This window comes from Leucoraja erinacea, chromosome 12 (genome assembly GCF_028641065.1).
Source record: "Leucoraja erinacea ecotype New England chromosome 12, Leri_hhj_1, whole genome shotgun sequence".
In the NCBI taxonomy this organism is placed as follows: Eukaryota; Metazoa; Chordata; class Chondrichthyes; order Rajiformes; family Rajidae; genus Leucoraja; species Leucoraja erinaceus.
Window position 1 is genome coordinate 35282179 of NC_073388.1, and position 72089 is coordinate 35354267.

The following is a 72089-nucleotide window of genomic DNA, read 5'->3' on the forward strand; positions in this document are numbered from 1 at the left end:
TCTTCATTGGCAGAATGGCAGTGGTCAGAGTCAACAGCTTCAAGGTCCTGCGCACACACATCCCTGATGATCTGTTCTGGGCCCAACACATTGACGCAATTACACTGAAAACTCATTAACACCTTTACTTTCTCAGATGTTTGAGGAGATTTGGCATGTCGCCAATTACCCCATCAAGCCTCTACAAGTGTACAATAGAGAGCATACTGTCTGGTTGCAACATGGCCTAGTTTGGTAACTCAAATGCCCAAGATTGAAGGAGGTTGCAGAAAGTGTAGGACATTGTGTGGTCTATCATGGGTATTGACCTCCCTGCCATTGAAGGGATCTACAGCGAGCATTGGCTCAAGAAGGCAGCTTAGAGTCTACTGAACCAGGCTGTGATGCACCAGTTGGTATGCTCTCTACTTTACTCGTAGAATGAGAACAAACCTGTGAGCAGGTACAGTGCTTGTTAATGCACAAAAGGACATAATGTTCTGGAGTAACTCAGCAAGTCAGCAACATCTCCGGAGAACATGGATAAGTATTGTTTATGGTCAACCCTCTTCAGCCTTCTTCAGGCTCCTTCGGCAGATGTGCTCAGTGTGGGCCCGGCTTTATTGATCACAAAAGTGTTTGCGACCGAATCTGAGGAAGCATCTTTAAGCCTCTGCATCTCCAATGGTGACGGCAGTGGATGCAATGATAGGATGCAGTGGTGCCTATAAGACGATTGGGGTCTTGCCTCCCGCCCACTCTGGGTGCAATGAGATGGATGCGGGTGTGCCTCCGGGGCACAGAGACTGAATAGTGGCAGGGTGAGGCGTGGAATGACGGTTCATGGTTGATATGTCTGTATCGAGACATCGGTGGAGTGGTCCACTGGAGACCCTGCAACAGCCTGGCACTCGATTGGATTCGACACCGCTCCAAATGGCCGAGCGTGCATATCGGCACAGCCTACAGTGGCAAGGAGCGGTGAAATTGTAGTAGTGGACACGAACAAATACAAATTGGCCAGGACAATCCTGCAAAGCTGCCAGGACGATGGGCCCTTATGGACGAGTTAAGAACTTTACTTTTATAACAACTTTCAGACTTGAATCTTGAAAAATGGCACCATGACATGAGGATTTTTGTACACTGTCTCAGTGTATTATTCCTATACACTTAACTTTTATGGTTGCGCTTACTTGTAATAATATTTTTACTGAACTGTATGCAAAACAGAATTTCACTGTACTTCGGTACATGTAACAATAAAGTATAATTGAACTATTGATATATTATCAAAGATCCACACTGTTCTAACTATGCTCTCATCTCACTTCTACCATCAGGAGAATGTACAGAAGCCTGAGAACTATTACCTTCATGTTCAAGGAAAGCTTCTTCCCAACAGTCACCAAGGTCTTGAACTTTGTATAAGTTTCACTACATTACCTTGTATTATTGATAAATTATTGTGTTGTTGATTATCATATATATTTATTTGTAGTGTTATTGCATTAATGTGCCTGCGAAACTAGCAAATACGAGTGTTCCATTCACAGAACATACAACAAATCAAGACTCTAAACTTGACACTTGCCTTCTGCTGCTCTCTGAGCCTTGACTGAATTACCAGGCTATCCTCCGAGTTAGCCAAATGAGTATAGTTAATGGAGACACCCGCACACTAATGAATTCTTCCAATGTTCCCGACATTGCTTACATTCCTTTTCAGTGTGCAATATACCTGCTTATTCCAGCCCACCAAAAAAACCTCTGGTGGCATGCTACAGTTTCTGAATAAATGCTCTTCCTTTAGATGAATGACAAACCTGTGTAACCAATGAGCCAAACTTTGTTTACTGAACCCTACTTACTGCCAGTGTGCAGAGTGGGGTTCACGGCCATAGTGGGACTGGAGCAGTTCCAGGCTGAGGGAAGGTTAAGGCATCTTCCACTGACAGGAAAATGCCTAACCCTTACCCTAACTCGCCCCCCTTCCAGAGCTGCCCACGGCTGGAGCTGGAGCCACTTTGGGACCGGCTGCGGGCTCCGTACATGTGGCCCCGCAGTGCGTCCACCTCGGCCAGCATGCCCTTCTGGATCATCGTGGCAATGATGGTGGGGAGCAGCACTGCCCTACACGCTGCCTTCAGCACCCCCATAGCGCCGGCTCTGTTAGTCCGCTCGCTCGCTGCAACACCGGCCTACCGGCAGCCTGACCGACCACTTGCAGCACCCACCGGCCGTCCGACCACTCACAGCACCCACCAGAGGCACGGCCCAACGCTCACCACCCACCGGAGGCCCGGCCCGGCCGACTGCTCTCACCACCCACCACCACCCACCGGAGGCCCGGCCCAACGCTCACCACCCACCGGAGGCCCGGCCTGACCAACTACTCGCAGCACCCACCAGCAGCCCGACGGCCCGACAGACCAACCGATCCTCCACAGCATCCATCCTAATCCTAACCCCAGTTCTACATTTGTTATTTATCATTTTTATTTAACAGTTCACATCATCTATATTACTAAATCTCTGTTCTTGACCGCATTTTGCCTTCTGTGCTGCGATTTCCGAGAGAACGCCCCACCTACGGCCGTCATTTTTGGCCACCTTGCTCAGAGCCCCCCTCCGCCGCATGTGTGCTGAGGATTTTTCACGTTGATGAAAAATGACGGAGATATTAATGTTTTTACAAAATTCCCCATTCTCTCTGCTGCCCCTGCTGGAGGGAGGGGGAAGGACTATAAAACCAGGAAGCGGTGTGCCTCAATCAGTCTCTCATCAAGATGGAGCTCTGTCAATTAGCCTCTGTCACTCTGAGCTCCCTCCCCCCCTCTCTCCTTCCCCTCTCTCCTCCCCCCCCCCCTCTCTCTCCCCCTCTCTCTCTCTCCCCTCCTCCCCCTCCATCTCCCCTCTCCTCCCCACCCCTCCTCTCACGCCCTCTCCTCTCCCCCCTCCTCCCCCCCCTCACCTCTCCCCCCCTCCTCCCCTCCTCCTCTCCCCTCCTCCCCTCTCCCCCTCTCTGCCCCCCTCCCCCCCTCCTCCTCTCTCCCCCCTCCTCTCCTCTCTCCCCCCTCTCCTCTCTCCTTTCTCCCCCCCCTCCTCTCACCCTCTCCTCTCCCCGTCTCTCCTCTCAACCCCTCTCCTCTCCCCCTCCCCCCTCTCCTCTCCCCCCTCTCCTCTCCTCCCTCCCCTCCTCCCCCCCATCCCCTCCCCACCGTCCCTCCCCTAAACCCCCCTCCCCTCCACACACACCCTACCCCCTTCACTCCACCCTCCCTCCCCCTCCCTGCTCCCCACCTCTCCACCTCCCCTCACCCCCCTCTCTCTCCTCCCCCCCCTCTCTCTTCTCCCCCTCTTCTCTCTCTCTCTCTCCCCCTCTTTTTCTATAGCTCTCCCACTCTCTCACCTTATCTCCGTCTGTGTGTGCGTGTGTCTCTCTCTCCCCTTATCCCTGCTCCCCTCCTCTCCCCCCCTTCCCCTCTCTCCTCCCCCCCTCTCTCCCCTCTCTCCTCCCCCCTCCCTGTGTCTCTCCTCCCCCCTCTCTGCCTCTCTCCCTCCCCCCTCCCTCTCTCTCTCCCCTCTCCCTCTCTACCCTCCTCCCCTCCATCCTCTCCCCCACCCTCCCTACCTCCCCTAAATCCCCTCCCCTCCACACCCCCTACCTTCTTCCCTCCCACCATCCCCCCTCCCTCCCCCTCCCTGTTCCCCACCTCTCCCCCTCACCCCCCTCTCAGCACCCCCCTCTTTCTCCCCCTCACTCTCACCCTCTCTCTCTCTCCCCCTCCTCTCCCATTTTTTCACCCGTCACCCACCCTTCCTCTTCTCCTCCTCTCCACCCCCCTCTCCCTCTTGCCCCTCTCTGTGTGTTTCTGTCTCTCTGCCTCTGCCCCTTCTCTCTCTACCCTCACTCTCTACCCCCAACCCCCCCCCCCCCCCCCCCCAGATGTGACTGCAAGTTGGGGGCTATGCGTGAGCAGTGTGGTTATGGGGAAAAAGGAGCAAATTAATAATATTAATATATTATCAAGGGGGGTAATTAGCGTGAGTGCAGGGGGGGGGTGTTAGTTGGTGTGTGTGACGCTGCATGCCGCCTCCCCCCCCCCCCCCCACAACCCCACGTTGGGGAAACAGACCCAACGGGTCTGCACTTGGTCTAGTAACTTTATAAAGATAAATCAATTGAAAAACAAAATGATCAGCAAGGCGAGCATTACCTTTATTCCTTCAAAACCTTGTTATTGTTTTGATCTAATTAGGAGGCAGCTAAGATTACAGGCTCCTAGTTGCTTAGCGGCCATAAGACAAAGCACGGGATTGATTAATTTGCGTCCGACCTCAATGTCAAACGTGCATTGATTGGGCAATTACTAACCTGAAAATTTGAGGTTTTTCTCATATTTTTATAAAAGTGTAGGTTTTGGTCTTGACGAGTTTCAGGTATGATTTATATAATAATTTTACACAATATGTTAAAAATTCAAGTAGTTCCATGAGTTCGGTCACGAACTTGAATGAAAAAGCTCCTCAGCCCACAGCCTAATATTACTCTGAACCTTTTCATTTCATGTACCGGTCCAAATTATTTTAAACATTATAATTGTAACCACAGCTACCATTTCCCCTGGCAATATCATTCCATAAATCAACCACCCTCTGTATGAAAAACCGGCTCCTCAGATCCATTTCAAATCCTTCCCCTCTTATTTTAAATCTGTGCCCTCTCGTCTTAACTACATGCATCATTATTTTGGAGACCTCAATAAGGTCACCCTTCAACTCCAGCACTCCAGGGTAAATAGTTCCAGACTATCCAACTTCTCTTTCTAATTAAAATCCTCCAGTTCCAGTAACATCTTAGAGATTCTTGTATGCATCCTTTCCAACTTAGTTACATTATTTCTGAAGCTAAATGATCAGAACTATGTACATATTTCAAGCATGACCCCGCCAATGATTCACAGTTTCAACAAAATGTCCCAACGTTTTTATTAAATGTATTGACAGGTAAAGGCAAGCATGTGCAATGTATTTTTCACCACTCAGTCTACCTGTGGCACCACCTTCAGGGAACGATGTTTTTTACTCCTATGTCTCTCTGTTCTGCAACACTCTCCAGGGTGTAACATAGTGTTTTTACTATGTAAGTCCTCAACTGGTTTAACTCAACAAAACACAACACCTTGCACTTGTTGGAGTTAAGATCCATCTGGCATTCTTTGGTCCACAAGTTTCCTCCCACCAAACCCTTTTTGTTCCAATTGGCTAGTTCTCCCTGAATCCAATGTGATTAGCCTTCTAGACTTGCCTGCAATGTCGGACCTGGTCAATGGCATTGCTAAAGTCTATGCAGACAATGTCTACTGCTGAGCCATAATTTTGCATTCACAAAGCAAATCTGACCATCCCAAAACCAGTCCTTGCCTTTCCAAATACAGATACTGTAGATCATGTTTGTAAAGAAGTCAAGTCTGGCACACTTGTAACTTTACTGAGTATTTAATAAAGGCACATGTAAGGCACGTGCCAGTACTGACTGCATCTAGTCTTCAGGCGTACTGGAACCAGGGGAGGAGCAAGGGGAAGATATCACAATTATACTGAGATAACTAAGGCATGGTTAGTGGTATTGAGGTAGCTACATTATAGGTTGCATGCATAAACCATCTACATCCTTTCCCTTAGAAATCTAAAAATGAAGTTAGAACAGTGGCAGTGTGATTATACAACACATGCAAATTTAGGCAAAATCACCGTAGCTGACAGGAGGCTTGACAACCCAACCCGAGCGTGGGCGTATAGCACCATTACCCTCCCCACCAGATAGAAGAGGATGCGGAGCAGTAGCAGGCGGGAAGGAGAAAGCAGGCAGAGACCCAACCGGGAACGCGGGAGGGGACCCAACCGGCACGGGGGATCCAGGAGGAGGAGAAGGAGAACGAGCAGGGGAGGAAATCATCCGGCCGAAACCAGGAAGCCCAGGGGAGAAGCAAGGGGAAATATCACAATTATACTGAGATAACTAAGGCGTGGTTAGTGGTATTGAGGTAGCTACATTATAGGTTGCATGCATATACCATCTACAATGTTGATACCTGACATGGAGTTATATCAATAATAATTCTCATTGTATTATCCATTTTTGATATGTCACACATTACTATCAGTCAAAGGTTCAATTGAATAGTCAATCATAAATATTCACCTCGGACTGTTCAACAATTCAACAGGCTTCTATTTGGGATTTCATCATCTATGGACATTTTCTAGAGGGCAAAACAAAGTTTGATCTTAGGTCAGGCAGATACCCAAATTACTTCTTATTTTACACCACCAATTTGGTTTCATCTGCAAATTTACCAATAATGCTAACTAAATTGTCATCTAAATGTGGATAACAAATAATGGTGGACCCAGCACAAAGCCCTGCAGCACAAAGAAATTGCAGCTATTTGTGGACCCAGCCCAGACCATTACACAAACCAACCTCCCTTCCATTGACTTCATCTACACCTCAAGCTGCCACCACAAGGCTACCAGCATAATCATTGATGAATCCCACCCTCTCCCATCAGGTATAGAAATGGGAAAATGCATACCTCCAGATTCAGAGACAGTTTCTTCTCAGCTGTTATCAGGCTGAACTTTTGGGCTTGAGTGGACTTTTTCTTGCACTAAATATTATTCCCTTTATCATGATAGACACATGAAGCTGGAGTAACTCCGCGGGACAGGCAGCATCTCTGGAGAGAAGGAATGGGTGACGTTTCGAGTCAAGACCTTTCTTCGGACTGGTTAGGGATAAGGGAAACAAGAGATACAGATGGTGATGTGGAGAGATAAAGAATAATGAATGAAAGATATGCTAAAAAGTAACGATGATAAAGGAAAGGCTATTGTAAGCTGTTAATTGGGTAAAAATGAGAAGCTAGTGTGACTTGGGTGGGGGAGGGATAGAGAGTGAGGGAATTCCTGAGCTTCCTGAAGTGAAATGAATCAATATTCAGACCACTGGGCTGCAAGCTACCCATGCAAAATATGAGATGCCATTCCTCCAATTTGCATTTTGCAAGGGACGAGTTGGCCAGAGAGTTACGGAGGGAACAGTCCCTGCGGAAGGCAGAAAGGGGTGGGGATGGGATGATATGGCCAGTAGTGGGATCCCTTTGGATGTGGCAAAAATGTTGGAGGATTATATGTTGTATATGACGGCTGATGGGGTGGAAGGTGTGGACAAGAATGACTCTTGAAAGGTGGGAAGAAGTGTAGTCAAGATACATCTTCGCACCCTTCTTCTTGTAAAGACTCCATCCCCTACTTCCAATTCCTCCGTCTACGCCGCTTCTGCGCCCAGGACAAGGTTTTTCATACCAGGGCATTGGAGATGTCCTCATTCTTTAGGGAATGGCATTATAGATGAGGCTCTCACTATGGTCTCCTCATATTCCGCAGCTCCCCTCACACCCCCCCTCCCCCCTCTCCTGACAAGAACAGAGTCCCCCTTGTCCTCACCTTCCACCCTATCAGCCGTCGTGTACAACATATAATCCCCCAACATTTTCTTCACCTCCAACGGGATCCCATTACTGGCAACATCTTCCCAGATCCAACCCTTTCCACTTTCCGCAGAGACCGTTCGCTCTGTAACTCCCTGGTCAACTCGTACCTTCACACCTAAACCACCCCCTCCCCAGGTACTTACCCGTGCAACCGCAGGAGATGCAACACCTGTTCCTTTACCTCCCCCCTCGACTCCATCCTAGGACCCAAACAGTCTTTCCAGGTGAGGCAGAGGTTCACTTGCACCTCCTCCAACCTCACCTACTGCATCCGCTGTTCCAGGTGTCAACTTCTCTACATCGGCGAGTCCAAGTGCAGGCTCGGCGATCGTTTCGCCGGACACCTCCGCTCATTCCGTCTTAACCAAGCTGATCTCCCAGTAATCCAGCACTTCAACTCCCCCTCCCATTCCCAATCTGACCTTTCTGTCCTGGGCCTCCTCCACTGTCAGAGTAAGGCCCAGCGCAAATTGGTGGAAAAGCACCTCATATTTCGTTTGGGTAGTTTACACCCCAGCGGTATGAACATTGACTTCTCTAACTTCTTTGCTCTCTGTCTTCATTCCTAGTTCTCCCACTAGTCCCACTGTCGCTGCCTACATTCTTTCTTTGTCCTACCCCAAACCCTGACATCAGTCTGAAGAGGGTCTCGACCTGAATTGTCGCCAATTCCTTCTCTCCATAGATGCTGCCTCACCCGCTGAGTTTCTCCAGCATTTTGTGTCTACCTGCCCTAGTTTGTTCCCTAAGAGGAGGTGTAGTGTTGCGCCTCGGAGATCTCTATATACTGATAATGGAACCTTTTTAGACACATTAAACAAATTCCATCTCTTCCAAGAAAATTTAACATTAGGGAAGTTGAAATCTCTCATTAATACTATCCAATTATTCATACCTGCAATTATTATTACCTACAATCTTCCCACCAATCTACTCCTACAATTAACACAGATTATTGGGCGAATAGAATGTATAATAGAATCCTCCCAAGCTGATTATTCCCTTCCTATTTCTAAAGGGTACAGAGGGCTAAAGGTACAGTGCTTTAGTAAAGGTACAGTGAGCTAAGGGTACAGTGCTTTAGTAAAGGTACAGTGAGCTAAGGGTACAGTGCTTTAGTAAAGGTACAGTGAATGATTATCGCCCCGTAGCACTCACACCAATAATAATGAAGTGCTTTGAGAGGCTTATTAAGCAGCACATGGTCTCTAAACTCCCCTCCAGGTTTGACCCGTTCCACTTTGCTTATCGGCCGAACCACTCCACAGAGGATGCTATCTCCTCTGCAGTCCACCTGAGCCTACAACACCTGGAGGAGAGGAACACCCACGTGCGGATGCTGTTTGTTGATTTCAGCTCAGCATTTAACACGATAATCCCCCAGCATCTGGTGAGCAAACTGGCACCCTTAGGATTCAATACCAGACTATGCAACTGGATCCTGGATTTCCTTTCTGAAAGACCCCAGTCTGTTCGGGTGGGGAAGAACACCTCCTCGGTCATCACACTGAGCACCGGCTCCCCTCAGGGCTGTGTCCTGAGTCCGCTGCTCTTTACATTGATGACACATGACTGTGTCGCCAGGTCCACTACTAACCATATCATCAAATACGCGGATGACACAACAGTAGTGGGCCTCATCCGCAATAACGACGACCAGGCATATAGAGAGGAGGTGGAACAGCTGGTGAGCTGGTGCAGCAGGAACAACCTTCTCCTAAATGTGAACAAAACCAAGGAGATTGTCGTTGATTTCAGAAGGAAAATTCAGCCCAGTCACACTCCACTTTGCATCAATAACTCAGCAGTGGAGCAGGTGAAAAGCATCAAGTTCCTGGGGGTGCATATAACGGACACCTTAAACTGGTCCACAAACATTACATCTCTGGCAAAACGGGCACAGCAGCGGTTGTACTTCCTCCGCAGGTTGAGAAGTTTACACCTCTACCCTTCCATCCTCGCTACTTTCTACAGAAGCACAATTGAGTCGGTCATGACCAGCTGCATCTCTACGTGGTGCGGCAGCTGAACAGCTGCGGACTGGAAGTGCCTTCAGAGAGTGGTGAGGACAGCGGAAAAAATCATTGGGACTTCTCTTTCTTCCATCATGGACATGGGGTACAAGCGCTGTCTGATTAGAGCTAAGGGCATTACCAGAGCCCCCACACACCCACAATTTGGACTGTTTATACTGCTTAACTCTGGGAGGAGGTACCACAGCATGAAGAGTGGGACAACCAGGTTCTGCAACAGCTTCATCCCCCAGGCCATAAGATTACTGAACAATCAACAAAACCGAGGCTAGAGCTTTTTAAATATCGACACTTTTTATAAACTTATTATATATATTTATTTTACAGAACCATGCACATGAGGCATTTTTATGGACGAACCTAGCACTTTTTACTATTACCTGATTTTGGAGAGTCAAATGCAACGTAATTTCGTTCAAGGTGCACTGTGTCTAGGTGTATATCTGAATGACAATAAAGTTTTCATTCATTCATTCATACATTCATTCATTCATTCATTCATTCATTCAGTGCGTTTTGTTTATATAATAAAGGTACAGTTTAAAGGTCAAGAGGGAGCAATTGTTGTGAGTCAGATACCTGCTGATTTCTCCCAGCAGTTTCTATTGTATTGTTCTTTTATCGGATCCAGGGTAAGGCGGGAGAATGACAGCCAGAGCAGTGTACTGTTCTGGATGTCAGATGTGGGAGGTCATGGTGTCGGATGGCCCTCCAGACGTCCACATCTGCACCAGGTGCATCGAGATGGGGCTCCTAAGGGACCATATTTGGATCCTGGAGCAGCAGCTCGGTGACCTCTGTCTGGTCAGGGAGAGTGAGGAGGTCATAGAGAGGAGTTATAGAGAGGTGGTCACTCCAAAACCACGGGAGAGAGACATGTGGGTCACGCCAAGGAAGGGCAAGGGGCAGAGACAGGGATGAGTGAGTACTCCAATGTTGGTACACCTTGCAAATAAGTACTCCTGTTTGAATACGGATGGGGGTGACAGCCTGCCCAGGAGTAGCGACAGCGGACGGGCCTCCAGCACAGAGACCGGCCCTGTTGCTCCGAAAGGTAGGGACAAAAAGAAGAGGGCAATAGTAATTGGGGACTCTATTGTTAGGGGGTCGGATAGGCGATTCTGTGGGTGCAGTCGGGAGACCAGGATGGTGGTCTGCCTCCCTGGTGCCAAGGTTTCGGACGTGTCTCAAAGCGTCCAAGATATCCTGAAATCAGAGGGAGAGGAGCCTGAGGTCGTGGTACATACAGGTACCAATGACATAGGTAAAAAAAAGGGAAGAGGTCCTGAAGGGAGGATTTAGGGAGTTGGGAGGAGAGTTAAGGAAAAGGACCAAAAAGGTAACAATCTCAGGATTACTGCCTGTGCCACGCGACAGTGAGAGTAGGAATGGAGCGAGGTGGAGGATAAATGCGTGGCTGAAAGACTGGTGCAGAGGGCAGCGATTCAAGTTTCTGGATCATTGGGACTTCTTTTGCGGAAGGTGGGACCTGTACAGGTTGCACTTGAACCCGAGGGGGACCAATATCCTGGCGGGGAAATTTGCAAAGGCTACTGGGGGAGACTTTAAACTAGAATGGTTGGGGCGAGGGACTCAAATAGAGAAAGCTAGTAGACAGAATGGGAGGCAGGAAGCAGAAAAGGGAAGCACTCGGACACAAGAGGAGAAAGAAGAAAAAGGAAATAAACAGAGAATAAGAGGCGGGGGGTTTCTTAAATGTGCATATTTTAATGCTAGGACCAATGTAAGAAAGGTGGATGAGCTTAGAGTCTGGATAGACACCTGGAAGTATGATGTTGTGGCGATCAGTGAAACATGGTTGCAGGAGGGCTGTGATTGGAAACTAAATATTCCAGGATTTCGTTGCTTCAGGTATGATAGAATTGGAGGGGCAAGAGGTGGAGGTGTTGCATTGCTTATCAGGGAAGATATTACAGCAGTGCTTTGACAGGATAGATTGGAGGGCTCATCTCGGGAGGCTATTTGGGTGGAACTGAGAAGTGGGGAAGGTGTAGCAACACTTATAGGGGTGTATTATAGACCGCCAAATGGGGATCGAGAATTGGAAGAGCAAATATGTAAGGAGATAGCAGATATTAGTAGTAAGCACAAGGTAGTGATTGTGGGATATTTCAACTTTCCACACATAGACTGGGAAACACATTCGGTAAATGGGCTGGATGGTTTTGAGTTTGTAAAATGTGTGCATAATAGTTTTTTGCAGCAATACATAGAGGTACCTACTAGAGGAGGGGCAGTGTTGGACCTCCTGTTAAGAAATGAGACGGGACAGGTGGCGGAGGTATGCGTTGGGGAGCACTTCGGGTCCAGTGCTCACAATACCATTAGTTTCAATATAATTATAGAGAGGGTCAGAACTGGACCTAGGGTTGAGATTTTTGATTGGAGAAAGGCTAACTTTGATGAGATGCAAAATGATTTAAAAGGAGTGAACTGGGACATTTTGTTTTATGGGAAGGATGTAGAAGAGAAATGGAAGACATTTAAAGGGGAAATTTTAAGAGTACAGGATCTTTATGTTCCTGTTCGGTTGAAAGGAAACAGTAAAAATTGGAAAGAGCCCTGGTTTTCAAGGGAAATTGGACATCTTGTTTGGAAAAAGAGGGAGATCTACAATAATTATAGGCAGCATGAAGTAAATGAGGTGCTTGAGGAGTATAAGGAATGTAAAAAGAATCTTAAGAAAGAATTTAGAAAAGCTAAAAGAAGATATGAGGTTGCTTTGGCAAGTAAGGTGAAAGTAAATCCAAAGGGTTTCTACAGCTATATTAATAGCAATAGGATAACGAGGGATAAAATTGGTCCATTGGAGAGACAATTGAACAATTTATTTTCTTCGGTATTCACCAAGGAGAAGGATATTGAATTATGTGAGGTAAGGGAAACTAGTAGAGTAGCTATGTATACTATGAGTTTCAAAGTAAAAGAAGTACTGACACTTTTGAAAAATATAAAAGTGGATAAGTCTCCAGGTCCTGACAGGATATTCCCTAGGACATTGAGGGAAGTTAGTGTAGAAATAGCCGGGGCTATGACAGAAATATTTCAAATGTCATTAGAAATAGGAATAGTCCCCGAGGATTGGCGTACTGCGCATGTTGTTCCATTGTTTAAAAAGGGTTCTAAGAGTAAACCTAGCAATTAGAGACCTGTTAGTTTGACTTCAGTGGTGGGAAAATTAATGGAAAAGATACTTAGAGATAATATATATAAGCATCTGGATAAACAGGGTCTGATTAGGAACAGTCAACATGGATTTGTGCCTGGAAGGTCATGTTTGACTAATCTTCTTGAATTTTGTGAAGAGGTTACTAGGGAAATTGACGAGGCTAAAGCAGTGGATGTTGTCTATATGGACTTTAGTAAGGCCTTTGACAAGGTCCCTCATGGAAGGTTGGTTAAGAAGGTTCAACTGTTGGGTATAAATGCAGGAGTAGCAAGATGGATTCAACAGTGGCTGAATGGGAGACGCCAGAGGGTAATGGTGGATGGCTGATTGTCGGGTTGGAGGCAGGTGACTAGTGGGGTGCCTCAGGGATCTGTGTTGGGTCCTTTGTTGTTTGTCATGTACATCAATGATCTTGATGAAGGTGTGGTAAATTGGATTAGTAGGTATGCAGATGATACCAAGATAGGGGGTGTTATGGATAATGAAGAGGATTTCCAGAGTCTACAAAGTGATTTAGGCCATTTGGAAGAATGGGCTAAAAGATGGCAGATGGAGTTTAATGCTGATAAATGTGAGGTGCTACACCTTGGCAGGACAAATCAAAATAGGACGTACATGGTAAATGGTAGGGAATTGAACAATGCAGTTGAACAGAGGGATCTGGGCATAACCGTGCATAGTTCCTTGAAGGTGGAATCTCACATACATAGGGTGGTAAAGAAAGCTTTTGGTATGCTAGCCTTTATAAATCAGAGCATTGAATATAGAAGTTGGGATGTAATGTTAAAATTGTACAAGGCATTGGTGAGACCAAATCTGGAGTATGGTGTACAATTTTGGTCGCCCAATTATAGGAAGGATGTCAACAAAATAGAGAGAGTACAGAGGAGATGTACTAGAATGTTGCCTGGGTTTCAACAACTAAGTTACAGAGAAAGGCTGAATAAGTTAGGTCTTTATTCTCTGGAGCGCAGAAGGTTAAGGGGGAACTTGATAGAGGTCTTTAAAATGATGAGAGGGATAGACAGAGTTGATGTGGACAAGCTTTTCCCTTTGAGAATAGGGAAGATTCAAACAAGAGGACATGACTTCAGAATTAAGGGACAGAAGTTTAGGGGTAACATGAGGGGGAACTTCTTTACTCAGAGAGTGGTAGCGGTGTGGAATGAGCTTCCAGTGGAAGTGGTGGAGGCAGGTTCGTTGGTATCATTTAAAAATAAATTGGATAGGCATATGGATGAGAAGGGAATGGAGGGTTATGGTATGAGTGCAGGCAGGTGGGACTAAGGGAGAATAAATGTTTGGCACGGACTTGTAGGGCCAAGATGGCCTGTTTCCGTGCTGCAATTGTTATATGGTTATATGGTTATATGGTTAAATTCTACCTACGTCGCTTCAGTGGGATGATTTCCAAAGAAAATCCTCTCTAAGCTCCCCCACCCTCTTCTCTTATCTTTACCTCTACCACATCTGTAGCATTTGTGCTGAATATTTAGTCCTGAATAATATTACTCTGCCTTGAAAAGGTATATCTATACAATTGTTTAATCATTTCCTTTCTCCATTTAGTTGTCCCAAAGCAATATTTAATGCCATTAAGTAATGCAGCACAGAGCAGCAGTTACAGTTTGATGGGTCATGATGGATAGTGATGTATGAATTCTGGAGACACTGGTCCCACTCTTGGAATTCGGCTTCTTGTGTTTTTATCCATTCTCACGCTATCCTGTACTTGAGCATCTTATCTCACAGCAAATTGCAAAAAAGGTCCAATGATTGCAGAAAATGTCCAAAGTCCTATTTATAACTGGGGACTGCAGAGCTCTTATTCACAAAAAGGTTGGCATGCAAGTACTGAAGTAATTAGGAAACCTTACATAATGCTATTGCTTATAGCGAAGGAAATTGAAAAGTAGTGAGATTATGCTTCAGTTAAACAGGGCATTGGTGAAACTATATTTGGAACCCGTACAGAACTGGGCTTATTAATGGAAGGAGGTCATTTTAGACAGAGATGCATAATTACTTTTAATTATGTCTAGTGTTGTAAGTCTTCAGAGCTCTCACTGCAGGCAGAGAAAGCAGAATTCTTGAATATTTTACTCAGATAAGCAGTAGACAGTTATTTGATCAGCAAGGCAATGAGGTGTTGTTGTGGTTGAAGGGAGTGTGGAGTTGAGGTTACAATCAGATTAGCCATGATTTATATAACAGTGGATGGATTGGGGCTGAGTTGCCTACTGTTGCCCCTCATTCCTACGTACTTATGTCCCTATGTTTGCACTGAAGATCTTTTGATGCCTTCATGTAGATCTGAAGTTTGTCATGCTAGATTCATCCAAAATTGCTCTAAATGTGTCCATAATTTGGTGGGCTGCTTCAATATCGATTTTGCAACAAAATCATACTAATTCCAGGCATCATTTGTCTTTCATCAAATATGCTCCTACTTCTCAGAATCATTGGAAGTATACCTAAATATTCAAGGTGACCAAACTAATTGGATACATAATTGGCTTCATGGTAGGAAGCGGAGGGTGGTGGTGGAAGGTTGTTTTTTTTTTTCAAATTGGAGGTCTGTGGCCAAAGGGCCTGTTTCCATGCTTTGACTCTATGACTCTACGACATGTTTAGTAAGCTTGCAGATGATATTAAATAGGTTTAAGAAGGAACTGCAGATGCTGTAAAAATCGAAGGTAGATACAAATGTTGGAGAAATTCAGCAGGTGAGGTAGCATCTATGGAGCGAAGGAATAGATGACGTTTTGGGTCGAGACACTTCTTCAGACCCTTCAGATCCGTATTAAAATAGGTGGTATCGTAGACAGTGAAGATGGTTATCAAGAAATATAATATGATCCTGATCAGTTTGGCAATTAAGCTAAGGAAAAGCTAAAGGAGTTTAATTCAGATGTGTGAAATGTTGTATTTTGGGAAATCAATGCCGAGCAGGACCTTCACAGTGAACGGTAGGGTCCTGAGCAGTGTTGTAGAGCAGAGGGATCTGGGTGTACTAGTACACAAATCCCTGAAGGTAGCATTTTCAGGTAGATACAGTGGTGAGGAAGGTGTTTGGCATGTTGGCCTTCATCAGTCAAGGGGTTGAATATAGAAGTTGGGAGTGTCATGTTATAGATGTACAATATGCTGGTGAGACTGCACTTGAACTATTGTATTCAGTTTAGGTCACATTGCAAGAGGACAGATGCAATTAAGCTGGAATGACAATTTATGAGGATGTTGTCCGGACTCAAGAGTCTGATCTATAGGGAGTGGTTGGGCAGGCTAGAACTTTATTCCTTGGAGCAAAGGAGGTGAGGAGTGATATTGGGTGATATTGTAGAGGTCTATGAATCATGAGGGAAATAGATAGAGTGAATGCACATTCATCTTTATCCCAGAGTACGAAAATCAGGAACTAAATGGCATAGGTTTAAGGTGAAATGGGAAAGATTTAATAGGAACCTGAGGGGGAACTTTTTCTCACAGAGAACGGCAGATCAAGCTGCCCGAGGAAATGGGGTGTCTGGAATGAGCTGGTGAAGGAAGTAGTTGAGGTGGGTACGAACACAACAATTAAAACACATTTGGACAGGTACATAGATAGGAAAGGTTTAGGGGGATATGGGCCAAACATGGGCAAATGGGAATAGCTTAGATGGGCATCTTGGTTGATACGGATGAGCCAAGAACCTGTTTGCATGCTCTATGACTATGATTCAACCTCATTGAGCCTTTATTTAACTCGGCTCTGCTGGTTAACATGTGACATGTTAAGACATGAGCAGGATTATCCTTGTAGCTGAGCAAACCATTCACCATTAAGAGATAAGGGTATCTGCCTACCCTTGTTTTGCTAGTGGTAGATAGTTTGTGATCACCACAAATTCTTATGATGCTATCTGTTTCCACTGCAGGAATGACTGAAGCAACCCAATCTGAAGCCTCAACCATTACAATAAGACTTATTTCCTGCATTTTCTTCAGCTCTCCCTCGGCCCATGTTTATACTATTAAGGACAGGTCTTGTTTGAAGAACAAACACATAGCACTTAACTCAAGTGAATCCTGGTTCCCGTACCGTGAATGCTTTTCACAGACTGTCTCTTGCTAATCCACCTTTATCTCTCATATCCAGTTCTGTCCAATTCTTGCCCTAGGATAATCAGAGAAAGTTTTACTTCACTTACGTCATTCTTTAATCCTGGTTCACATAACCCTGCCACTTTTTCCTATCCACCACTGTAGGTACAAAGGCAGGCAGATCATAGAGGTCATAGACTCAAAAAAATATGCCCTTAAACCAAACATGCCCCATCTAACTAGTACCACCTGCCTGCGTATGGCCATTATCATTCTAAACCTTTCCTATCCATGAACCTGTCCTAATGTATTTTAAATGTTGTTACAGTACCTGCCTCAAATACCTTCTCTGGCAGCTCGTTCCACCCTCTATGTGAAAGATGACACAGTGAGTTTCATTGAGCAACCTGATCAATATTGCTTAAATTTCTGCTCACACCTTTTATAGGGCACAGGATGTAATGTTGACAGCTTGTGCTTATATGATGTTAGTCTAATTTGTCTAATCGACCAGAGTTACAAGCAGTTAGGCAGGCCACATCATTTGCATGCCTGACACCAGCCTCTGGAAACAAACAAGAGAAGAGATTGCCAGAGAGTGAGAGAAAAATATTCAAGGAAGTGCTCAAAGATTCTTTGAAGAAATGCAACATGGTAGACCTCTGAGGGGTGTTATAGAGCAGAGGGATCTAGGATTGCAGGTGCATGGTTCTTTTAAGGTCAAATCACATAATCATCATTAATAATAATAATAATAATAATAATAATTATTATTATTATTATTATTATTATTATTATTATTATTATTATTATTATTATTATTATTATTATAATAAACTTTATTACGGACTCGAGGTCCAGACAAGGGGCAACATTACATTAAAAAATGCATTGCATATTAAAAAATATTATAAAGTACATATAAAATCTTAGTATATTACATATAAAAGCATCATAAATTATATATTTTTTAAAACACAATACATAAGTTAAAAATCCAGATTAAAAGAATGATCAATGTCCTACAACGAGACAATGATACCAATGTCTCCACAGCTGGGATTCGTAGTTATGTTCTGACAAGGCCACAATAATTACATTTTTAGAGTCATTTATCCTGCAAATGAATGTATACATGTGATTTCTTAGGATAGCTTCTAAAGTACTGACTCCTGCAGCCACAAACATATTACTGGCACTACACCATCTAGGTTTCCTTAGCAGTGTTCTCATGGCATCGTTATATGCCACCTTTAGTCTCTGCAAACTTGTCTTTCCATAGTTCGACCACAGGTGCGCAGTGTAGAGTGGTGTGCAATATGCTCTAAATAGCGACATCTTCACCACATCTGCACAAGCACCAAATTTACACAAGAGAATACTCGCCTGTACATACAGCATGCGTCATTGCCTATAAATATCCTCATCATCTGTCATTTGTTCTTTATGACCAAAGTGGTCATAAAGGCTTTTGGCACATTGGTCTTCATCAGTCAGAGTATTGAGTGTAGAAGTTGGGAGGTCATGTTGCAGTTGTATAAGACGTCGGTGAGACCGCATTTAGAGTATTGTGTTCAGTTCTGGGCACCATGTTATAGGAAAGATATTGTCAAGCTTGAAAGGGTTCAGAGAAGATTTACGAGAGTGTTGCCAGGACTAGAGGTTTTGAGCTATCGGGAGAGGTTGAGTAGGCTGGGTCTCTATTCCTTGGAGTGCAGGAGGATGAGGGGTGATCTTACAGAGGTGTATAAAATCATGAGAGGAATAAATCTGATAAATGCACAGAATCTCTTGCTCAGAGTAGGGGAATCGAGGACCAGAGGACAAAGGTTCAAAGTGAAGGGGAAAAGATTTAATAAGAGTCAGAGGGGTAACATTTTCACACAAAGTGGATGGAACAAGCTGCCAGAGGAGGTAGTTGAGGCTGGGACTATCCTGACGTTCAAGAAACAGTTAGACATGTACATGGATAGGATAGGCTATAGATCAAACGCAGGCAGGTAGGACTAGTGTAGCTTGCACTTGTTGGCCGATGTGTGCAAGTTGGGCCGAAGGGCCTGTATCCACACTGTATCATTCTATGACTCGATGACTATAATCCTCACCAACTCCTGGGAACCTCTAGTTTATGACCACTCAGAGTGAAGAAGCAGCATGTGGGATGACATAGAGAACCTTGACTCCTTGTGTCAAGAGCACACAGAAACCTTGCTTGGGCAGCTTACAACCCAGCAGTATTGGTATTGTTTTCTCCAACTTCAAGCAACCCTTGCTTTCCCTCTCTCTCCATCCCTCCCCCATCCTAGTTCTCCTACTAGTTTTACTGTCCTCCTGATTAGATATTATTGATTTTACTGATTATATTGTCACCAAACAATGAATCATGCTACATTTCATTATCATTATCTACTTTGATCAGTCATTTTCACACCTTAACCTTCCATATATCAGGACACCCTCTCCCCTGACTCTGAGTCTGAAGAAGAGTCTCGACCCAAAACTCCACCCATTCCTTCTCTCCAGAGATGCTCCCTGTCCTGCTGAGTTACTCCAGCATTTTCTGGCTATCTTCCTTGCATAAGTAATTGTGTTTGTGCACCCCTTCACAAGCTGCCCGCCCATCGGTGCTATCGATTGAAGAGACTGAAGTTCCCTCATAAAGGTCCTCAGCCACCTCAGAAAACATTGCTGATGGGTTGCCCAAAATAGAACAAGACTTGTTTTGAAGCTTAAGGTGTCCTCCAGTTTTAATGGTAGCTCAAACTGATCAGCATTTTACAACCCAGACTCAAATACATAACATGAGCCACAGCTTGTTCAGTCAAAAGTCCTGCTAGTATGCACAATGAGTCCATTAACCAAAATTAAATCTATCTTACTAAAAGTCTGATCTTGACCACTTTCTGTCACGCTGCCATTTATGGCTGTGATTTTTGGCCACCTTACTCAGATTTCTCCTCCGCTGCGCAGGTCAAAAGGATTTTTCCCATCGATGAAAAATAAAAGAGTTATTAGTGTTTAACTAGTTGAGATTCACTCTCCTGAAGGCCGCGCCCCTTCAGGAGGGACTATAAAACCCGGAAGTGTTGAGTGCCTCAGTCAGTCTCTGCAAGATGGGAGAGCGAGAGGGTCACAGTCTGAGCTGTGAATGATGCTGAACACATGTCTACTAAACTGTGAGTGTGGTTTTACTGACCTTGAGTGCCCTTAATGTGGTTTGAAATTGAAAATGTGGTTGGTTTGAACTAAAGCACTGCAAATGGCTGGTGGTGGTTGGTTTGAACTAAAGCACTAAACATGGTTGATGGTGATTGGTTTGAACTAAAGTACAGCAAATGGCTGGTGGTGGTTGGTTTGAACTGGTAAATGATTAAACGTCTAAATTTGACATCTTCCTGTTTGCACTATAAATTGATTTTAGGTCAACTGCTACCACTTAGGGCTGTGATTTTTGGCCATCTTACTCAGTCCCCTTCCACTCATCAGGTGCAGAGGATTCTGAAGTGTTAGAAAAATGTTGAGAATGTCTCTCCAGTCAATCATGGCAAGAAGGTCACGCCCCTTCCAGTGGGAGAGGGGAGGGATTATAAAACTCGGAAGTGTAGGTGTGGCTCAGTCTCTGCAAGATGGGGAAGGGAGAGGTCATGACTCTGTCTGAGCTGTGAATCAACTGAACGCACTGAACGTCTACTGAACTGTGAATGTGGTGTTTATGTGGTGTTTATGTGGTGTTTAGTGTGGTTATATGGTTGCTTTATGGTGGTTTACCTATGCTTTATGGTATGAAACTAGTATGAAACTAGTATGAAACTGCATTTGAATGTGGTGGCCTTGCACTCTGCATGAAATGGTATGAAACTGCATTTGAATTTGGTGGCCTTGCACCCTGCTTGAAATAGTATGAAACTGCACTTGAATTTTGATGGCCTTGCACCCAGCTTGAAGTGGTATGAAACTGCACTTCAATTTGGTGGCCTTGTACCCTACTTGAAGTGGTATGAAACTGCACTTGAATTTGGTAGCCTTGCACCCTGCTTGAAGTGGTATGAGTGTTCTCCCGACGCCGGAGTTTCATCTTACTGGCAAGAGGGCCTGGAAACATCGGACTCCCGACGCCGGAGTTTCATCTTACTGGCAAGAGGCCTGGAAACATCGGACTGGCTGCGGAGGCCACAAATAGGCCCCGATCTCAGGTGATCACAGAGGAAGAGGACTGAACTTTCTGATGCCTTTCCCCAGAGCGGAAATTTTTGATTCTGTTGTGGGGGGACGTTTATGTTGAATTCTATAACGTGTTGTGTCATTTTTCTTGGTGGAGAGGGACCCAACGGGTTCCACTTAGTCTAGTTGAATCTAAAAGTCTGCTTTCTATACCTGGCTAACATAGGTTTGAAATTATGATTCAAATTATTAAATCTACAATGCAAGGTCTTGTCGATGGAGGGAGGATGATGCAGCGGAGTTGTTTGGAATATGGCTGCAGTTTAAAGTGGTCGGCAAAGCTTTACTGCTTGCATTTAATGGGTAATTTTGTATCTTGTGCTGCCAGTGGGAAGCCTCACATGCTGGCAGAGTTAATTGAAAATCCAGTCATGAACTGCTCCCCATTTGAATTAGAGGCTGGAAAATCATGCACAGAGCACTTGAATTTCTAATGTGTGCTGCCCGCAAGCAATATTTCCCCCCAGTTGAAGGTGGAAACATCACCTCTCTTGTGTATATGTTTAGATTTGAACAGTTGAAGGGCAACAGGAGATTTTATATTGTGAAGGCTTAAACCAGCAATTCCTGTGTTGCTTCTCTTTTACTAATATGCAGCGATTGAGTGTTCATTCTGTGAAACGTCAGAAATGGGATCTGGCAAGACGTACACTGTCTTATTGCATCCATCGGTCTGCATAATGATCCACGATAACATAACATTTACTGCACTGCTGTAGGTCACTGTGCCCAGCTCATCCATGCCACTGTTTATGCTCCACTTGAATCTCATCCCATATTATTTCAATTAACACAAAATATTTCAATTTATTTTTTCTTTATGTTTATCTAGCACCCTGAAATGAATCTAAGCTGCTTGTTTCAACTTGTGGTATCAGTTTTCACATTCTCAGCACAAGAGTGGATGCTTATTCCCTGAAATCCTTATTGAATTTATTCATGATTATCTTAAATTTATCTCATGAGTAACAAGCAGATTTTCGATGTAGTTACAAGAACGGATTGCGTCTGAACTGGAATATCTTCAAAAATTACCGCTAATATTTGAACAGTTCACACTATTTCCAGTCATTTCTTTGGCCATTGGTCTAGTTTACAGTGGATGTGACTTTATTGGTTTTAACAAAGTAACATAAGGAATAGAAAGATTGAGAATTATGTTGCTGCCGTGGGAGGTATTGCTGAGGTTGTGGAAAAGCGAAATTAATGACGAGACTGGGCAGCCTAGGGGAATAAGAGAGCAACATGCAATACAAGAAAGGGGCAGGAAGGTTATTGGCAGCATGTGATTTGCTGGTTAATGTTGTTAGAAGATTTGCTGGTTTAATATGTGGACAAAGCTGACAGCAGTGATTTTCATGCCAAGGATTAAGTTTGAGATATGAAGAGAAGAAGAGAGATACAAAGTGCAGGAGTCAGGTCGGAGAAACTTGAGAAACATGATCACAGTGAAATAGTCAGCATAAAATATGAGCAAGGAGATTGTGGTGTAAATATATACATTAGTTAAGCCATCGAGAACAGTTTTGATCAATATCTTACAGAAAGGTTAAGATCACCTGAGAAATAATATATATAGGATTTTAGAAGATGTTATCAGCAATGAAGAATTTTGCCTTGCCCTGATAGCCTGAATGACAACTCGAATGACCAGGTTCAATCTTCCCCTCAGGTGCTCTCTACATAGTTTGCTTGTTCTCCCAGAAACTGTGATAGTTTACTCTGTGTGCTCTTGGATTCTTGTATCTCAATGCCGTGTGGGTTAGGAGGTTAAATGGCCAATGTAAATTGCACCTTGTATGAAGGTGGGTGGTAGTATCTGGAGAAAGATGATGAGAATGTGAAAGGAATAATATAAAAGGAGATTAGTGTAGAATTAGTGCAGCTGGGTGTTAATGTTCGGCACAGCACCAGTACAATTAAGTCCTTATTTCCAAGCTCTAAGACTCCATAACATTCTTTGGGGAATCTACATGGTCTTGCTGTCTGCTGTTCTGTCAAGAGAGAAGCATGATGAAGTCTACTCTCCTTCAATCTCCCTGATGAATGGACCTCTCATATGCTCGGGGTAAATTTCCTGAACATCCGACGTTGTGATCCTTACATTTTTATACCTGCACATTTTCTATAGCTCAGATTAGTTTAGAAAAACAGTTTGGAAACAGGTCCTTCAGCCTACCAGGCCCACACTAGGTCTACGTTATCCCAATTTCTCATCCCCTCCCAACATACTAGGGGTAATTTACAGAGGCCAATTAACCTAAAAACCTGCATGTCTTTCGGATGTGGGAGATACCAGAGCACTTGGAGGAAAACCACATGGTCACAGGGAGAACATGCAAACTCCAGACAGCAGCCAAGGTCAGGATCGAATCCAGGTCTCTAGTGCCGTGAAGCAGCAGTTATACCAGCTGCACCACTGTGCTGTCCGCTATCACTAAAGCTGTAACACTATATTCTGCATTCTGTATATTTTCGCTTTTGCACTACCTGATGTACTTATGTAACAAATGGTTTGTCTGAACAAAATACATAACTAAATTTTTCATTGCATCTCAGTACACTTGATAATAATAAACCATTTCCAATGACGCAGTCATGTTTTCACGACTGGCAAATATTATAGAATTCCCGTCCAGCAACCACAGAAAATACAAAAACTTGGCAATTGTCACCACTATAATATTCACTCCCACCAACAACACAGTTTAGAGTTTAGAGATACAGCATGAAAACAAGCCCTTCAGCCCACCGAGTCCATGCCGACCATTGATCAACCATTCTTCAAATCCAGTGTTAAAACACATTTGTACTCGCTGGCTTTTGACCATGCCTGAGACTTTGCTTCTGTTTTTGGTGTTTTTGATGTTTCTTTATTTTACATATCTTTTCCTACTATTTCTTTTGATTGTTATTTTTGGTGTGTATTAACTTTTTTGTCAATGATTAGTGATGTACAGCACTTTGTTGCAACTATGATTGTTTTTAAAGTGCTCTATAAATAAAATTATTATTATTATTATTTATTATTCACACTCTTTTGTGTTATCCCTCTTTTTCATCTATTCCCTACACACTAGGGGCAATTTACAATGGCCAATTAACCTCCAAGATGTTAAGTGCCCAGACGAAACCCACAAAGTCACAGGGAAAATGTGCAAACTTCACACAGATAGCACCCGAGGACAGGATCAAACCCAGGTCTCTTGCACTGTGCGGCAGCGACTCTACCAGCTGTGTCACTGTGCTGCCCCTTCTTGCCCAGCTTTACAGCTGCAAGGTAAAACATATCTCCATCAGTACTTTGATAAAGAAGATGAATCTCTAAAAAGCATTGCTACTTTCTAAAGTTCATATGTGTTTTTCCTGGGACACTTTTGCTCGGCATGGATTCCAGCTGAGGGCCCATCTATTGGTCATTATCCACAATCCATTCACCCTCTCACTGGACCTCTCCTCACCCTCCTAATCATACTATACACCCAGAGAAACGGTTATCAAGATCTTCAGCTCTGGGAGTACCTGAACTTGATTGAAGCCTGGAAGGTCAAGAGTCAAGGGTGTTTTATTGTCATATGTCCCAGATTGAACAATGATATTCTTACTTGCAGCAGCACAACAGAAGATGTAAACATAGTACACTGTAAACACTATGATAAACAAAAAAAAGTTCAGTGTGTATATATACACATACTCACAAGTACACACACATAAGGTAGTCTTATGCCCCTGTCCCATTTAGGAAACCTGAACGGAAACCTCTGGATACTTTGCGCCCCACCCAAGGTTTCCGTGCAGTTCCCGGAGGTTGCAGGTGGTTGCCAGAGGTTGCAGGCAGTGGAAGCAGGTAAGGAGACTGACAAAAACCTCTGGGAACCACAGGGAAACCTTGGGTGGGGCGCAAAGTCACCAGCGGTTTCCATTCAGGTTTCCTAAGTGGGACATGGGCAGAACTCTTACTGGACTACCTCCCAGTTGATGGCCCCAACACCTAAGGTGAGGACTTCAGATAGCATTGTAAACAACAGTAATACACATATGAAAAATATGAAAATTACAGATTCTGGATGCCTGAAATATATTCTGGAAATACTCAGCTGATGAGACAGCATCTGTTAAGATGGAAAACGAGAAAAATCAGCACAACAAATTAATGAACAATGGTTGTCTTTATTAGAAGCATTATGTGTTAATGAAGCAGAATATAGAACATAGAAGAGTACACCCACTAAAGCACACAATGTGCTAAACATGACCCATGTTCTGATCTTATAGAAACATAAACTGATCTGCTTGTACATGATTCATATCCTTCTATTCCATGCACGTCCATGTGCCTATCTAAAAGCTTCTTAAATGTCACTATCATATCTGCCTCCATCACCACTACCCTTGGTAATGCATTCCAGGCCCCCACCACTCTCAGTGTAAAAAGCATTTCCATTAAACCGCTCATCCTTTAGAGGGTAACACATACATTAAAAGCAAGAGAGTAACTAGAGAGAAGCTAAGACCACTCGAGGATGAAGGAGAATATCTGTGTTTGATATGTAGGTGAGGTACTAAATGAGGACTTTGCAATTGTATTCACAAAGGAGAAGGACATGGTGGACAGAGAGAACAGCATGGAGAATAGTGATATGCAAGGATAGTTTGAGATCAGGAAGAAGTGTATGTGGAGCCCATGAAGAACATTAAGGTGGTTAAATGACCAGGCCTGATGGGATCTATCTCAGATTCTTAAGAGAAGCAAGAAGCAAGATTGCAGGGCCTTGATGAAAATTGTTGCAACTTCTCTGGCCACAGGTGAAGTCCCAGAGGACTACCAAGTAGCAAATATTGTTTATTTGTTTAAAAAGTGAAGTAGATTATTTGAGATAGAATTTACTCTCATTGGGAAGAGAGTGTGCTAATTAAGGACAGTCAGCATTACTTTGTACGCAGCTGGTCATGTCTTACTGACTTGTTTGAGTTTTTTGAGGAAGTAACAAAGGTGATTGATGAGAGCGGACAGTGGATGTTGATAACATTTCTCATGGTAAAATGATCAAGTAGATAAAGACGAAGGTGCTTAGGATTCAAGGTGATGTGGACATAAAGATTCAAAGTAGCTTATACATAGAAGCCAGATGGTTATAATGGAAGGGCATTATTCTGGCTGGAGGTCTGTGACCAGTGGAGTCAGTGGGGATCTGTTCCAGTATTATTACTTATGTTAGCCTACAGAGACATGGATGCAACACAATGCAACAACTTAACCATATAACCATATAACAATTACAGCACGGAAACAGGCCATCTCGACCCTTCTAGTCCGTGCCGAACACATAATCTCCCCTAGTCCCATATACCTGCACTCAGACCATAACCCTCCATTCCCTTCCCATCCATATAACTATCCAATTTATTTTTAAATGATAAAACGAACCTGCCTCCACCACCTTCACTGGAAGCTCATTCCACACAGCTACCAATCTCTGAGTAAAGATGTTTCCCCTCATGTTACCCCTAAACTTCAGTCCCTTAATTCTCAAGTCATGTCCCCTTGTTTGAATCTTCCCTACTCTCAGTGGGAAAAGCTTTTCCACGTCAACTCTGTCTATCCCTCTCATCATTTTAAAAAACCTCTATCAAGTCCCCCCTTAACCTTCTGCGCTCCAAAGAATAAAACCCTAACTTGTTCAACCTTTCTCTGTAACTTAGTTGCTGAAGCCCAGGCAACATTCTAGTAAATCTCCTCTGTACTCTCTCTACTTGTGGATATTCTTAATTATATGAATGTCCAATGAATAATTGGGGACAAGAGCCATCCACCTTACTGCCAGACACCTTACTGACAGTTACTTTGCTACTTATTGTGCTAACACCCAACATTAAAATCAAGCCATTGATTCTCAAAAGAGTATCATGGTAGCTCTGCATAAAGAAACATCCGGGAGTGAAGTGAAATGAATGGATCTAGTGGAGAGATATATAGGAATGGGACTGAGCTTTGTGGAATCATTAGAGAAGCATCTGGGAACTCATTGGAACAGCTCCAATCTTTTCAAGGAGAGATTAGGTTGTGGAAATTATTAGTTTTGTGTAATGCCCTGTCATATGCAAATGTTAGTACATTGTGTTATCACAATGTCTCAAAAGTACAATGAAAAGCAAAATAAAGTAAGATTGTTGTATTGATCAGACAGAGAGCCAAGTACTTGTGAGTACTCCAATCCCCCAACTGTTTTCATTAACTATAATTAACCTCTGGCAGTGTTGATACAGCAATTAGTCTTATAGGGATGGGCTAAATTACACACACATTATCTTAACAGTGAAATTATAGATTGTGAATCATTTTTATCTTCTGCTCCGTTGATAGTTTCATAAGGTTAAAAATGCCTTGGTTCCTCATCATTTCCTTAAGTTCTGAGGTAACTGTACTTATAGAGTCATACAGGATGGAAACTGCCCAACTTACCTCTGTTGATCTACACTTGTCCCACCTGCCCATGTTTGGCCATATTCCTCTAAACCCTTCCTTTCCATGTACCTGCCTAAATGTATTTTATATGTTGCTATACCACCTGCCTTCACTACCTCCTCTGGCAGCTTGTTCCATTTTACGACCACCCTCTGTGTAAAAAGGTACCCCTCAGGTTCCTATTAAATCTTTGCCTTTGCACCTTGAACCTATGTCCCCTGTATCTTGATTCCCCTAATTTGGGTAAAAACTGTGCATTCACCCTATCTATTCCCCCCATGATCTTATACATTGTATGACCTATGATGAATCACATGTAGGGACCACATCAGGTTGAGTTGATTGTCATATATGTAAGAATGTTGAAGTACAATGAAAATCTTGCTTGCAGCAGCATAACAGATGTAGACACAGATTACACACTGAAACAAAGATTGAGGGGGGACCTTATAGAAACTTACAAAATTCTTAAGGGGTTGGACAGGCAAGATGCAGGAAGATTGTTCCCAATGTTGGGTCAAGAACAAGGGGTCACAGTTTAAGGATAAGGGGGAAATCTTTTAGGACCGAGATGCGGAAAACATTTGAGTGGTGAATTTCTGGAATTCTCTGCCGCAGGTAGTTGAGGCCAATTCATTGGCTATATTTAAGAGGGAGTTAGATGTGGCCATTGTGGCTAAAGGTATCAGGGGGTATGGAGAGAAAGCAGGTACATGATACTGAGTTGGATGATCAGCCATGATCATATTGAATGGCGGTGCAGACTCGAAGGGCTGAATAGCCTACTCCTGCACCTATTTTCTATGTTTCTATGAAACATAAAATATGCAGAAATTATACCTAAATGACACGTCAATTCTGCAATACTGGGCAAAGAAAAATACTGTGCAAAAAAAAATCATGACATTATGACAAAACATAACTGGAAAGCTTGATTATGCAAGAGTTGGTAATGTGGTGTTCATTTACTGAAGTAGGATTAGGGTTGTACAAGTCAGTGCAAGAACCTGATGGTTGTGGGAAAGTAGCTGTTCCTGAACTGTGTGGTGTGTGACATCAAGCCAGACGTCATGCCTGATTGTATTATGGGGAACAAGGAAATGGCAGATGAGTTGAACAGGTACTTTGGACCCGTCTTCACTAAGGATACAAACAATCTTCCTGATGTACTAGCCAGAGGATCTGGGGTAGTGGAGGAATTGAAGGAAATCCACATTAGGCAGGAAATGGTGTTGGGTAGGCTGATGGAACTGAAGGCTAATAAATCCCCAGGGCCTGATGGTCTGCATCCTAGGGTACTCAAGGAGATGGCTCTAGAAATCGTGGAAGCATCGGTGATCATTTTCCAATGTTCTATAGATTCAGGATCAGTTCCTGTGGATAGGAGGGTAGCTAATGTGATCCCACTTTTTAAAAAAGGCAGGAGAGAGAAAACATGGAATTATAGACCAGTTAGCCTGACATTGGTGGTGGGGAAGATGCTGGAGTCAAGCATAAAAGATGAAATAGCGGCACATTTGGATAGCAGTACCAGGATCGGTCCAATTCAGCATGGATTTACGAAGGGGAAATCATGCTTGACTAATCTTTTGGATTTTTTTGAGGATGTAACCAGGAAAATGGACAAGGGAGAGCCAGTGGATGTAGAGTACCTGGACTTTGAGAAAGCATTTGATAAGGTCCCACATCTATCTATCTCCATCTCCATCTCCATCTCCATCTCTATCTATCTATCTATCTATCTATCTATCTATCTATCTATCTATCTATCTATCATCTATCTATCTATCTATCTATCTATCGTTTTACTAAAACTCTCATCTTGTCCTCTTCCGGTTTGCGTTGTTTTTAAATTTGCTTTTAAACTGTACCCTATATTGCTAGGATATTTTCGCCACTTTACAGACCATTCTCCTCTGCACCAAGCGCACAAAGTTTTGTTCTGATCGGTGGAATATCACAAAAGTTATGAAGGTTTAAAATAATGTGAGATCAGCAGATTGGTCTTCTCACCTGTCTGTCATCATGAAGGTAACGCCCCTTCCGGCACCCGCTGTCAATCACTGGGGCGAGCAGAAAAACGTCCCGGTGGCGGGGCAGAGTCCGTAAGCCATGCTGATGGAGTCCACATGCCGTGCTGGTTGAGTCCGAAAGAGTGGAATCGGAGATGCCGGTTTGTGGAGTCGGGGAAGCTGTTGAGTGGAACCAGGTGGTGCTGTGTGGTGCTGCGGCCGGTGGCTGCTGAATGGACCCTCCCCCCAACACACGCCCTTTACATCTCCCCATTCCTCCCCCCTTCCTCCCACCCCCCACACCACCCCTTCTCCTCCACCCACCCCATCGCCCCATGCCCCCCTTTCCCCCCACACCCCCCTGCCCCCCACACACCCCTCCCATGCACCCCCCTCCCTCACTCCCCACCCCCTCTCCAACAACCCCCCCTCCCACACACATCCCCCCTCCCCCACATGCCTTCACCCCCTCCCCCACAACTCCTTTGCCCACACACCCCCGCACACACCACCCCCACTCCCCTCTACCCCCTCTCTCACACACAACCCCCCCCCACATACCCCCCCCCCCCACACCTCCCTCCCTCAAACCCCCACACCCGCCTCTCCCAAACCCCCACCCCACACCTCCCCCTTTCCTCCCACACCGCCCCCTTACCCCACACCACCCCCACCCCCCCCCACTACCTCCTCCACCATCCACCCTCCCCCACATCCCCCCCCTCCCACACACACACACCCTCCCACACACCCCCTCCACCCCCCCCCCACAACCCCCCTCCCACACACACACCCACCCTCTCCCACCCACCCCCTCCTCCCCCACCCCCTCCCTCCTCCACCACCCACCTTCCCCCACAACCCCCCTCCTCCACACACTCCACCTCCCACACACCGCCTCCACCCCCTCCCCCACAACCCTCCTCCGACACACACCCCCCCTCCCCCACTCGCCCACACAGCCCCCCTCCCATACAAACACAACCTCCCCCACACCACCCTCCCCCCAAACCCCCTCACCCCCCCCCCTCTCCCACCCCCCCTCCTCCCCCACACCTCCCCCCTCCTCCACACCACCACCCCCCTTACCCCACAACCCCCCCTCCACCGCCCATCCTCCACAACCCCACCTCCCCCACACACCCCCTCTCCCACACCCCCCCACACCACCCCAAACCCCCCCCTCTCCCAGGATGGTGGGACTGTAATATGCTGAGATAATGGAGCGGCTGGGGTTGTGTACTCTAGAATTTCGAAGGATGAATGGATATGTTATTAAAACATATAAGATTATTAAGGATTTGGACACGCTAGAGGCAGGAAACATGTTCCCGATGTTGGGGGAGGCCAGAACCAGGGGCCACAGTTTAAGAATAAGGGATAAGCCATTTAGAACAGAGTTGAGGAAACACTTTTTCACACAAAGAGTTGTGAGTGTGGATAATTAGCCATGATGACATTGAATGGCCATGCTGGCTAGAAGGGCCTACTCCTGCACCTATTGTCTATTGTCTATTGTCTATTGTCTATTGGTAGCAGTGAGAAGAAGGCCTGGCCCGATGGTGAAGATCAGAGACTCAATGCTGGGTATGTTGACCTGCAAAAGGAATGCTAACTATTGTCCACTTCCCTGCCAGTGCATTGGGAGGATATTGCAAGTTGTATGTAAAACTGGTCACTCTGTCACTGGAAGGATGTGGAAGGTGCAGAACGGGTTTACCAGAATGCTGCCTGGATTAGAGCATATTAACTAGAAGGAGAGTTCAGATAAATATAAGGTGTGAGGCAATGTTTAAAGAATGTGTGTGGTCATGTGTTTTACATAGAGGGTGGTAGGTACCCGGAATCTACGGCTAGATATGATGGTGCAGAAATAATAATGGTGTTTAAGAGAATTTTGAATAAGCACATGGATATACAGGGCATGGATGGATCATGTGCAGGCATATGGGATTAGCATTATGTTCGACACAGACAGTGTGGGCTGAAGTCTCTTTACCTATGCTGAACTTCTCTATATTCAATGTCCAAACATTAGAAATGGTAGTGGGAACAGCCTTTAGGCCAGGTATGTCAGGCCACCATTCTAAGGGACCTGGCTATTCTTTATTTTAGATCATTACCTTTTTGGGTGAAGAATTTCAGTCTTGACTAGCCCTCTATTTGAAGCTATGACTGCAGGTCTATATGCCCCAGTGAGATGAAGCGTCTACACTCTTAAGCATGTAAGAACATGTCTGTTTCTATTTCAAACTAGGATTCTATCTGATCAAACCTCTTTGCACTTCCATTATCTTTGACCAGGAAGATCTGTCTAGTAGAAGTTATGCAAGGGTTGGTGGCGGAAGCAAAAATGATAGAGATATTTAAGATGTTTTTAGATAGCATATGCAGAGAATGGGGTGATATGTATCAAGTGCTAGCAGACAAGATTATTTTAATTTGGCATCATGGTCAGCACAGATATTGTAGACTGAAGGGCATGTTCGTGACCTGTGCTGTACTATGATCTTTCCAGAGCCCAATGTAATTGCAATCAAACTCCAATCCTATTGCTAACACATTATTCAACTCACTAATTCCTTACTGTATCTGCATGTATGCTCAAGATATGTTATCTTGTGAGATGACTTGTCAAAATAATAAAAGTTTTTCAATGAGGGTGATTCAAGATCATTTGAAGATTCTCCCTAGGCTTGATGGTGGAACATCTTAATAACCAGGACTAGAAAAGGCCTTGCAAGTAGCAATGGCATGGCTACCAACCAGCTGGAAAGTATTGTTAAATTTTTCATTAACTGTAGCAAACTAAACCTTTCATTCGAAGGACATGAAGTGCCAATCATGCGTTATTGTTAACTTCATGGAAGAAGCCCATAAAAGTAGGACCCCAAATGAATAATTTAGTAACTGGTTTCCCATGAGAATTATTCCCATTGTGAGTTATGCTTTTATGATCTACTTATGACAAATGTTAAGTCTAAAATGTAGTTGCAAAGATTATGTGTTGGTTTAGAATATAATACAGTAAAGAGAATTTGATAGGGAGGCTGAGAAATGTTCATATTTCAATGTGCATTTGGACCCTTCCTGATTTTAAACAGCAATTCAACCTTCGATTGGCAATTGCTAATTCACAAGAACCGAAGAACAGAAGAAACTAGGAGGAGTAGACCGTCAAGCCTGTCCCACCATTAAATATCATAATGGCTGATCCATGCATTCCTCAACTCCTCTGATGTGCCATCACTCCATACTCCTCTAGTCCTAAATTTAGCAAATATTTATCCATTTCCACATAAAATGCTTCTAATTATTAAGCTTACATCACCTGTCAAGAAATAAAATTCTAGAGAGTCATGACTCTTTACGAGAAGAACATTTCTCCACACTTCACACCGTAGAGACCACTCATGGAGTATGTTGTTACTATTAGTACCCCCTGACTTTGGTACATGGAAACTAGAGGAACAGCATTTTGTTGACACCTACAAAGCCCTGGATCTTAATTGCTTCATTAACTGTTTTTTTAACCTGCAAAATTGAACGTGAAAGTTCCAACAAAACTTTATTTTTTCAATCCCATGGATTCATAACATTACTATCACACAATTTCAAAGACATTTGGTCAGATGTCTAGATAGGAAAGGTTTAGAAATATATAGGCCAAATGCAGGCAGGTGGGATGTGTAAATGTGGCATCTTGGTTGGCGTGGGCAAATTGGGCCAAAGGGCCTGTTTCCACGTGTTATGACGCTATGAAATTGAATCATAAAAGTCCATTTATTTCTCCTCATTCCTGCTACTGTAATGAACTGCCTCACCTTTCTGCTTTGAGTTTCATCAGTAATGAAAATACCACCAACCCATCCATGTCCTTTTGAAATCTGTTGGTGTCTTGCTCACCGTTCATTATACTTGCAAGTATTGTGTTCAGTATTTATGGTGGAAATGTTCCCTGCATCTCTAAATTCAAACCCATCATGGACATCAAAAGTACCACTGACCCTGACATGGCACCGTGTGAGCATCACAATATGCATCTCTCCTGCCAATCTGAAAATTAGCTTTGCTCTACTTTCTGTCCCCGGGCCCATTTTGTATCCTTGTTGGTCTCGCTGCCTGGCTCATGGATTTCAGCCATGTGTGACATTTGTCATTTTATCAAATATACTTTGATGGTCACAAGAGGTTCCTATGGTAAATTTGTAGGCATATTTCTGACGTGCAAAACTGGTGGGCAATGTCAATTACCTTGCTATAGAGGGTACATAATTCCTAAATCCTATTCGGTAAATTAATCAGGTTGTGCTGATTGAGAGAGAAAAATAGGCCCATTATTGCAGATGGATACAGACAGAGAAAGTTATCTACGCAACATTTTGGAATTTGAAATTGAGTCAAGAAGATTGTAAGCAGAAGATTAGTTTATACTGGGCTTTGTCAGAAAGAATGTAGGAGGGTAATGATAGAGATATCAGAGTGGGTGAGGGATGCAAAAATAAACTGTAAGTTGACTGGAAGTTTTGAGCCACTCTTGCAGATTCAACAAAGAAGTCTGCACAGCAGTCATGTAATCTGCAAAGTGACAGGTGACTGGAAGTTGTAGTGATTAAAATGTAATTAGATTCAACACAGTGGCAGTACAGTTAATGCTGCTGATTTACAGATGTTGTGACTCAGGCTTCACGCTGACCTTTGGTGTTGTCAGTATGACATTTATATGTTCTCCCTGTGACTGTGTAGGTTTCCACTGGGTGCTTTGGTTTTATTCCTGCATCCCAAAGATAAACTGGTTGCTGTAATTGCCTCCAGGGTAAGTGGGTGGCAATTATGAGGGAGTTGACAGACATGTGTAAAGTCACAAGGAAATAATGGGATGAAATGGGAATGTTTCGAGTGTCGGCATAGGCTTGATGGACTGAATGATCTTCCTTTTGTGTTGTTGTGGAAATACATGTGGGATTGAAGTGAATTGGGATAAGGCCGCCTATGCTAGTTGAGGAGCAATTTAGCAAAAGTGGACTGGGAACAGTGAATTAAAAGTGAATCATCTCAGAGCTAAGGGAAACATTGAAGAAGGAGATTTGAGGCAAACATGCTGTTACAAACGAAAGTGGCATATAATGGTCATATCTGGAGCTCACACCCACTTAGGCCATCAGAGTGGTGACAGAGAATTGAGAATCAGTGAAGGATTCACCCTCTCAGCAGGTTGCCATATGGCAACATTTTAATGACTTGTTTTAGGGACTTAATTGATATCATAAACCTCAATTTCATGAGAAAAAGTGTCTGACAGTCTGCTCCAATTTTTTCTTTTAATGGTCAGATGTTATGCACTCTTATGGGTCCAGTAGGTAATGAAATGTAGGTTAATTAAATGTCAGTAACTCTTGCTAAAATTGAATTATATACTTCCACATCAGCATAATCCAATCAATAGAACAAATCCCAACCTGGATATCCTGCTCTTCCTGTTGTGCCCCATTCCCACATCATGCAGGGCATCAGGGATTGACATTGGGTTTCTGCATTGAACATACTGGCAATTGCAGTAGGGAGAGCTCAAATGATATATTTTATTTACAGTGGTAAGAAAGTCCAGGATCATCAGGGTACATGTGCAATGATGCTGGCAATCTCAGGGCTGTTTCAGCAGCTCAGATCTGGTCTTCAAAGAACTAATAGTGGCAATTTCAACCTTCTTCCCACAGTTCACCCTTGTCTCAAGAGTAGACACTGACAGTACAGGTCTCTTCCTGGCAGCTCAGCTTTAGGCTTGAAGAGGCAGCACTGGCAGCCTCTGAATTATCCTGGCAACCAGTCTTTGCCTCTGTGTGTGGGCAAAGTCCCTCATTGTCTGTGTGAAGGATGAGGTTCTGCCATCACAGGCTGGCCCCAACTACTCAGTCTTACCCTCAGGAGAGGCACTATCCATCTAGGGTTTCTTCCCAGCAACCCTGTCTTGAACACAAAGCACTATTGATGGTCTCCTGTTTGTCCCAGTGGCTCAGGCTTGCTCAAGCCTGCAACAGGACTTTTATCAGCAGTAGGCTGACAAGGTTCAAATGGCCAATCAATATCAGCTAATTGGACCCAGCTGTTACCAATAATGCTGGGAATTGGCCTATCCTGGCCTGTCAGCTGGTTAAAGGGCATCCAATGGAGAGGGTGCTGCCACACATGTTACACCATTGCATTGGTAATCATTTATCTTTGGCTTTTCCCCTTGGGGAGCCTTGTTACATCTAAGCAGGCAGATCAATGTAGGACATGAAATGTTGATGTTTCCTTTCACCCACTCGACTTGTTGAGTTCCTCCAGCAATTCATGTTAAGCTCCAGATTCCAGATCCTAAGGTCTCTTGCGTCTCCAGGAAATAAGTAATTTCACAACACATTGTGCTCATTCCATTCCATCCAAATGCCACATAGGTTCTGAGGAATTTAAAGAAGAAAACAAACCAATTTAGGATAAAATTACAGGAAAATTGCATACCAAAACCATTCCAGTAGACAGACCTTGGCTAGAGTCACAAGATCTCTACCTGGTGTACAAAGTGAATTGTGCCCTTGTCAGAATGGGTGGCGCAATGGCACAGTGGTGGAGTTGCTGCCTTACAGCACCAGAGACTCGGGTTCAATCCTGATTACGGATGCTGTTTGTATGGAGTTTCTACATTCACCCTATAACCGCATGCATTTTTTCCGAGTGTTCAGGATTCCTCCCGCACACCAAAGATGTACATGTTTGTAGATTCATTGGCTTTGATAAAATTGTCGTTAGTGTGTAGGATAGTGTTAGTGTACTAGGTGATCACTGGTCGATATGGACTCGGTGGGCCATAGGGCCTATTTCTATGCTATATCTCTAAAGTCTAATGTCTATGGAATTGGATCTCACTCAGGACTGACCAAGAAAAGAAACTTTAACATCAAAGAATTGGCAAAATTTGTCTCCCCTCCATTCTACTTAGCTGATATACTAATCAAACAATCTATTTCCAATAACAATAACAGAAAGCACTGGAATTACAACATACTGTAGATCAGGCAGCATCCATGGAAAAAGAAAGTGTTAATGCTGTAGGTTAAATATTTCTTATTAGAACGTGCTCGTTTGAGGAAGGATCTTGAACCAGCAATGTTAATTCTGTTTCTCTTTCCGCAAATGCTGTCTGATCTACTGAATGTTTGTGTTTTACACTCCTCACATCAGCCATTAAAAAAAAATTTGCAATTGATTTCCAGAATTATCTGGAGTAAATAAACCCAACAGGGTACATTTCTCTAAAGGATGAAGTTGAGATCTCTGAGCATTAACCAAGAAAACTACATTTTCACTCCTGTGCACCCTTTGTAAAGTTTTGATAGTGCGCAATAAACAAGATGACACGAACTGAGCCATGTTCTGTTTTAATAAACCGTATGATGAAAGCAATATAGTTGGGTATTTTACGGAGGTTCGTGATCAGTTCCATAAAGTATATAAAAAACAGCATGCAAGTGAGTAATTCTAGGAAAAGTCATGACAATCAGCAAAAGAACACATAGCTTAACTGAGCTGTGACGTTACCCTGGTGAGGAGTTTTTCCATTCGCGAAATCAATGTAGGCATTAATGATATGACCAATGTGTAAAGCACACTCTGAATTATTTTTGAGAAGGTGATGAGTCACACCTTGAACCTCAAGAGACCGCAGGCCGAAAATCTTCCCACAGTGTTCTTGTGTTTCAAGTTGAGCATCTCCAAAATCTTTATGGGTTTGAGATATCCTGTCAAAGTAGCGATATTCTGCAGCTTTGTGCCTGAATAATAATATCCTAGACTCCCCCATTACAAGTATATTCTGCCCATAACATAATGGAGGCACCAGAGAGGAGAGAGTGAATTTTTCAATGGAGACACAAGAAATTGCTGATGTTGGTTTACAAAAAAAGACAGATAATGCTGGAGAAACTTAAAGGGTCATGCTGCATCTCGGCAGTACACAACGAACTGCAATTATAAGTTTACAAAAAAAAGACAAAAAGTACTGGAGGACCTCAGTGGCTCAGACAGCATCTCTGGAACTTTTCAAAAAAATCCAGGTCCCCTTAGGTTTTATGACATCAGGTCAAACACAGGAAAGGAAATTTCAGGCAGAATACCATCTATAGGCCTGATAAACCAATACCCCATGTGAAACATAATGTGGAAGAAACACTCAGATTAGAAGAACAAAGAGTTTTAGGATGGTCAATTTTCATTGGCTATTTTGCCCTCACTTCCTGCCCTGGAGCGTTTCAGGATTTCACCTTCTATTTGGATCTTGTGAGAAAGCCAATGAGAGCTAAGCCCACTTTCACTCTACCTGTTGTGCATGTACATATCTGTTTCTGATTCTATCATTTAGTTTAGTTTAGTTTGGAGATACAGCACGGAAACGGACCATTCAGCCCACCGGGTCCATGCTGACTAACGATCCCCGCATATTAACACTATCCTACACACATTGGTGACAATTTTTACATTTACCAACCCAATTTATCTTCATACCTGTACGTCTTGGGAGTGTGGGAGGAAACCCACGTAGATCACGGGGAGAACGTACAAACTCCGTACAGATAAGCACCCGTAGTCAGGATCGAAACCGGGTCTCTGGCGCTGCATTCACTGTAAGGCAGCAACTCTACCACTGTGCCACCGTGCCGCCCTTAAATCTATCTGTAATAACCACCAGATAGGTCTGATGGAGATGTCTTTTCTTCACATTGATGACATCATGATTCAGTAACGAAGATGTACAAATGAACATTACTGCACAGCTAGGCAAAACCCCATGAATACATAAATGGATATATTTCTATTAAATGGATTAAATTAAGTCATCAGAGAGCATCAGCCAAGAAATGAATTTAGCGGTTAGCATTTGGGAACTAAATGAAAAAAAAATACAGTTAATTAATACCTATATAAAAATATCATATGTTACATATATTAATAGAGGAATAGACACAAATAAATCAATAAATTAATGGAGCAGTAAGCATGTGAATCAGTAAATCCATAGAGCACCAGGCATAGCAATAAATCATAAATGAATACAGCAGCAGATTTAAATCAATAAATTAATGGAGCACTGTATTAATATCAACTTTCTGCTTTCTATCTTCATAGCTGCAAGCTGGCTTTCACTACTTTTGGAAACCATTTACTTTCCAATGGAGGTTAAGGATTTTTCCTGTATTTACAGGTATTATTGAGGCAATGAACCAATCACCTCATTCACACACCTGGATACGGTGGATGTGGAAAGGATGTTTCCACTAGTAGGAAAGTCTAGGACAAGAGGCTGTAGCCTCAATAAAAGGATAAAAGGATGTATCTTTAGAAAGGAGATTAGTTTAGTTTGAGGTAGGCACAAAATACTGGAGTAACTCAGCGGGACAAGCAGCATCTGAAGAGAAGGACTGGGTGACATTTCGGGCCAAGACCTTTCTTCACATTATTCAAATACTTCAAATTTTTCACATTAGTTTAGTTTAGTTTAGAGATACAGCATGGAAACAGGCCCTTCAGCCCACCAAGGCAATGCTAACCAGCAATCCCTGTGCAATCTCACTATCCTACACACATTGGGCACAATTTTTCAATTTTTATCGAAGCCAATTAACCTACAGACCAGTTTGTCTTTGGAGTGTGGGAGGAAACCGGAGCACCTGGAGAAAACCCACGCAGGTCATGGGGAGAATGTACAAACTCCTTACAGACAACACCCATAGTTAAGATCGAACCCAGGTCACAAGGGACTGTAAGACAGCAACTCCACCGCTGGACGACCGAGCAGTCCTTATCAATTTGTTTTAAGATCGTGGGAGGTGGAACCGAGGAATTGCAGATGAGGAGGAATTTATTTTGTCAGGAGGTGGTGAATTTATGGAATTCATTGTCACAGGCTGCTGTGGAGGGCAAGCCAATTGGTATTTTTAGGGCACAGATTCACAGTTTCTTGATTAGTAAGGGTGTCAGGGGTTATGGGGGGAAGGCAGGAGAATGGGGTTAAGGGGGAAAGAAAGATCAGTCATGATTTAAAGGCAGTGGGGAAATGATGGGTTGAATGACCTTATTCTGCTCCTATAACATGAACTTATGAACTCCCTTCCCTAAGGTACTGCCACACACCTTTACTCTTAACTCTACCGCAAGTGGTTATACCGTGATTGTACGTTTTTGGGACTACTTTTTAGTGCTCTAAAATCTTACACACCATCCTGATCTTTTGCACTCATTGCAACATTTATTGTGCATTTTTCATGACAGTGTGCATGCTATTTACTTTGTCAGGAAGAAAAGGTGTGCAGAGAGGTCAGGGTTCAGCAGAACACTGACTGTGATATCAAAGGTCAGGGGCTCCGGTCACACTCCACTCAGAAGCTGGTGGTCTGTTGCAAGTCCAGGTGTCAGATTCTGAAATAAAACATAAATGGTAGAATCAAGGCTTTCTGACAAATACATGAAAAATAAAGCTGTAATTTCTATATTAACAAGGAAAGGGGTAATTGAGCAGATCTTAACAAAGGACTCAACAACCAGATACTGGAACCAAAGATACTGGAACCAGTCAGTAGAAGCCTATAATAGAAAAACAAGGTGTTCTATTTCTTGTGAAACATATGGCAATATATTCGTCTGCCTGTATATATTTGGAAAGTTCAGATGTGGTTGAGAGCTCTTTCATTAGAACAAAGGAAACTGAAGTATGCAATCAATGTCTCAATTCACCCTCAATTGATGACTCAGAGCTCCTTCATGCTGAATAAAATCAGGAAGGAACAGAGAAAGTAGGAAGGGCACTGAATATATTATTGGTGAGAAACTTTATTATCCACTTGCAGGGGAGGCTCATGGGCCTGTCCCACTTACGTGACTTTTTCGGCGACTGCCGGAACCCGTCATAGGTCGTCGCAGGTCGGTGAAAATTTTCAACATGTTGAAAATTCAGCGGCGACCAGAAAGATGCAACAACTCTTTGGGTGACTGAGGAGACAGCTCACGACCATACAGGCGACAACCTAGCGACATGTCGTGGGGTGAAGCCGATATGGTTGTGAGTAGTCGCCCAAAGAGTCCAACTTATTCTGGTCGCCGCTGGATTTTCAACATGTTGAAATTCTTTGGCGTCCTGTAATGACCTATGATGGGTGCCGGCAGTCGCCAAAAAAGTTGCGTAAGTGGGACAGGCCCATTAATAGCATCATCCCTCGCCAAGGTTGCTGTGCTAAATGATTAACTTGCCAGGCCTGCACTCCATAAATAGCCACTCCTCTAAGCAAGCTATTCCTGGCAAATCCCAGGGACCATCAGCAGCATGTGTCTAACCAATATAAGGGATAATTCAAGAGAGGCAAACTAGAGAATGCAGATACTGGAATCTGGAGCAAAAAAATAAGCTGCTGAATTATGACCCTTCATCTAGATTGAAAGAGTAGTGATGGCCAGAATAAGGAGGTCAGTATGAAGGGTTGTGCAAGAAATGACAAGAAATGGGCAGATTCAGGTGAGGAGTGGTAGATTGGCAGATTGAGTTAAATGGGGGAGGGAAGGGAGGAGATAGCAACTGAGACTGGGAGGTGAGAAGTAGAGGTATCCAAGATCTACAGATACTGGAACTGACAGGCAAGGAAGGTGGACCATGGAAGCAAATAAGAAAGGTAGGATAGTCAGAGTGGAACAGAGGGAAGGAGGAGACCCAGAGGGAGAACTGTGAGAATGATAGGTGGAGTAGGTGGGAGGGGTAGAGCATTGGTGATAAGGAGTGGGCGGGGGAAGGCGGGTGAGAAGAAGGGAGTGTCCGAGAGTGTGGATCAAATGAAGATAGAAAGAGACAGTGGGAAAGTGTATTACCTGGAATTTAAGAATTCAATGTTGGTGCAGTCAGGCTATAAAATACCCAGGAGGAATATGAGATGCTGGTTTGCATTTGGCCTCATCCTTGCAGTGTAGATTGAGGTCACTACAGCAGACGGAGTGCAGGTGCTCGACAAAGCAGTTGCCCAGTCTGCACTTGATCTCGCGAATGAAGGGGAAGTCACACTGAGAGTATCAAATGCAACAGAGACGGTTGAACTGTGTGTGGTTTGGAAATACAGCATGGAAACAGGCCCTTCGGCCCATCAAGTTCACGCTAACCATCGACTAGTTATTTATTGTCGCACTTTCACATCCACTTTCACATGCACACACTAGGGGCAACTTACAGAGGCCAATTAGCCTACACACCTGGACGTGATAGTGATGTGTGAGAAAACTGGAGCACTTGGAAGAGACTGACATGGTCACAGGGAGAATGTACAAATTCCACACAGATCTCCAGCTCAGGATCTAACTCAGTTCTCTGGTGCTGTGAGGCAGCAGCATTATCAGCTGTGCCACTGTGCAACCCAGATAAGAATAAAATTAATGCGAAGTGCAAGTGTAATTTTGTCTCACCTATTTTTTAAGTCCTTAGATAATGATGATGGTGGAGGTCTAGGGACACCTCTTATGATTGCAAGGGAAACTTCTGATAACAGATAAGGGGAAACAGCCTGTGCAAGGAAAGGAATCGGCGGGTGGCGGGCATGGTTGAGCAACCCAGAGAATCATGGAGGGAGTGGTTCCTGTGGAAAGGGGTGAGGAGGGGAAGGTGTGATTGGCAGTGAGATATCAAGCAATGAGAGTGAGTGAGGAGTGGGTCTGTACCTTTTCCATTTGAGAAAGTGTGCTTCTTATGTCTTTCCCAAAATAGTAGTCAGTGTGACCCATGTGGCAAACATATGTGTACATATGTGTACATCTCCCATTTCAAAAAGAAAATCAGAAAAGCCCAAATCTATAAAATCTTTGGAGGGTTTAACAGGGTTGATGCTGAGCGGGGCTACCAGACCAAAGGATCAGCTTCAAACTGGCTGTCTATTTGGGACTGAGGAAACCTTTCTTCACTCAGAGGGATGCGAATCTTTGGAATCCTCTATGCCAGACATCTATGTCTGTTCTTTTGTTGAATACATTGAACATTTTGAACATTCCTTAATTATGGGAATAAAAGGAAATGGGATTAGGAAATAAGTCAATTTTACACCTTTCCGTCTCCTCCATTGTCAGTGAGGCTAAATGCAAATTGGAGAAACAGCATCTCATATTTTGCTTGGGCAGTTTACAGCCCAGTGGTATGAATATTGATTTCACTCACTTCAGGTAGCCCTGGCGTTCCGTTCCCAATCTCTCTATCCCTCCCCCACCCAAGTCACACTAGTTTCTCGTTTTCACCCAACAAACAGCTAACAAACCATGTTTCCTTTATCATCAATACTTTTTGCATAGTATATTTAATTCATTGTTCTTTATCTCTCCACATCATCATCTACTGTATATCTCTCATTCCCCTTATCCCTAACCAGTCTGAAGAAGGGTCTCGACCTGAAACGTCACCCATTCCTTCTCTCCAGAGATGCAGCCTGTCCCGCTGAGTTAATCCAGCTGTTTGTGTCTATCTTCAGCTTAAACCAGCATCTGCAGTTCCTTCCTACACCTTACTTCATGGTGGAGCAGGCTTAAAGAGACCGACTGACCTTCAACTGTTCCTGTTCCAAATAGCTTTCACTTAATCTAGTGTGCATTCATGGCTTAAATAAAAATCTAAACTCCTGAGAATACATACAGTACAGTGATCAATGAATAGGGCAATTCAAGTTGACTTCTAATTTTTGGAATGGGGACATAATCGGGAAAAATCTCTGAAGAAAAAAACATCAGATTATTATTTCTGTATAAAACCATTTATCACAGCTGTTCTAAGTTTTCAACAAAATATTTGGAACTCCTCCAAAGTGCCAATCATACCCAGAGCAATTCAAACAATTCAAAGCTGGTGTGTCACCCAAACAAACAGAAATTTTGTTCAACTTGTTCTCCTGAAGCGACAGTACTGCTTCAAAAGATTTCTTTCCATTCTAATGCATGACAAAATTGCAGACAATTGGAGAGTTATTATGAACTGACACATGGGGGGGGCAATTTTACCTTTGGAAGATAGTGTAAGATGAGTAATGTGAGCATGCTCTGCCATCTATCAAAGCCAACAGTCCTAGTTGATGTTACATATTTTCCATTGAAATGACTTTATTGAAGTATGCAAAATCATGAGTGGCATGGATGAAATGATTACTTACAGTCTATTTATTCTCAGAGTAGAGGATTCTTAACCTAGAAGGCATAGATGTGAGTTGTGAGGGGAGAGCTTTAGGAGGGACCGCAGCAGCAACTTTTTCATTCAGAGGATTGTCCATATCTGGGTCAACCTGCCAGAGGAAGTAAAAGAAACGGATACAATTAAGTCGTTCAGGGAATTAAGGGAAGAGAGGGGGGAAATGGGGGGAACACCATCCCCTATTTCCCACTCCCCATCTTTCCTGTGTTCTCTCCACCCCAGTAAACACCCATTTCTCCCAGTATCTCATTCCTTTACCCCACTGATTCTTCCACATATATCCCTCCATCTGGATATATATTTCACTCCAATTTCACTCCTCTTACACTTATCCACCTTTATAGCACCAGGCTTTGTCCAACCCTCATCTATTTTTCAGCTTTCTTTTCCTTTCTACAATATCAAAAGAAGGAATCCAACCATAAACATCACTTGTCCACATTCTCCAGTGCTGCCGCCTGACCCACTAAGGTAAAAATAATGATGGTGTGACTGTGATGATTCTTCCCTTTTAATAATTGGAAATAAAGTATAATGATAATGTTCTGACATGAGCCTCTAGTGATGAGACGTAGTACAGGAAGGAGATAGAGAGCTCAGTGGCATGATGTCCGGACAATAAGCTCTCCGTTAATGTCAGCAAGACGAAGGACCTAGTTGTTGACTTCAGGAAGCATGATGGAGTACATGCCCCAATCAGTGTCTGTGGTGCTGAAACGAAAATGGTTGAGAGCTTCAAGTACCTTGGTGTTAATATTGTCAATGATCTGTTGCGGATCAACCACATTGATGCGACAGACAAGAAGGCATACTAATGCTTCTACTTTCTGAGGAGACTGAGGACATTTGCCATGCCTCCAGTGACTCCCACTAATGTCTATAGCTGCACCATAAAAAGCATACTGCTTGGTTCGGGAACAACTCTGCCCAAGACTGCAAGAAACTTTAGAGAGTTGTAGATGTAGCCTGGTTCATCGCACAGACCAGACTTCTGCCCATTGATTCTATCTACACTGTAGAAATGTTACAACATTTTGAGATTTTAAAAATCAATTCTGCAATTTATCCCATCAGATAAAGCATAAAAAGAAGTTTAATTTGACACCTAATTCACTTTCATATATTCAGTATTAAAAAAGTTATGGACATTTTCATACTCGAAAATTAGCATCTTGTTCCCTATTGCTTTTCCACTGACTTAACTCAAAAGCTGTGATCAAGGACAGTCAAAAGCCTATAACTTTCTTAAAAATTAAGAGAACCGAATGAAATTTTCAGTTATTATAGATTGAGGCACTCTGAAACAAATATGAAACAATCTTACTTGGATGACTTGAAATTAAAGCATATAATTAGTTAGTTACCTAATTGTAGCTAATTACAAAATTCAATTACTAGATCTAAACATCTATCCATTCTTAAGAAAAGGTTAACATTTTTAAATAGCCTAAGTGTTCAAATAACATTCACACAATAATTCACAATATAACATGATTTTTAAATCTCTTTGTCATGAATTTATAGGCCAAATGGTAGGAATGTTTAATTCCTATAAATTAATGGGCATTTTAATCATCTTGCGAGTGGGTTTTTGTGGAACGTGATCGATTCGAACGTTGCAGTTGCAGTGAATTTGAACCCCATATCGGCAGGAAAAACGCTGCCGGTTCATATGGGGCCAAAATCACATTATCACCAAGGAAATTTTAATTAAAGTCATCCTAAGAAACAAATTTATATTTTAAAATATTTGACTTAACCCATGTTTTGTCCCCTATGTGAGATCCGTCCCGTTGTAGGCGTTGACGCCGTTTGAAGTAGCTTTTTATTTTACTCCAGGGATTAAATAGTCCCGTGATTTTTTTTTAACCTTCTGAGAACGGAAGTCGGATCGATTATTCTTCAGCAGCTTAACAGCCTGAGGAAGTTCGGCTCCGACAGGCAGGAAAAAATGGCATATCAATGCCAATTTCTTCTCTCTCCCCACCCCACCCCCTGTTACTTTTTACTAAACTGTGTAGTTGTATAAAATAAATAGATTGATATATCTGTTAAAATAAGGGAGAAATGAATATGGTGTAAGCATATCCACACGTACAGAAACCAGGACTGACAGTAATTTCTAGGTTATAGTCTCATTAGCTCACAGAACAATACTTGTCAGCTCGGAAGTAGAACCACTTTACACCAAAATCCCTCAAAGTGACAGACTAAAAGCTAACAGGTATTCTTTAAACATCACTGTCATGTTGATCTTATCGTTCAACTTTTTAGAGTGCAACTTATTGTTAAGCAATATTCACACCTTAAAATGAGCATAGCTTTTGACACCAGAATGGCTCAATCAAGCACTAAACTGCAAACAAAAAAAATCAAGAAGAAACTTCTCTTGACAGATGCAGATTGAAATTTCTCAAATAATAAGGATATTGAAATGACATATTAATTATATGGACTGCGATAGAAAATGAACTTTTCATCTTCTATGAAAAATTTACCACCGTCCTCAGTACAATCAATCATAAGATAGAAAACCCCACTGAGGCAATCAACATCTTGAGCATCACTATTACTGTCAAAGGAAAAATTGCCTCATCTATTTGCTATATGCCAACAAATTGTTCCTAATCCCTACACCACGTGTTTTTACTCTACCCATCATGCAATATGCCATATTTAACCTATTGTTGAGATATAATTGCACATTCCCTAACACAACAGGGACTAATAATGACCTTGAACAACCTAAGAACATGTTTTGTGCACTGGATATGTATTTAGACTTCAGGATAAAATACAATTCACCACACTTCAGTGGTTTCTTAAATAAGAATTTAATCCTTGCCTGAGATAATTGGAATGCCATGGATTATATTTTGTTTTGCATAGCACTTCTTCCAATACTCCTTCCTTGGTCCCTGCAGTCCTGGTTCTGTTTTGTTCTACATACTAATTGAATATCTCAAATTTTCTCAGGCCTTATAAATCTTAACCAGATTTCCAAATGCACATATATCTGGATGCTTTCAAAGATGTTAATCAATGCAGTATTATCACTTGTGATCTATTCCACAGAATAGAGATCATTATTTTTAATGACAAATGTGAGATTTGTTGGCAATATCCAAATAAAAATGCAACCAGCATGTGGAATGTAATTGATAACCAACTAATTAACATATAAATACTATTTTGGAGGCAATGCTTCCATTTGCTGAGGACACACACCACTCATGTATATCTAAGTGGATTGTGCACTTGCAAATGTGAATTTGCTGTCTGTCCACAATTTATATCACCTATTTCACTTCAGGGGGAACAAGAGGGGTGTAAGGAAAAGAACTCAAAAGATAGAATGTTAATGTGAGTCTTCTCAAGATCCAGTCTTCTCAATATCCTGGGAATCTTCTCAAGATCCAAGGAGAAGAAATATAAATTACATTGAACAAATCTTAAAGATAGGACAGTTAATACAGATGCATGCATAGATGAGTGCAACTTTATTTTCTTTGACAATGCCAGAGCATACTGACAAGGTTAAGTGAGGCATGCCAAAAATCTGAAGTTTTATAAACAGCCAAATTAGTATCAAGAGTAAGCCACCAATATAAATCTGATTTACCATTTAATGGGGTCATGGCTAATCTATTTGTGAGCTTTAAGACACATTCCCTTCTACCCATGACAAATTTATACTCCATTGCTTTTCAAGAACCTATCTACCTCAGTCATAGAAGTATTTATGCTTCCAGTGTCTTTGAAGACGAGAGCTCCAAAGACTCACGATTCTCTGAGAATAGTAAGTCACTCATCTCTGCCTTAAACAATCCCCTTGCTCTATATTTTGCCACACAAGAAGACACCCTCACACAGCTACTTTGCCAAAGACCCTCAACATCTTATAAGTTTCAATCAAGTAACCAAACTCCAGTGGAGTTAAGTATAGCTTGTCCAATCATTTACCCAATTCCAAGGTATTTATCTATTAAACCTTCTCTGAGCTGTTCCCATTGCATCAACACCCTTCCTTACTATACTATATGCACTGCCACTTGTGGCCTCACCAATGCCTGATATAATAAAATCTAACCTCCCTAATTTTACTTGAATTCCCCTTGCACTAAATGATAATATTCTATCAGCCTTTGTTATAAACTTTGTCCATTGCATTTTAGCCTTTTGCAAAGGGTTCATAAGCTAAAAAACAAATCAGGAAGAACAGTTCTGCATTATTTGGATGTCTCCAGGTGGATATTTGTCTTTTGAGTCTATCATAGAATCCCAGAATCATAGATGGCTGCCACAGAGGAGGCCAGTTGGTCAATCGTAACCATGACAGCTCTCTCCAACAACAAATCACTAGTTATCTCCTGTGTAGACAAAAATGCTGGAGAAACTCAGCGGTTAAGACTGCCTCACCCATGAGTTTCTCCAGCAATTTTGTCTACCTTCGATTTTTCCAGCATCTGCAGTTCTTTCTTAAACACTAGTCATCTCCTAGCTCCTTTTATATAGCCTTGCATATTTTTCCTTAACGTGTATTTATCTAATTTCCTCTTGAAGGACACAATTCAATCTGCCTCAACTACATTGACAACAACAATCCCAGCCTCTCTACCTATTTGTAACTTTATTCCCTTAATGTTGGAAACTTTCCCAAAAATTATTTTTTGAACCCTCTCCAATGCCCTCGTATCCTTCTCATATTGAGGCAACCAGCAATGGACATAATACTTCTGATGAAACCAGATCAGCACTTCATAAATTTTCAGCATGACATCCTTGCTGTTATGCTCGATGCCTCCATTGATTGAGCCCAGATTTATATTTAACTGCTTTCTCAATCACACAACCACTTCAATGACTTGTGCTTCCTTGCATCCGAGTCCTCCTGCTCCCAGGCCACACTAAGAGCAGATTTTTTATTCCATATTTCCTCTACTCATTCTTCTGACCAAAATGGAACACTCACAATTCTCTGAATTTGCCCAGTGCCTGCCTATTTCTCCAGCCTGCTCTGATTTAACTCTCAAGTGACACATCAACATTGCCAGTATGCGGGAATGTGGCAGTTCTGATGAGGTGTTCATCGTGTTGCTTATTCAAATGAATGGGAAATATCACGGTGCCAATATCTGGTGGGCCAGGGACTCTTCATTTATTCATGGGGATATTTGTTCTTCAGTCTGTACCACCAATAGAAAGGACATATAACGTGTTGCACATCTCATTCGTTGTACCTTGCTGTGTATCAATTATCTGCCAAGTTGCCTACATAATAAAAGTAACTGTAGTATATTTCAAAGACACCTTGCTATATTAACTTTAGGATGTCCAGAAACAGCACAAGGTGTTTAATAAATAATTCTGTCTTTTCATCCAAAATCAGAACATGTAACAAATAATTCATCCTACTTGGAATAAATTATTTTGTATGTGTTACTCGAGGCACTAATTTGTGGTTCTTCTGAGGGAAAGGGCTTTACATAATTGACACAAGTGGAGCCACTTCAATGTCATCCCACTCTGTCACTTAAATAACTTTAAATCATATAAATCATGATATACACATAAAAGAGTAGGAGAGTAGAGAACAATCAGATGTTTTGAAATTCTGATAATAAGCAGATTGGAATATAAAACTGAACAATACAAAGCAGCATCTGATTTAACATATTATTGTCATAGAGACATTAAGTTCTGAACAAATTATATTTAACTAATAATTTTTTACATTAGCTCTAGTGTTTATTAAACTTCAATCATTTTTTTCAGCCCAATCAAAAAACGTTTAAAGTGAATACTTTGAACTGACTAAATGCAATCCTTGTTTTCAGTCAGTACAAGGTATTCACTTTAAAAGTGTTTTGATTGTGCTGAAAAAAAAAGATTTTGCTGAAAAAAATGATTTTGATCAGATGCTGGTAAGAAATTGCATGCAAAATCAAATAAAATCAAAATGTTACTAAGATGTCAGCACAAGACCCACTTAAAATTAGCATTTAACAATAAGTTTACGACAATGATAAACAGAAGAGATATTTTCTACATGTGAATCACCATCTTGCATTTGGTGAAAAATAAGGAGTTTGCAACAGAGAGAGGTTTGACATTTCCATTTAATTTCAGGCAGCAGCATGCTATGTGACATTGTGCCCTGGTGACAGATGATTGCTGACTACCTTGTAATCATTGACTGCTTTCAGGAAATGGAAATCGCCGATTCCAAAACTTGTTTGCCTGTGTAGATAGAATGATAAAGCTTCATTAGTGCCGGCAACTGCAGAGAGAAACACTTTCCTACGTGTGGAGACTGGAGTTTCTATTTAATAATTGATGGAACAAAAACTCAAACAATCTGATCTACGTTTATAATATGCATGCATGCCATTTTCGATAGTCGTATTTCAGTAGCATCTATGTTTGTGATGACAATCATTTGTTGTGTGAAACCTTTGGAAGATGTGCTGGATTTGTAATGTCAGTTGCTCCAATGGTGTGGAAGCAAGTCTTCCTTAACCCCTAGCATTGCTGAAAATAAAGTACAAGCTACAGTGTATGTCCTGGACAGATATAGATAAAGGCAAGGATGGTTGTGTGAGAACTGACTATGAATGTGATGATGACCAGAATAGCCCTTTCAAGAATGTGACCATTATACTCTGTGGACTCTAGATCCGGTAGGCGGCGCGACTCACGTCAGCAGCGGCCTCTGCAGCCCGTCCGCGTTTTTATTATTTTTGTCTATGTTTTTATGTAGTTTTTGTTATTTTTTGTTGGGGTGTGTGTGTGTGTGTGTGGGGGGGGTGGGAGGGAGGGGGTAACTTTTAAATCTCTCCCTGCACGGTTGGGGCTGCAATATGGAGCGGCCTCCAACAAGAGAATACCGGGGACTCTGGTGCCGACTCACCTCACCGTCGCGGAGCTGGCCGAGTCCGGAGCGGGTGGAGCGGTGGTGGAGCGCTGCTGCTGCTGCGGCCCGACCTCCGGAGATTCGAAGGCTGCAACTGCGGGTCTGGCGGACGGCGGCACCGGGAGCCCGCGGGTCCCTGGAGGGAGACCGCTTTTCAGGGCTCCTGCAACGGCGACTTCTCCCGCCCGAGTTGCGGGGTTGAAGTGCTCCTGGAGCGGGGCCTGACATCACCGCCCCGCGCGGCTTGGAATGGCCGCGGGACTCTGCGAGCGCACGCCGGGGGCTCTAACACCAAGACCCGGTGTGCGACCTTGCATCACCCGGCGTGGCTTTAATGGCCACGGGACAATCGCCATCGCCAGCCGGGGGCTTTGACTTTGACTCTGACATGGGGGGGGGAGAGTGCAGTGGAGAGATACGTTTTTTTGGCCTTCCATCACAGCGATGTGATGGATGTTTATGTAAAATGTAAATTATGTTGTGTCTTGGGTCTATTTGTTTGTAATGTATGGCTGCAGAAACGGCATTTCGTTTGGACCTCAAGGGGTCCAAATGACAATTAAATTGAATTGAATTGAATTGAATTGAATTGAATATACCTTTACCAAGTACTTGTACAATTGAGCAGTTTTGCTGAGTCAAACTAAGTGTATCATCTTCTCTAACATCTTTAAAAATGTTCTTTGAGTGGCGCCTTCACTTGTTGGACAGAAAGCATTGCAAGAGTGTTACTTATTGCCAAATCATGATCCTTCCCTCACTGGGCAAAGAATGATCATTGACATGAAACATTCATCTCTTTCTCTCATCATAGATGCTGCCTGACCTATCGAGTGTCTCTGAGTGCTTTCTGTTTTTATACTACATTTGTTTAACTAGCATCAAAAGGAAACTTTGTAATGGCACCTAGTGGTGGGTTGGGGAGGTCAGAACCCTTGTCATCGATCACGTGACCGCAGGGGTTTGTTCGCGGGCTTTTCAGTTAGTTCGTCATCGCTCCTGCCTGCAACAGGAGTTGTTTTTGTTAGCTAACCATGTATATCATGAGTTTTGTTTTTCTTTTTATTGATAATAAAAATGACTTCAATCAACATCCCTGGTCTCACTATAGTGGTGACCCCACCGATCCAAACGTTTTTCAGATTTTCAATATGAACGCCGCTGAGAATCTCGACGCCCAGCCTGCCCAGCAGGACGCAGTTGCCTTTAAACTGCCCGTTTTCTGGGCGGTTCAGCCTCAAGTGTGGTTCACGCACATCGAGGCCCAATTCGAGCTCCGCCACATCGCCGCGGATGCTACCTGTTATTTCTACATGGTGGGTGCACTCAGTCACGAGACTGCCACCCGGTTGTTGCCTTACCTTCAGAATCCACCCGCTTTTGGCAAGTACTGTATGAAGGTCTCAAGGCGCTGTTGCTCCACACCTTCGGGCTCAGTCGCCGCGATTGCGCAGCTCGCCTGTTGCATACGGACGGACTCGGCGATCGTAAGCCATCTGTGTTGATGAGCGAGATGCTCGCTCTCATGGATGGCCACCAGCCTTACCTATTATTTTAGCAGACTTTCCTGGAGCAGATGCCCGACGACACCCGCCTGCTCCTAGCCGGGTCCGATTTCGCCAATCCCCTGCAGATCGCTGAATGGGCAGACGAGCTGTGACTCACCAAGCAGCAGGATGGTGGTTCCATCAGCCGGGTGTCCGCGCCATCGCAGAAGCTGCCACGCTGGGACGTTTCACCCTCAGCTGCCATCACTGTGCCGCAGTCGACCGCGTAAGCGCCAGTGGTATTATTACCACCAACGCTGGGGTGCGGTGGCCCACCGATGCCGCGCCCTCTGCTCGTTTCTGGGAAATGCCTCAGCCAATCACCAGTAGAGGTGCCGGCGCCTTATTCCTCCGGCGTCTCCCCAGCCCATTTCCTCGCGGTCTGCGGTTTCCTCCAGCCCACATCTTGGATCTGTGACAGATGTGGGTGGGGCATATGCTCTGATTCTGGCCGATTTCCCGGAGCTCATAACCCCTGATTTTTACTTAGCCACTCCCAAGCATGGGGTGGTGCATCATATCCTCACTGCCGGTCCTCCGTTGCATGCACGGGTGTGCAGGCTCCCGCCCGACAAGTTGCGTTTAGCTAAGGAGGAGTTCCAGAAGACATGGGAATTGTGCAACGCTCGACAGCCCGTTGACTTCCCCATTACATATAGTTCCCAAGTCGTCCGGTGAGTGGAGACCGTGTGGGGACTACCGCCGCTTTCACACCGTCACGACTGCTGATCGCGACCCAGTCCCACACATCCAGGACTTCACGCCCCACTTGGATGGTGCTACCATATTTTCCAAGGTAGATCTGATGCGCAGCTGCCACCAGATTCCCGTGCACCCCGATGATGTGTCAAAGGCAGCTAACATCACCCCGTTCGGCCTGTTGGAGTGGCTGCAGATGCCGTTCGGGCTTAAGAACGCTGCGCAGGCTTTTCAGCGGCTGATGGACATGGTTGGTCGAGGGTTGGACTTTGTTTTTGTGTACCTCAATGATATTCTGGTTGCCAGCCGCTCCCACCAGGAACACTGCGCACCTCCAGGTGCTGTTACAGCGGCTCCGGAACCACGGGCTGGTTATCAATGCCGCCAAGTGCCAGTTTGGTTTCAGCACTATTTCATTCCTGGGACACCATGTTACCTCACAGGGAGCCACGCCTCTTCCCAGTAAGGTGGAGGCAATTCGGCAGTTTCCTCGGCCACTCACCATCAAGGGGCTGTAGGAGTTGTGGGGATGGTGAACCTTTATCATCGTTTTGTGCCAGCGGCTGGACCTTGTGTGGGATGCCGAGACTGCGGCCGCTTTCGACGGTGCCAAGGATGCGCTGGCCAAGGCCACCATGCTGGTGCACCCACGGGCTGTTGCTCCAACCGCCCTCACCGTTGATGCTTCGGTTTTTGCTGTTGGGGGGACCTGGAGCAGTTTATTGATGGGCACTGGACATCGCTTGCCTTTTTCAGCCGGCACCTTCGCCCTCCTGAGCGGAACTACAGTGCGTTCGACCGGGGGCTCCTGGCTCTTTATTTGGTGGTCTGGCATTTCCGGTATTTCCTTCACGGCATTCACTGACCACAAGCCCCTGATGTTGGCGTTCACGAAGGTGTCCGACCCCTGCTCTGCTCGGCAACAGTGGCACCTGGCATTTGTCTCGGAATATACCACCGATGTCTAGCACGTGGCGGGCAAACTGAACCAGGTTGTGGATGCTTAATCTCATCCTGCAGTCCACGCCATGCTGCCCGTGGTCCCGCGCATTGACTATTCTGGGCTGGCTGCTGCACAGCACGATGGCAATGAGATGGGGGTCTATCGGACTGCTGTGTCAGGGTTGGTGTTGGCCGATGTTCCGTTTGGCCCTGCGGGTGTGCTGGTCTTGTGCGATGTCTCCACCAGGCAGCCGCGCCCCATCGGCCCTGCGGGTTTGCCGCGGCGTGTGTTTGACTCTGGCTCGCCCTTCCATCCGGGCGACTTCTGCGTTGGTGGTGGATATGTTCGTCTGGCATGGACTTGTCAAGCAGGTTGCGGCCTGGGCTCGTGCCTGCATTCCCTGCCAGATGTCGAAGATCCAGCAGCATGTGCGTGCGCCGCGCCAGGATTTTGTGGTTCCCCCTCACAGGCTCGAGCACATTCTTGGTGACTTGGTAGGTCCTCTGCCGACGTCTCGCGGTGCCACTAACCTGCTCACGGTTGTGGACCGTTACACAAGGTGGACTCTCATACACCTCCGCCGTGTCTTGTGCTCGTGCCCTCAAGGCCCACTGGGTGGCGCGTTTTGGTGTGCCTGCTGACATCTCCACCGACTGGCGTGCCCAGTTCAACTCTGCCTTGTGGTCGGCCACGGCTCAGCTGTACGGGGAGCAGCTGCATCACACCACCATGTACCACCCTTAGGCCAACGGGTTGGTGGAGTGGTTCCATCAGTATCTGAAGTCTGCGGTGAAGGGGCAGCTCACGGGCCCGGAATGGGTGGACCAGTTGCCTTGGGTGTTGCTGTGGATCCGCACGGCCCCTAAGACGGATTTGGACACGTCTTCCGCGGAGCTAGTGTAGGGCTCCCCACTGCCGGTGCCTGGTGATTTCCTTCCTGTGGCTCGGGGTTACAAGAGCCCACTTCATCTGTGCTGGCGCACCTGTGGGAGAAAGTGGGTGGCCTGGCTACCGTCCCGACCTCTCGCCATGGGGTAGCTCCTGTTTACATTCCGCCGGTGCTCAAGGACAGCCTTTTTGTTTTCACAGAGACTCGCACCAGACTCCACTGCAGGCCTTATGAAGGGCCTTTCCAGGTGTTGCAGCCCGGCGTCACAACTTTCGGTAGCCCGCCTCATGCCCGCCCATCTGGATGTTGATAGCCCAGTGGCGTTGGCTCAATCCCGGTGGAGAGGTCGTCCACTGGCCATGCCCCTTTCATCGGTTGCACCTATTATGCCTGTTCCACCTGTGCCTGTTCTACCTGTGACTGTTCCACCTCTTAGCCCTGTTCCGCCTGCAGGTCCTGTACCGCCGGTTGTGCCACTTCTTCCTGTCTCCACTCAGTCTGGTCGCCTCATTCGACCTCCCACTCATTTCCTTTCCTCTGGTTCTGGGGTGGTCCTGTAATGGCACCTAGTGGTGGGTTGGGGAGGTCAGAACCCTCGACATTGATCGACTCAATCACGTGACTGTGGTGGTTCGTTCGTGGGCTTTTCAGTTAGTTCGTCAACGCTCCTCCCAGCAACAGGAGCTGTTTTGTGTTAGCTAACCAGGCACACGTACTGCACAAGCTTTGTTTTTGTTTTTATTGATAATAAAAATTACTTCACTCAACCTGCCTGGTATCGCTATCTTACATATTGTACCCTTTTGCCATTTTCCCCTTTGCATCCATAGTTCCTCCATTGATTGTGCTTACATGTCCTTGCCTGCCTCTCTGAAACACTTTGGCAAACTGTTTAAAAATTATAAGGCACAAAATGCTGGAGTAACTCAGAAGGTCAGGCAACATCTTTGGAGAACATGCATGGATGACTTTTTGGTCGGGACCATTCTTCAGACTGATTGTGGTGGGATGGAGAGAAAACTGGAAGAGAGGTTGGGGCTAGACAAAGCCTGGGGAGTGATAGGTCAATACAAGTGAGGTGGGGAGGATGGTTGAAAGGCAGATGGGTGGATACAGGCCAGAGATGAAATGGCAAAAGGAGAATGATAAGAATAGAAGAGCTATGAATGGTGAAGCCAGAGGAAAGAATATAGGTGGAAGACGAGGGTGTGTGAGTCTAATTAGGGCACAGAGAAGAGACGACCCCCCCCCCCCCCATTTTCCTCCCCCCTCTCTTCCCTCTCATCCAATTATACCAGGAGCTGGTGATAGTGGACACTTTACCAGTATACATCTCTTGCTTCTGTCACCTTTGATAGACCAAAGGTGTGAGATAAGGATAGAGAGTTCACATTTTAATACCAGAGGAAGTAATATAGGCAGAAGGGGAGGGAAGGGAGGAATGGCTGTGAGTCCAGTGTGGCACAGGGAGGAGAGCGGGGAGGAAATTGGGGGGGGGGGGAGGAGGTGGGTGGGGGGGGGTTTCTTCCCTGTGCTCCACTGGACTCACACCCATTCCTCCCCTTCCCTCTCCCCTTCTGCCTATATTCCTTCCTCTGGCATTACAATTTGAACTTTCTTTCCTTACCTCACATCTTTTGTCGATCAAAAGAGACAGAAGCAAAAAATGTATGTTTCTATGGAATGAATAAATGAATGAATGAATGGATAAGTTTATTGGCCAAGTATCTTCCCATACAAGGAATTTGCCTTGGTGCTCCGCTCGCAAGTAACAACATGACATACAGTGACAATTAAGAATGACACATAAAACATTTAACATTAACATTTAAAGTGTTCATTATCACCAGCTCCTGGTATAATTGGATGAGAACTTAATATGGTGAAGTTCGATGCACATCTGAAAGCAAGACAGTATCTGTAGTCAAGTAGTAAGAATACCTCTCCGTTATTTGGATCACTTAAACATTTTTTTAACATTAAAAATAATCTTTAAACATAAATATCCATTTGTACACATCACAATTCTATACAGATAGTCTGTAACATGCATAAAACTGGGTGTTGTTGAATGTTGGTGTAAAATAAATGTGCCACTAATTAAAACATCACATTATCAGTTTGTGCAAGTATTGTAAGTACCGGGGGATGTCAGCACATGCTTCTTTTTATGAGCTTCTGTTAAGTGTGGGATTGTGGTGGGCAAGCAGAAAGGATGGACATCTGTTACCATTGTTCGTTCTGCTGCCAATTGTCCTACTTCACAGGGGCAGATGTTGCAATCCCTCTTAATCACTTGTACCTGCTGATCATCAGAGAACCACATGCTGAAGACACGTTGCTCAAATTGCAGTCAACTTTGGTTTCACAGCCAAATCCCCAGTTTGTGTCATGCACTTATACTTCAGCTTCTTGAAAGAAAGAACTGCTTTGTAATTCAGTTTGTAGGCCTAAATAATCCATTGATCTATTTATTTATGTCTGCGCAATCATCGATGAAGTGACAGATTTCTGAATTTATTACAACACTCATTACCTCTGGTTGTAAACAACCATGTTTTTCAAAGATAATCCAACTGCGCCACAAGGAAGGCCAATGATTGACAAGTCAAGAGTGTTTTAGTCATATGTTGATCTACAAACATTTTGCTGGAGGACTTCAACAGGTCAAGCAGCATCTGGAGTGGGAGGGGAGTGGGGGGTGATGGAATGGTCCGGGTTGAATTTCTGCATCAGAATTAAGAGTGGAGAGGCCAGATATTCAGTATAAAGAAGAGAGAGGAAGTGGTGAAATGGTTGCCGGGTGATTGGTGGACCAAGGAGAGGTAAAGTATGAGGGGGAGATGGAGCCAGGAGGTGTGGAGTTGGGAGACATTGGATGATGAAGGCAAACAAAAGAAAATAAAAAGTAAGTAAAGGATGGAGATAGTGCTAAGCCAATCACTATCACAATAATACTTTATTAGCCAAGTATGTTTTGCAACATACGAGGAATTTCATTTGCCAAGTCAGTCAAACAAATAAAAACCACCAGAACACACAAAACACATTTTAACATAAACATCCACCACAGAGACTCCACATTCCTCACTGTGATGGAAGGCGAAAACAGGTTCAATCTCTTCCCTTAGCTCTCCCGCGGTCGGGGTCCTCGAGCCCTCCATTGACGGGACGATCTTCATTCCCGTAGCCGGCGGTGTTTTGGGCCTTCCGCCTCCGGGCGATCCAGCTCCTGTATCGGGGGGATGTCAGCTCCCCCGCACTGGGCCATCAAACCCCGTGTTGGGGCTGGTCGAGTCTTTACATTCGTCGGAGTTCCCGACTAGCCTCTCCCAAGACTGCAAGCTCTAAGTCTGGTAAGTCCGCAGGCCACGGTTTGAGCAATCCCAGGCAAGGGATCGGCTCCGATACTAAGTCCACGCCCTGCAGTGAGACCCAAGGTCAGTCCGAGGAGGCCTCCAGCTCCATCGATGATAGGCTGCAAAGCAACCGGTGATGTGACCCGGAAACATCACGTCTCCGGCAAGGCAAGAAACGAAAAAAACATTTCACCCCCCCCCCCCCCTGTACACAAACTTTAAAATGCACTAAAAATAAAAGAAAATACGAAAAAGAAGCTGCTGGATAAGCAGGACCATAAAAGCTGCCTTGATGAAATCTGATGTGAGGGAGATGATAATGGGGTTCATTTGGGGAGAGGTGAAGGCCAGATGGAGCCAGATTGGCACTGATTGGGAAGTCAGTCAGTAAAATGAGTGGTGGATGGAACCAGGAGGGAGATGAAGATGAAAAGTGGTGATGGTGGAGGAGGAAATGGAGCTGCAGCAGGTGGTGGGAAGAGGCTAAAAAATGAGAGGATCGGGGAAGGAGAAGAGGTGAGGGTTAGCTGAAATATGAAAATTGAATGTTTATACCATTCTAGGTATGTAGTGGATTAAGTTGGAGGGTGATAGTTGGAACCAGGTGCAGATGGATAAAGAACTAGTTTATGGGGGACTGGAGTATTGGAAATATAATGGATTTGGTTGAAGGTAAGGATTAACTAACTCTAAACTATGGAAAATAAGAAGATCATGGAATGAAGAACCAAGGGAGTAACATGCAATCAAAAATAATTGGAATAAATTATTGTTTTGCATCAAAGTGTCATTATGTGACACGCCTTGCCCTACATAGTGGCATGTTATGACTAATAATAATGATAATTATAGCAAACCCACAAATCTTCATTCATAATAAAACAGTTACAGTAGAATAATTGGCAACATTAAAATAGCTATTTTAGTTATTTGGTTAGAAAAAAGATTTGTTTAAAATATGTTGAATTGACATTTCTCGCATTTTAAAATCTCATCCCCTACATCTGATACAAATCATAACTGAAGTTCACTTAAATATTGCCAGCGGACATTGCATATTCTTAGCACATGTGTGAGGTCAGTGGAAACTCATGTGAGGTGACAAGTTGCTTTAGCAGCTGATGCTTCTAGCATTGTCAATGTCAGGGAAATGTTGGAGAGTGAGATTTATGATTGAAAGTGGTGCGACACATTGTCCGTCCATTTTAAATACTGTATAAGGAGATGGGTTTATTTTGGAAATGAGATCCACGTAGGTCAAATTTTAAACAAATTGAGTGACTCTTATTTGGTGTTGACAGTATTGATTTTTAAGCACCTGTGATAGGCAGAGCAAGAAGAAAGCTTATTTGAAGTCATGTCAGTTTCCTATTCACCACTATCCTATTCCTTTGCTCCAAAGATGCTGCCTGACCCGCTGAGTTACTCCAGCTTTTTGTGTCTATCCAACTATTAATGTTGGATCTTGGCTTGGATCACCATCATTAATGGCAAATTCATTACCTATCCTTACCAGGTTAATTATGACCATGGATTTTTATGTTATGTTCCAGCTCCTGGAGCGGGGCCTAACATCACCGCCCCGCGCAGCTTGGAATGGCCGCGGGACTCTGCGAGTGCACGCCGGGGGCTCCAACATCAAGACCCGGTGTGCGACCTTGCATCACCCGGCGTGGCTTTAATGGCCGTGGGACAATCGCCATCGCCAGCCGGGGGCTTTGACTTTGACTCTGACATTGGGGGGGAGAGTGCAGTGGAGAGATAAATTTTTTTTTGGCCTTCCATCACAACGATGTGATGGATGTTTATGTAAAATGTAAATTATGTGTCTGGGGTCTATTTGTTTGTAATGTATGGCTGCAGAAACGGCATTTCGTTTGGACCTCAAGGGGTCCAAATGACAATTAAATTGATTCTTGACTCTTGACTCTTGACTCTCTTAATGTCATGGGTTTCGCAAGAGGGTCTCATCCTGAGAGTGACTGCGTCTCCATGTCAAATATTACTCACTATGGATGCTGCATGTTCAGTTACTAACCCCTTCCAACCCCTTGCAAACATTCTGCTAAAATCAGGACTCACATATTCTCTGCAATTGCCGATGGTTCTTCCAGAGTGGATGCTTCTCATCTGTTTAAAGTAGAGATTACCACTGACATTGTAAAACCAGCTCGCTAACAATCAGTCAACTCCTACTGTGCATGATTTTGCTCAACATTTTAAAAATGTCATCCTCTGTTTCTCACCATGCTTTGTTAGGTTAATGGTGAGCATTATCAAGCACAGCGCACAATGAGTACAATCTCTTACTTGGCTCTTTATTCTCTTATTACTATGTGGTAGACGTCAAAAACTTAATTTTCTGTTTGCTAAATTAGTTAAGCCACTAATTTTATTTTTATAGCTTATGTTATTGTCAGTAAAAAAAAATCACACAATGAGAAGAGGCCTCGTCTTCTAGCACAGCAGCGAGTGAGAACAATTTGCATAGATGTGCAGCCAATAGTAACTCATGATGTGGACTTTGTGCCTCCATGCACCCTATCCCCAGTAGCCTAAAGATAAAACTACATTTGGTGGATCTCATTTTCAACACTTTGTTTTTATCTAGCAGCATGAAGATGGTTTTAAATAGTTTTTTTAATTAGTTTCTAATACAAACTAGGCTGTGTTATAATATATCTCGGTGGATACAGATGCCGTATCTCATTTGAAGTGATTTAATCGCCATCCTTATATAACTTTAACAAACACATCACAGGACATTAGCTGATATCTTCAATTGCCATCATAATTCCACAACCCCAAGTTCCCATTCTCCCTAACTTGCTGACTGTGTTTTTTTTTTTGCAACATTTTTAAACTCATTCAAAATGTGAAATGTATGAGAGAAAGTGTTCCTTAGCCTTCTGGAGCAAAACATCAGTCTGTTACCCTGCATGCATAATGAGATGATCTGATGTCAGCCACTAATCCTTGTAAAACAAATCTTGGCATCCAGCTTTAATTGAGTTTTGCAGGCTTGCCATTCAAGAATAGATTCCCTTTGAGGACAATGGAAATTTGATTCATTTGGCTTTTGTGCCTTAGGTGCAGAAAGCCTGGTACCTCTTGATCAGACAGTGTAATGCAACAAGAAAATTATGTTGCAGTCAAGTGAAAGACCCTTATAGCTATTTATAAAAATCTATAAGAATAACTATTCAGTGAGACTTACTGACAGATGCCTTAGAAATCTCCAAAAACTACGCTAAAGCTTTCTATATATCCTCAGTATCTGTGTTTTAAAGATGTGCAGTGCGCTTTGGAATGGTCTGTCCTTTCTGGTTTTGCTAGATCTTTAGCTTTTTACTTTCTTTTTTTTTCATTTTATAACACACAAGGCAGCTTAAAATAAATGTTAAATGTTAAGATATTTGGAAATTACTTTCACTGCTGGATAACTTGATAAAAATTACAAGAATGATCAAAGGCATTTGAGCTATTTGCATTTGAACCACTCCAAAGTGCTACTCAGGTTCAAGTGAGTTTATTGGCATGTGTCCCTGTATAGGACAATGAAATTCTTGCTTTGCTTCAGCACACAGAACATAGTAGGCATTTACTACAAATCAGATAAGTGTGTTCATATACCATAATATAAATATATACACATATGAATAAATAAACTGATAAAGTGCAAATAACAGATAATGGGTTATTAAGAATCAGAGTTTTGTCCTAGCTAGGTTTAATAGCCTGATGGCTGTGGGGAAGTAGCTATTCCTGAACCTGATTGTTGCAGCAGTCTTCTACCTACCTGAAGGTAGCAGGGAGATGAGTGTGTGACCAGGATGGTGTGGGTCTTTGATGATACTGCCAGCCTCTTTGAGGCAGTGACTGCGATAAATCCCCTCGATGGAAGGAAGGTCAGAGCCGATGATGGACTGGGCAGTGTTGACTACTTTTTGTAGTCTTTTCCTCTCTAGGCACCATGTAAACTAGGCTGTGACTGAGAAATGCTGACCGAGAAATGCTGCAATTGCAGAAACCTTTTCAAAGAGATGTTACATGAAGCCCTAGAAGTAAATGATATAGATGGTCACTCATCTGTATTCAAAGTAAACGAAAAGCTTTCTCCCCAATATCTTGGGCAATATCAACCTTTAAAATAAAGTCAGTAAAACAACTGATCATTATCTGACTTCTGCTTGTGAGATGCATTAGAACAAAGAACGAGAACAAGGAACAGAAAGAGGAACAACATCTTCGACCCACATTGCCAATGCCGAACATGATGCCAAGTTGAACTAATCTCCTCTGCCTGCATGTGATCCATATCCTTCAATTCCATGCATATCCATATGCCTATCTAAAAACCTCCTATATGCAATTGCCTCCATCACCAACCCCATCAATATGTTCTAGGTACCCACTACTGTGTAAAAGCTTGCACCGCACATATCTGAATATATTGCCCCACTCACCTTAAAGCTATGCCCTATAATCATTGATATTTCCACCCTGGGAAAAAAGGTTCTGACTGTACACCCTAACTACACCTCTCATAATTGTATATACTTTGATCAGGTCTTCCCTAAAACCTCTGATGTTCCTGAAAAAACAATCCAAGTTTGTCCAACCTCTCATTGTAGCTTATACCCTCTCTTCCAGGCAGCATTCTGGCAAACCTCTTCTGCACCCTAATTAGATTTTAACTTAGATGAGATTTATTTTACTTAATTCAGTGTTGAAATTCACATGTTTCCAGTATCAATTCCACACTTGAAAATGTGACATAAAGCTCTCAATTACTCTTTAACTCTTTACACTTCCATATCTTAAGTATTCAGTAACTCATGCTGCCTCCAAAAAATATGGAGTAATGTAATGGCTTCATCTGAACTTGTACCAACCCAAAATGAATGCTGGGTTTGTCTGGTCTTTTGACTGACGACAGGTGGGTGGCAATCTTCTGCTTGCTGCACGTTAATATGCTAGTTGTGTGCATTTTGTGAACATTATCCTCTTCCTTGTTCTACATGCAGAAAGATCAACACGGTTAGTTCCCTGCACTAACTCTCCATATGTCCAGCCTTGCTTAATGTCAGTCTACTCTCAACAATTAATGTGTTTCATTGAGTTATAGTGTGCTTTGCAGCAATCAACAACAACTGACCAGTAGAAAATAGATTTAAGAAAGAACTACAGATGCTGGAAAAATTTAAAGTAGACAAAAGACTGAAGAAGGGTCTCGGCCCGAAACGTCATCTAATCCTTCGATCCATAAATGCTGCCTCACCTGCTGAGTTTCTCCAGCTTTTTTGTCCACTAATAGAAAATAGAAGTAAGACATGTTTTGGGGGTTGCACTGAACATTTTTGTGAAAGGTGTAAATTGGAAGGAAAATATCTTGTGGTTTTAAGGTGATTCATAAGATTTCTGGACACAGACAGGTAAGAAATAGAAAATACTACACAGTGGGTCATTACCTGGGCAGAGTCTCAAAGAACATCAAAACAGCACACAAGGAAGAGCATCTCTCATGAGCAACCAAGGTCAATTAATGTTTCTGTATCATATCCTGCCAAAAGCACAACTAGCCTCAGCCAATGTTCAATTTGCCAGATCATCATTTATTTACCAATACTTTCTGTCAATCTGAACTCACTCTGAACATTCTTACAGGTCAGAGAGGTGCTGGAAGCTTGAGCAAAAAAAACAAACTGCTGGAGAAACCCAGCAGTACTAGCAGCATCTAGGGGGGAAACATCATCTCTCCTTTTCCCTCCACAGAATACTGCCAGACTTGCTGAATTCTTCCAGCAGTTTGATTCTGATGTTTCATCTTGACTTAGAACTGCAAGTTTCACACCATAGCTCACAGTTTGATTTGTTCAGCTACGAAAGCCATGTCATGGAACACTTACTGACACACTGCCATTCTCTCTCAAATAGGAGAAGGTGACATTAACTTATTGTGCATATAACCTGTAGTTTTCAGATATGGGAGGATTAACTGACATTCCTGGGGGCTTGAATAGATGGTCCTGCAGAGCAGGACAAGTTGCCAGAGAGGAAGGAAAAGGAGAGGGTGCCATGCTATCTATAGAACGCCAAATGCACTGTAATGACGATTGGGGCAGGATTGTAAAACCATCGAAAGCATGATTAGAAAATACATGCTTTCCTTGAACGTTTCTCAGGTAGAATGAATTTGGCAAAGCCCTCCAGGGTTTGCTCCAGGCACAATATGACTCCCTTTTAAGAAATGTAACTGGTCGCAAGTGGTGCCCGCTTCTTACAAAATTAGGATATTATTTTGGGTCAATAAGTCGATACACAGTGCATTTAGCATTGGCCATATGCATCAAACATTTAAATTAGCATATATTATGAGATTGACATTATGCCTGGATCAATGGGCATTACACAGTGTAATCCCTATGGCCTGTTCTGGTGGATACGCAATTCAGTCCAATGTATTTATGATTATTTGATAGGCAACCCATCATGCACTTTCAATAGTGTACAATTCCCTCAGTAACTAAAGGCTTTTGCATGGACCAGTTGCTCCCAGACATACAGTAAGTGGACTAGTTAGCCTTACATGATGGAAGAACGCAGAGATGCACTAAGGCAAGCTTCTAGAAGAAGGATAAAAGTAGGTAAAACAGGTGGGTTTTGGCAGGTGAATATACCACCATGCTTAAAATGCTTGATCATTTTATCACCATCTACACATTGTTCCCAAAATGTGACATTACCTGAAGACACTACAGCAACCTTATAGCAGAGTAATGACTGTACTGCCTGTGGCTGTAAAATGAAGAGACAAGACAAGAGACATTTATTGTCACATGCACCAATTGGTACAGTGAAATTTGGGGTCACCATTTGATTCATTCCAAGCTGCTGTGGGAGGGACCAGGACATCTTTCAGCTTTCTGTTCATTGCTGAATGAGGGAAGCTACTGAGCATCACCAGGCAAGGAGAGGCAAGCACATTTTCTTTGCTTTTGTCAGGAAGTGATAACTGAATGAGCAGGTGGGTTTACAAGGATTAGAAGATTCCCAGCAGCATGGATATCACCAATTGCACACACACACACACACACACGTCTCATTTCACCTCTGCCATGTCTCTGAAATGAAACCAATCTCCCTCCTTCAATGTGCAGTGATGTTTGGCCGGAGGCTGCACATTCTACGAGTCAGTGCCCAGTATTTTGGCAGTAGTTGTATTGCTTTCAATCTCCACCTCAGTCCATTCACGGTGAGGCTCCTGACCCCTATGTAAACTTTGTGGATGCATGCAGAAAGTAAGGAAGAAAGAGAGGAAATCTGTGAGATAGACATAAAATGTTGGAGTAACTCGGTGGGTCAGGCAGTGTTTCTGGAGAGAAGTATTGGATGACGATTCGGGTCAAGATTTTTCTTCAGACTGAGTCAGGGGAGAGGGAGACGAGAGAAATGGATGGGTAGGGTGTAAAAACAACAGATCAAAGCAGACGATGATCAAGGAAATGTGGAATGGTTAATTGTTAGCTGAGGGGAAGGTGACAATGAGGCATACAATCAGTAAAATTAATCAGGAGGACAGTGAAACTAGATGGAGCACAATGGTGGGGGAGGGATAGAGAGAGAGGGAAAACAAGGGTTTACTTGAAGTTAGGGAAATCAATATTTATACCAATGGGTTGTAAGATGCACAAGCTAAATATGAGGCGCTGTTCTTCCAATTTGCATTGTGCTTCACTCTGACGGTGGCGGAGGCCCAGGACAGAAAAGTCAGTATGGGAATGGGAGGGGGAATGACACTGTTTAGAAACCATGTGATCTCATAGACCTAGGCTGACTAAGCAGAGGTATTCAGCGAAATGATCGCCGAGCCTGCGCTTGGGCTCGCTGATATTTAGGAATGCAATCTGTAGAGTTTAGGATAGCGAAAAGGAAGGCAGATGTACAGGTTTGCCCGAAAGCAAGATTATTCATTATTATTATGCTGCGATCTAGCTGTTTGGCAGCAGTTTCCCAGCAAACCTTCTGGGAAAAAATACTTGAAATTGTCCCCCAAACCAATCTGTGGTCTCCTCCACTGAAGGTCAGCTGTGCAACAAATACTACGCTGGAACTGTACAGAGCGCAAGCTTAGCGAATGCCACATGGAAAACACAGCAAGATAATGCACAAGACTACTTCATACATAAATTATGGCATTACATAAAATATATATATCAGGGCTCAACAATGTATCATGCACAAGCTTTATTTTTACACGGCAGAGTGGAAGACAGAGGGATAGTCAGCAACAGATAACTTGTGACAATCTGTAAATCTTTTGCTGGGCTGATCATGAACAAATTATAAATGAGTGATACCAATGACCTCTACTCCAGTTCCCCATTCCCCAACATTCCAAAATTCCCACCACTAACCTCAGGCTCACTGGCCTGTAATTTCCAGACTTGGCCTTGTTGCCCCTCTTAAATACTGGAACAACATTAGCCCCCCTCCAGTCTTCCAAATCTGGTTGAAGATGAAGCAAGTTTCACCACAAAGCCCTCTGCAATTACTTCCAAGCTTCCCGCAAGGTCCGAAGATGCACTTGCTCAGATCCATCTTAATGCATTTTTAAATCTCTGCTACACCCTCTTTGGTCATTCACATATGGTTTAAGACAACACAACTTAGATGTCTCAATTCTTTAGTTCCCACAAACTTCTCCTCAGTAAAAACAGATGATAAATATTAATTGAACATCACCCCCATCTTTTGTGGCTCTACAAATTGATGGCCCTGCTGATCTATAAAGGGACTGATTTTCTATCAGCCACTCTTTTACTCTTAATATACCTGTAGAATCTCTTCAGATTTTCCTGAACCTAGCTTGCCATATACATTTTATGTCTTCTTTTTGCCCTCCTGACTGCTCTCCCTATCCCCAGCTCCCTTCATCCCTGACCCAGACCAAGTCCCTGTATTACGGAGGGGGTGCAGCGAGCCGTCAGCATAGAACGGTGGGAGCGCTGCGAGTCGGCAGCCCTGCCAGCAGCGTGTTAGTTTTTTCTACTTTTTTTGTTTTTTTGGTGTGCCCAAATGTGTGTTTTTAATGTATCGCTGTGTGTCTTGTGTGGGAGGTGGTGTGGGGGGTAAGGGGGAAACCGTTTCGGCCGCCTCCTCCACGGAGAGGCAATTTTTTTCCCATGTCGCCTCCCCCGTGGCCAAATATCGAGGATCGGTGTGGCTTTTCCCGGAGAAGCGCCCTGGGCTTCAGCTGCGGGTGCAGCGAGGACGCTTTCATCGCGATGCGGGCGAGCACTTGCCGTGGTTTGCCAGAAGGGGGCGTCCGTTCGCTGGCCCGTGGTCTGTGGAGCTCCAGCTGGTGTAGCGTCCGGAGCCTGGGATCCCCCATTGGGAACCCGCGAGGAGAAGAGCTCAGGCCGTCGGCCTGCGGCCTACTTCTACCACGGGCGGGGCGGGGACTTACCATTCGGAGCAGGGTCCCTCGCCGGGGTTCCCTGGAGAGGAGCTCCGACCGCCGGCCCTGCGGTCTGTGGTGCTTCTTGCTGCGACGCGGCGGGGACTTTAAATCTTCGACCGCCAGCCTGCGGCCTACACCAACTTGAAGCAGCGATCTCCGGTGCAGAGGGTTGAGGTCCCGACCACGGGGGAAAATGCAGGAGGACTGGTTCACTTTTGTGCCTTCCACCACAGTGATGAATGCTGTTGTGGATGTTTGTGTTAAATTTTTATTGTGTATTGTGTGTTCTTTTTTTATTGTACCACTGCTGGCAAATTCATTTCACTTGCACTTTATGTGCAAGTGATGAATAAATCTTGACTAGACCTACCTGTTTGCCCTTGGGCCCTCTAAACTCACAGAATGCATGAAGGAAAGACCAAGGGCCTTGGAAGAGCTGATTTCCAAATCACTGGTCCATGCTGTCATTGTGACATTACTCAGTGACCAATTCACACGTGTCCAGATGACCAATGGATTTTTCAGCCAACTTTCTCTAAGAATGACAAACTATAAAAGCCTTCATTTCTGCTACAAATGTTATGAACATTTCAATATAACAGCAGTTATATGTCTGAGGATTTGGAAGTTAATGTACTGAATTACTAATAAACTGTCAATAATACTAAAGCTGGCATTAAGGAAATGCTTAGGGCTTTAAACAAACCTTGCTTCAATTGCCTTTTCCTTCATTCCTCCTATTAAAAAAGCATTTGGGATTAATGCCATTGTGTTTATGTCTCCTCTGGGTGAACTTGGCTAAAAGCCCAGCAATTTGCAATTTGAAATACAAATTTATGTAAGCCTGTGATCAAAAATGCTGCATTATTGAAGAAGTTATTGACATTGGAAGGGTAGCTAAAATATTATTGAGGAAGTAACAATTTGGCATGCCTTGGTCAGAATGTCCAATCTGATTAATTCCAAATTTGCATTTATATGGTTGAAAAAACAAAGAACAAGTTAAAAAGGAGTGTTTAAAAAGGCACGGGAAAGAAGATTGTTTTTACAAGATGTTTGAATGGGGTTAATTTTTCCTAAATATTCTTGATTATTGCAGTATTGGCTTGAATGTACATTGTTAGAAGAAAAACAAATAGCTGAGAGCAGATTAATACAATCATATAGTTTTCTGCTTGTGAATTTAAAATATCAGACAGCAAATGTAACATAACGTTTTCAAACATTAAATTTCTATTACTTCTTTCATTCAAGAAATTTGCAGTGGTGAGTTCCATCTAACACTTTCAGCAATGTATTTGGCTCTTGTAAAGAATATCCCATACATTATGGTACTTATATTTAACAAGCAATAGCTGTGTTATCAAATGAAACAAGTTCCCATCAGGTACAACAAATATGTCCAAATCATCCTAAATAATTCTGCGTAATTATGACATAGATTTTACACTGAGAGTGGTGAAACTGGGAAATTCTCTACCAATGGAGGCCAAGTTATTAAATATATCCAAGGTACAGATAGGTTCAAAATGCTGGAGTAACTCAGCAGGACAGGTAGCATCTCTGAAGAGAAGGAATGGGTGACGTTTCGGGTGGAGACCCTTCTTCAGACTGAATGAGAGATATAGACGTGGATTTGGAAAGATAAAGAAAAATGAATGATAGGTATCTTTCTTACTGCTAAAGAGAACAAGTGATATGGAGAGGAAACAGGAGCAGGGGCCTGAAATGGATAATCAGCCCATGAGCATGTTACATTATAGAATAGCCCTGAAGTGCCAAATGGTCAACTTCTCTGTTTTTCTTATTTTCCTATGAAGGCTTAATATATTTGGATGTTGTTTCTATCTCCATTATGTTATTGGAAACCCAAATACATTTTACTAAATAGTCAGAGGAAGGAATTTAAGATAAAATTAGGGCCAAATATTTGAATAGTATGCCACTAAATATTTGAATTATGTGAGGTCCAATCTTGAATGCCGCCGAACTAGGCAGTGTATTTTATCCTCAGTTTAACATGGGTCCTGTGCACTGAAGGTAGTTAAAGAGAAACTAGGGCAGTGGAGTAATATATGCGTAGGAAAAGGGGGAGCAGGAAATCATGAGAGGCGACAGTGCATTTGAGCCATGTGATCTCCGGGGGTGCTTTGCTTGGATGGGAAAGGTAATGCTGATAGATGTATAATGACGCAAAGAGCTCATGGAAAAAAGAATGGGATGCAACAAAATATATTCCTTGCATTTTCAGAAGAAAGGAACATTATAGAATCATATCTCAATCATAGCATGGGTGAATTTGTTGTAATATACGTTCAGAGAATGGAAAGATCGTTTCAGGCCAAAATGGAACATGTGGAAGACTGAGCAGAATGTGTCACAAAATCACTGTCACAGGAAATAAATATACATGGGTCAGTAACTGATGTGGTGCCCAGAGGAATGAACTTTTCCACCCGCTCTTTCCTCCCACTAGAGCAAGCTGAAATGTATCCTCCTTGATGAATTGTAAGACACAATTTATTAATACAGACAAGGTACCTGATTTTAAAATCATTAAGTCGTATTGCATTGAAACAGGACCTTCAGCCATTTGAATCTGTGACAATCATTAGGCACCCTTTATGTTAATTCCATGTTATTCTCACATTCCCATCAACTCCTCGTAGATTCGAACCCTCCAACATGCAGGACAATTCACCTTGGTCTGTCACTTTACTAACCAACGTGTCTTTGGGAAGTGGATGGGCTTTGAGCACCTAAGGTAACACGTGGGGTCACATAGAGAACATGTAAACTCTGCACAGAAAGCACTGGCAGTCACAACTAAACAGATTTAGTGAAGCTGTGAGGCAGCAGCCCGACTAACTGCGCCACCGTGCTGCCTCTAACAGGTGCAGCACATGTAGCACTGGATACAATGGGATAATTTTGCTTCAGGCTTTTAAATGTAGTGTCAGTCAATTGACTGATCTATGGATTGCAACATTGTAAAAGGTTCCAAAATCGATTTGGATGAGATGCTTGAATAAACATTGCGTTTGTTGGAGCATGGTGACTTTGTTCAATTTTGTTCAACACTGTAGTGACTATAGAAGCTCCAGATGCTACTGCATGCAGTGATTGTTATGCCACCAAGGGTTAAGTGCCATCACACTAATTTCCTTCTAATCTACAAATCTAACTATCCCTCCCAGAACTCTGATTTTAAACCAAAAAACGTTGCCATTAGTTACAGCTGCCCCTGTGTGGCTTTGGCTGGCTCCTCATGGGAACAAACAGAGAGCATGATCTCCAAGCTCTCTGCTGAGCCTGCACTAGGTTAAACCTAATGTAACCACAGCAGTCCTCCATTCAAATCAATGAGAAGCATTCTGCCAGAGAAGGATAAGTAGCTACTTTTTTAATACTTATTTAAATTAGTTTTACTGACGTACAATACATTTATTTGGTGAATATGTTCCCTGGTTACACAAATACAAAATAAATATTATCAATTTTTTGAACAATTGTTGTACTTTCTATTATCATGGTAAGTGCTATCAAAAACATTTTCAATCAATGAATGGCTGCTATCAGACTGATAGCTTTGGCAGCCTGCAAGCATGGTTGCAAAGCCTGGCCAGTTTACCAGACATGAGTACATCAGGTAGTGCCAAAGAGATAATAAACACAGTGCAAATTATTGTCTTACAGCTATAGAAAAAATGTAGATTAAAAAAGTGCAGGACCAACAATGAGGTAGATTGGAAGATTGGGAATGTATCTTTAGCATCTGAAAGGTCCAATCAAGAGTCTGACAACAGCAGGGAAGAAGGTGTTCTTGATTCTGTGCAATGTGCTTCCAACCAATGTTGTGGCTCAGGGCCAATGAGTCAGCAATGACAGTGCAAAAGAAGCTTGGCATCAATATCAAATTCTATCATTTTCAATGCTTTTGGTGTGTGTTTCTTATGTGTTAAATGTTTAAGACGTATAACTTTTAACAGGTCCACTCAAACTGAATGTTTGTTATTGTATTCATCTATACCTGCACTAAATAACTATTTATACCAGTGGTTTGACTTGTGATTCATCTCACTAAATAGCAATTTAGGAGACCTTAAGATGTTACATTGGTGATGAGGATACAATGGTGTTGTCAGAAAATTATCAGCTCTCCATCCTCTCCATCCTTGCTGATGCCAGTAAAATTATGAGAGATGGCAATTATTGGCTCCATACAGTACATGGAATGGTTGCCAGACCCGATAAGGTTAGAGAACAGAGTTATGTATCTGTGCATAGAAGGAGGGAGGCAATTCTACCTCTTGCAGTAGCTCAGGGGCACACAAAGCAATACTAAATTTATTAGCACCATGAACAGTAGACAAAGCATCTGACAGGGATTTTATTAAAAAAAAATGATTGTGCATCTTGTAAAATGATCACAAGTTGGACGTTTGGCAGGTACAGTTGGCTACTGCAGGTGATGATTGGTGAAGATTATTACAGGCA

General features: G+C 43.4%; 1 long non-coding RNA gene across 2 annotated transcripts; it reads right to left on the reverse strand.

The window, feature by feature from the left end:
• Positions 1–31925: 31925 nt before the first annotated feature.
• LOC129702241 (uncharacterized) lies at positions 31926–53425 on the reverse strand. 2 transcript variants are annotated; one of them, XR_008724350.1, is made up of 5 exons: positions 52239–53425; positions 49962–50019; positions 43742–43870; positions 39868–39998; positions 31926–35986 (listed from the first exon to the last, which is right to left on the reverse strand). It is a non-coding gene; the product is annotated as an uncharacterized LOC129702241 (long non-coding RNA). The 2 variants fall into 2 exon arrangements; XR_008724349.1 differs by having other exon boundaries at positions 52054–53425.
• Positions 53426–72089: the final 18664 nt, after the last annotated feature.